The sequence below is a fragment of the Macaca fascicularis genome, chromosome 15 (assembly GCF_037993035.2).
Source record: "Macaca fascicularis isolate 582-1 chromosome 15, T2T-MFA8v1.1".
Taxonomy (NCBI): Eukaryota; Metazoa; Chordata; class Mammalia; order Primates; family Cercopithecidae; genus Macaca; species Macaca fascicularis.
The window spans coordinates 9,912,874-9,984,663 of record NC_088389.1 but is presented as its reverse complement, the minus strand read 5'-3'; the positions used below and the strand labels follow the sequence as shown (position 1 = coordinate 9,984,663).

The window sequence follows — 71,790 nt, the reverse complement described above, 5'->3', positions numbered from 1 at the left end:
CTTTTTCGAGACGGAGTCTTGCTCTGTTGCCCAGGCTGGAGTGCAGTGGTGTGATCTCGGCTCAGTGCAAGCTCCGCCTCCAGGTCATGCCATTCTCCTGCCTCAACCTCTCGAGTAGCTGGGACCACAGGTGTCCACCGTCACAACAGGCTAGTTTTTTGCATTTTTAGTTGAGACAGGGCTTCACCGTGTTAGCCAAGATGGTCTCCATCTCCTGACCTCGTGATCCACCCGCCTCGGCCTCCCAAAGTGCTGGGATTACAGGCGTGAGTCACCGCACCCGGCCAGGTATTTGCCAGTTTTTGAAAGCTACATTTAAAGAATGAAATGGATGGAACAGAATTACTTCCTTTTGAATATTTAATACTTAGTCTACCAGAACACTTAAATATAGTTAATGTATTCAAATAATAAGAAAGAACTTTCCCTCTGTTTCCAAAGCAAAAGTATAAACAACCTTTTACTTGGCAGGGATTTCACTGTGTTTCTGAAAAGCCAGGAAGCACTTTTCCTGAAATAGACCCGTCTCTTCCTCTGCATAGACCCTATGAACATTTTAGCTACATTTCTGCTGTATGTGGATGTGATAGATTATAGAAAATTCCTTGCTACTGGAACTTCACGATGCTTTCCTTTTAAACATCAAATAGAACGTATGGATAGTAAATCTCAGACTAGTTGCGATTATCAGTCTTGATAGAGCTCCCACCAAGAGCCTCTGTCAGTTACAACAGACTGTGTCTCCCCAGCAACCCGGCTTAGATTGCAGACCGAGCCAGGATCACCCAGGATTCAGTGCAACGTCTTCCAAAGCTGTAGCCACTGCTCTTGGAGGAGACTTGAGAAGACGTCCCTTTGATGCCTGTGCATGGCTGTTTTCAGATCACAGCAGCTGCAGCAGCATCTCGGAGGATGCCGGCAGGGGTGTCCTGGGTATTGACACCACGGCAGGGTCCTGCAGTGTCTGAATGAAATGGGCCGTGACACTGAGCAGCCTAGAGGAGTCCACAGCCACGTTTCAAAGGTGCAGTGGCCCGAGGTGAACCCCAGAGCACTGAGGAGCCTGGAGTAGACCTGTCACGATTCCATTGAGAGAGCTGGCTGAATTCTGTACCTGTGCGGGCAAAAGATGGCTATTTGAGCTTGGCCCCTTCGCAGGCCAGGGCTAGGGAGGTTGTCTGCATAGCTAGTGGGAGCTTAACTCTGTGCACACTCGGGTCCGAGTCCCGCTCCTTTCTGTGAGCCCAGGGAAGATAGACATGCCGAGCTGTCCTGGAAGAGGGCCCTGATGAGTCAAGCTGAGCTTCAAGCTGGTCGGCATTGTGGTGTGCCTGGCGGGATCGGCGTCGGTGCATGCTGAGTGGGGCCCCGGCTGCTGCTGTCGCTATTGGGCTCAGCAGACGCTGAGGGGGACGTGGCTCCTGTTGTACTTGGTGTTTTTCTCCTCACAGGAGTGGGTTTCCCTGCGGTGACGGTGTCGGTGCTGTGACAGGCAGCCTGGCAGGAGGAAGGCGCTCGTGGGGTTGTGCCCCGAGGTCCCCTTCCTCTTGAGGAGCAGGAAGGGGGTTTGGGATCCTGCTTCCGGCTGCGCTCCCTTGCTAGGTTCTTGGCCTCCGGGGCCGGGAGAAGCTGAGTGCAGGCCTGAAGCCTGGACCCCTTCCATAGCCTCCGTGGCGCTTGTGGTGCTATGCGGGACGTGGCCCTTGGAACTCCAAGCCCTACCCTGGCATGCCCGCCCATTGGGGCGTCTCGGGCACCTGCTGTGTGCTAGGCTCCGTGGTGGGGTGGGCGGTAGCAAGGGCTGTGGGGTAGAGGCGACACGGTACGCAGATGATGATGAGAAGCATCAGGGAGGCAGTGAGAGCAGAGCTGCGACCTCCAAGGAGGGGACTGGCTGTGGGTGTTGGGGCTCAGGGAGCAGCCTCTACCCAGAGCCACAGCGGCCATCGAGGGCAGAGCAGGGGACCGAGGCCCAGGGAAGCCGTGTGTATGGTTCGCATCAGGTGTGCAGGTCTGCTGGGCTGTGAGGCCCTTCTCAGTCCTGGCTGGGCCTGGGGTCCCAGAGGGAATGGAGGGTCCTCGCATCTCCCTCCTCTTGCTTCCCTGATGCTTCCTGGTCAAGGGATGTGCGTTCTCAGGCTGTACTCGGTGCTTAGGTGACAAGAACGTCTTAGAGCAACGGACTGTGTACTCCAAAGGACGCTGTGCATGAATTGAGACACAGTTTACTTGTGGGGTTTAAATTTCCTGGGTGTTGGAGGCAGTTACGGGGAGACAAGGTCTAAAAAAGCCCTTGGGGATGAGGAAGGCAATAATGAAAAAGATTACTTTATACACATTTAGCAGTTGATTTAATTTGTAGGTGAATTTCGCATTTTGGGAACTACTAAAGCTACTGTTTGTGGGGATTCCTTGATGAGCTTGTTTTCTGTCAAGTAGAAAGTAAAGTGGATTGGTTTTGCTTTTAATTCTGACTGACTAGAATCTACTTCCTTTTTCACCCCATTCACGTTAGGGTGGGGATTGGACTAGAAGAGCTGTAGGATCTCTTTATTTCTGATCTTAAATGAATTTTTTCTTTGCTCACTGTTTTTGTTGTTGTTGTTGTTGTTTTTGGTGAGCTACTGTTTTTTCCTTCAATACACTGTTCTACGGGTTGGGAAATGTGCTCAATTTGTACCGTGCTTTAAATGTACACAGTGGTTCTAAATTGCTACTTTTCTTTAAAGTTAGATATAACACCTTAATTAAAATGTCATCTATAAATCAGGCACAGTCTGAGGCCTGGAGACCCCTCTTGTCACTTCCTTCCCACCGTGTCTCCTTCCCTGGCCACGTTGCCCCTGGCCACATCTCCTCCCCACACCACGCCGTGTCATCCCCCCACCATGTCACCTCTGGTCACATCACCTCCCTCCCCCGCATCACCTGTGGCCTCACTGTCTGCTTCCCTCCCTCCTTGGTGGCCTCCATGGCTCCTGCTGTCTCCCCTCCTGAGAGTCTGTTCGAGGCTCCTTCCCCGTTTTCTGCTCCTAAGTGGGTCTTGGGGCCTGGATGTTTCACAGGATGCAAGTTTCTTCCCTTCCAGCCACGGGTCTCTGAGCGCCAAGTCCAGAGAGTGCACTAAACTCTCCTTACCCACCTGGGGGCCCCGAGCCCTGACCGCCGACCACCAGGGCTTTTCTGCAGGGTGTGGGGCAGACTCATGCGTGAATTGGACTCAAAAGGTGCTTCCAGGAATCCTTGTTTTAAGAGCACTGGGGCAGAGATGTGGAGAGGGGACCTCCGGGTTTGCTCAGAATTTGGCCCTGATCACAGCCAATGAGGCAACATAAGCTCCTCCTAAATGAAGCATTCCATAGACTGATTTTACACATGACAGTTGTGATGGCTGGGAAACCTTCCCACAATGAGTGAGTTTGAGCTGCATTGGAAGGAAGAACAGGTCTCTGCAGGTGGAAATGAAAGATAAGGGTGACCCAAGTCATCAGCTGTAGCGGGGGGTGGGGTGGTGCGGACTCCGAATGCATGGTGGGCATCGCTGTAATTCAGGAGAAGGCAGGGGTGCGAAGCAACAGCACAGAAGCATTAAAATTCCCCTGCAGAGAGGGGACTGAGATATTATCACATGCATACAACTGAGAGATGATTTGAGGATGATTTCTGGGAGCCTATGGGAAGATCACGTGCTCATCATCAGTTCTCGGGATCTCTTTATGAAGTGAAAACAGTCATGCCTCTGCCTATCTTGTGAGCTGTTAAGATCAAATCGGATAATCTTCAGCGAGCCTTGTAAATGCTAAAGGTTATGACAGACTGTTCTAGCTCCCTTGTCTCTACCCTCCTTTCCTCCTCGGTAACGTGAACCCTGCTGGGTACCTCACTATCTGCCTGGCTTCCTCCTCCATAACGTGAGCCCTGAGTACTTGCTGGGTACCTCGCTGCCTGCCGTACAGCTGGCTGTAGCCTTGTCAAACGCACTTGGCTGGCACATAAGCAGAAGTGTTCGCCGGGCCTTGGGAGGGCTTTCTGACATGTGGGTGCCTGCTTTTCCCTGTTAGCCTGGAGCTGCAGGAGCCCTCCTAGACCAGACAGAGGACCAAGGCTGTGGCCTCGGGGTGGGGGTTGGGGGAGCTCCCTGGGTTTATTGTGTGGGTGAGAGCAAACTTCAGTCCCGCTGCGGCATCGGGATTCAGGGTTCCTTCTGGAATGTTCTGAGTGAGAAACAGGAAGAGTGCACAGGTGCGTCTTTTGCGGATTTTACGGTTATCTTGAGAGAGCACTGGTGCCTCTGAGCTATGAACCTGCAGAACCACTTCTTCCACTAACGGCCGCCTTTATAGAATGAATGACTTACAAACGATGCCACTTCAGATGGAGGTATTTGCAGGTGTGGCCTGAAAAATGAACACAATGACTTTCATCTCAAGGAAAGTACCTTACATTATTCCCAAGGATAGACATTTGAGCTTTCCAATGAGTATTAAAATATAAAAATCTTGTGTCCACCACTTTCTCATGTGACCAATGGTGATATTGATGTGTTTTTGTTTGTTTGTTTTTTGATATAGAACGAAATGTGGAAGTTGCTCATAATTCTGAACCAGTGTTTTCTAACCAATGTGTGATTACAAAATCGTGTGCTGGTAAAAGTCATTCAAGTGCAGGACGGACCAGTTGACTCAGAAGGAATTGGGGCAGAAAGGCCCGTCGACCAGAGCGCAGACTCTGCGTTGCAGACAGCCTGTGCGGAAGTGCCACTTGTTACATTTGGCAGCAGAGAATACCTAAAATGATCTGAAAACACAATGAAAATACTGCTTCTTACTTGTATATCAGCATGGGGTCAGACTTCCTTCATAAACTTTAGCCACGGCTCTGCAGCCCACTGAATGCAGATGCAGGCATGAGAACCCTGCTCTCTGAGGTGCAGAGATGTTAGGTGTTTTCACAGCAGCACAAACTGTTGCCACGCTGCTACTTATTTGGGAAAATGGTTTCTTCTTGAAGACTGTGTTAAGATGTAATGACTTTATCGTTGTAAAATAAACTAAATTGTTACCTTTTTTTTTTTTTTGAGACAGATTCTTACTCTGCCACCCAGACTGGAGTGCAGTGGTGTGACCTCATCTCACTTCAACCTCTGCCTCCTGAGTTCAAGCGGTTCTCCTGCCTCAGCCTCCCTAGTAGCTGGTACTACAGGTGTTCAGCACCATGCCAGGCTAATTTTTGTATTTTAGTAGAGACGGGGTTTCACCATGTTGGCCAGGCCGGTCTCGAACTCCTGACCTCAAATGATCCGCCTGCCTCTGCCTCCCAAAGTGCTGGGATTACAGGCATGAGCAGCCTGGGATCAAGGTGCAGGCAGGGTTGGATCCTCTGGGGCCTTACTCCATGCTGTGTAGATGGCGTCCTCTCTGTGTCCTCACAGGTTTCTCTTATGTGCGTGCAGCACTGAGGACTGTGTCTAAATTCTCTCAAAAGAATACCAGTCATACTGGATCAGGGCCTACTCTTAAGATCTTAGGTGACCTAAATTTCCAAGTTAAAGGCCCTGTATCTAAATACAGTGACATTTTGAGTTTCCGGGGTTGTGACTTTAACATGGGAATCTTGAGAGGGGGGACAGTTCAGCCCATGACACCTTTAGGGAAGAATCGTGGTGAAACTGCTACGTTGGATCAGGCAATGTTTCCTTGGCTGAGACGTTTAAAGCTATAACAAGCAACTGAAGGGAAAAAGACGGTATCAAAATTAAAAATGTTCATTTCAGAGGATACTATTAAAGTAAAAAGACAACCCACAGAACAGGATAGATTATCACGATAAGTACCTGATATCATGAATATATTTAAAAGCTCTTAGTAAAAATCCAATTTAAAAATAGACAAAGGATTTGAATAGACATTCTTCAAAGAAAGACATATAAATGCGTTAAAAAGCACGTGAGATGTTTAGCAGAATTCATCATCTTAGAAATGGAAATCAAAACCACCGTGAAATACCACTTCCACAACCACCGGAATGGGTAAAACCCCAGTATTGGACAGTGACATGGTGGTGAATTTGGGAAAAGTGAAATCTTGATATATTGCTAGTGGGAGGGGAAGTAAAATGGTACAGTTGATTTGGAAAAGTCTGGCAGTTCCTCAGAAAAGTTGAGCATAAAATCACCGTACAACCCAGCAATTTCACTCCTAGGCATATGCCCAAAAAAATTGAAAATATTTTGCAAGAATCTTCATAGCAGCATTATTCGTAGTAGTAGAAACAGTCCAGGTATCTGTCAACAGGTCACTCACTGTGAGATTCCACTCACCTTGGACGTGAAAGATGTCAGCACCGAAGGTCACGCACTGTACGATTCTCCTCACAACAGGTGCCCAGAATGGGCAAATCCAGAGAAACGGAAGTCGGCTGGCGATTGCCAGGTGCTGGCGGAAGGAAGGAGCAGGTGCTGACTCTTAATGGGTTCAAGGTTTCTTTGGCCCGTGGTGAAAAAGTCCCAGAATTACATACTAGTGGTTGATGTACAGCTTTGAGAATATGCTAAAATGACTGAATTATATCCTTTAATATTGGGGCTTTTATGGTTTGTAAATTCCTTTCAATTTCAAAAGGAACTCAAGAACTTCTTTGGTGTTGATATTTGGATTGTGAAAGAGACAGTATCCAAAACAAGTTACTATGTAACTCACGTCCCCAGAGTTAAACTTCATTTTCTGAGGATCTTAAAGGAAGTGTTTGAGCCTAGGAGACACAACGATCCTATACTAGATGTTACACCCCATCTTACTGATTTCTATCTCACATAACCATATTCAGGGAAAACCGACATGTAAACGTGAGCTGAATGCTATGCAGAGGCACATTCCTCTTACCCGGATGATCTTTAGTGGTGAAGTAAGAGATGAGGTCATAGCAACGGTAGTTTAGCTAGTTTAATTTCCATGGCAACAGGAATTTGGCACATCTGATGAGTTAGATGTCCCTGCACAGCTCCTAACGAGGTTGCCCATTTCTGTGTGGTGTCTGTGTATATTCTTGCTGTGGAAAAAAGTGATAGCACCTGCACAAACACTTGTCCGGAAACGCGCACGAAGCTGGTGAAGGCAGAGGACAGGCGAGAGGGAAGCATGGCTCAGCCCTGGCAAAGAAGATCGTTATTCCGAACGCAGTCAGGTGGAGAGTCTTGCTGCTGGTGTCTGGGAAATGTGTTGTGTTTGCTTCTATCTGAACAGCTGGACCTGAGTGTGTCTGTGCTTCAACATTTAATCTGTACAGTATCCTCGGCAGGGTGTGTACCTCTATGGCAGAGGACACCCCGGCCACAGTGGATGTCAGCGGCAGTGGCTGGACTCAGGGTCCGTGAATGTTGCGTGATCGAACGTGTTTGGTTCATTCTCAGCTCCTGCCCAGGTGCCTCCCGAGCTTCGGGTGCTGTGGCTCCCCAAACCCTTCCCATCTGTGTGTAGCATGACCACCACCTTCCTACCATGTGTTTGTCCTACCACGGCTGCCGTGTCTAACGGACACTTTGCTTTCCAGCTACTTTCCTATAATCAAAACCCTTGAACGACTTTGCCTGCGTTTCAGAGATGACAGGGTATTAGTTTTTCATGATTACTCTGAGGATTTCCAAAAGCAAATGAAACTTACGGGATGTAAGATATCAGAAGTGACAGTAATTATAGATGGCTTTTCTCAGTTAGTCTTTTGATTGTGGTAAAATTACATAGCACTCTATTTTTAAGTGTATGGTTTGGTGGCATTAAATGTGTTCACACTGTCATGCCGCGGTCACCGCCATCCATCTCCAGAACTTCCTGGTCTCCCCACGCTTGAAACTCGATCTACCAAACACTAGCTCTCTTTCCGCCCCAGCTCTGGTAAGCACTACAGATTGCGTACAAAATAGGCTTTTCAGTAAGAGAAAGGGGCTAGGAAAAGAGCTCTAAAGACTGTCTTGAGATTTGAGGAAGTGTTTTATTTTTTGCTGTCTGGTTCCCAGTGTAAAGGAACTATTGAAAACATGGGAAGGCGAAGGTCTGTGACCTCAGGAAGTGCTGGACTGGGCAGCTTTCCTGCTGTGACGGGGGCACTTGTCCTCAAACCTGCCTGAGATAATCGCATGAGGATGGTGCTGCCTTGTGACAGCTCTGAACTTGGTCTCCTTGAACGTTGTCAAGTACATAAGCTTTGGAGGTTACCGTCTAGTGTCTGCGGGAGACCTAGAATTTGAACATTGTTGACTTTAGAACACACTCATTTGTATAACACTCTACCTGTTCTCATCAATGTGTTCTTTTTTTTGCCTTAATATTCTGTGTTGCGGTGGCAGTAGTTGCAGCGGATGCTACTTCTGGTTCATGGTCATTGCCAAACACAAGCTTCTGGAAACCATGTGAAAAATGAAGGGGAAAGTGCTTTTCTGCAAAGGCCTTTTTTGAATATCTTGTTTTTTCTAGAATATCTGTTGTGGTGTAAAACGTTTTCATATTTAGGATTTTGTAATGTGTTTTACACTAGTTAGCTTTGAAACCTCCTGTTTTTGCATGTCGTGGGGCTGCTTTGTCCTGTTATTCTATGATATAGCTGGTTTGCAAAACTATTGGTTATTTCACTTTAAAAACCAAAGCAGCTTGCAGATTGTGTGTGATTCCTGTAAGAACTTACCTGTAAAATTGATTTGTGTTCAATAAGCTTACCGAAATGACTAGATCAGTGGACAAAAATATAAGAACATGTCAAGTCTCTGGGCCATGAAGGACTTCCAAATAATACACATGATGCACAGTAATTTCTTAACAAAAGATTAGATTTAGTACATAGCTATTTAAAACCTCCACATTTTCTATTATAGCCATTCCACAGTGCCCATGGGGGTGGGCTGCAGGACTGCCTATGGAATCCGAGGTCTGTGGGTGTTGAGGTCCCTGCCCTAAAATGGCATGGTGTTTGCATATGACATACGCACATCCTCCTGCAGACAGTCATGTCAGGGTTGCTCGTAACAGCTATGCCATGGACATGCTATGGGAGTAGTTGTTTAATGAATAATAAATTCTGAATACTTGGTAGAAACACAATAAAAAATATTCTTGATCTATGATTGGTTGAATCCACAGGCCTGGAACCCCGGGAGAGAGTACAAACTCTAGAAGCAAAACGAACAAAGAACTTGAGGTCAGCAGTGACGGGTGTGGGATCACACTGAATCTCATGTGTTTTGCTGTCTGTGTCACTGTGTCCCGTGTAAACGGGAATCATTTGTAGCTTAAGGTAAAATAGGTAACAGGAAACATTACAGAATGGGCACGAAGGCGCGCCCCTCATTACCCCGTGTTACAGCCAAGTGTCTGCCTCCTGGGGAACGATCTGTTCTGTGGGGAGACTAGACGTTGATGATTTCCGGATGTGTGAAGGGAAATGCCCTCCGAGAAGCTGTGGCTTTGGCCGGAGCACGTCAGACGAGAGTTAGCGTGGCATGGAGTTTCCACAGTGCCCCTCAGGCCTGCTGCTTCTCTCCTCTCCCCACCCCTGGCCCTGACTCTTACCAAGGGAGGAAAGTTCAGCTCCAGTTGAGCCCCGGGCAGGGCTGTGGATCTCCAGGGCAGGTGCCACCTTCGCCTGAATAGGCTGTGTCATAGGAGGGTCTGGCCGTCCTTGAGCTGTGAGAGATGCTCTCAGAGATCCGCCATCCTGAAAACCCAGGTGCTGAAGGTTCCTCCTCCACCGTCCTGCGGGGAAGGGGGTCTTATCCTGCTTCCCCTCAACCCGAGCTGACTTTTGTCTGTTCTGTACACCTAGTTTTTAAAACCAATTATTGTTAATCATCTAGCAGACAAACAGCATAAGGTGAGAGCCTGGGAGGGTAGATGGGGCTGTGGAAGATAGTTTCCTGAATAACAGTGTTCAGATTCCTGTTTTGCCGTCATTTGACCCAAGGCCTCCAGATAATTGAAATATTGTCAGCAAAACACCCATTTTGTATCTGAGTTTTTTTTCATGTTTGTTTTTGTTTTTGTTTTGTTTTTAAGGAATGGGTGCAAACTTCTAACCAGGGACCTGACAAAAGAGAAGGATTTCTTTTCAAAGTGAAGGTCGGGGATGGTTGGCATTTGCCATCTGTGACTAGCAGGGACCCAGGCTGCTTCCCTCCTGCCGCCCGACTCCTGCCCTTCCAGCTCCTGCCCTTCCAGCTCCTGCTCTTCCAGCTCCTGCCCCTCCAGCTCCTGCCCCTCCAGCTCCTGCCCCTCCAGCTCCTGCCCCTCCAGCTCCTGCCCCTCCAGCTCCTGCCCCTGTTCCCACCAGCAAGAAGAGGAGCGGGAAGGTGCCTCTTCCCCTTTAAGGGGATGAGGTGAGAGTTGCACCTGCCATTTCGTTAGTCCCTGGGGTGATTCTCCAGCATGGGTGGGAGTTGGGTTTGGAGGCCTGAGCCCCGTGAAGCTGGGATTGCTTTTCCCTGAGCAGTGGGAACCTGGACTCTGGGAAATGGGGTCAGAGGGTAGCCTTTGCTGCATCTGCAGGAGGGGCCTCTCGTCCCAGTTGACATCTTCACTGCAAAAGGGGGTGTGGGCTTCATGGTCCATTGACAGAACGTTACTTGAGTTTGATTGTTTTTTAAGCACATTGAACCCTAATTCCTTTGGCCTTTACTAAAGTGGCACTTTGTAATTCCACATGATTTCATCGTTATACTCGCAGGAGAGAATGCTTCCTGTAAACCAGAAGGATCTCTGAGACGGTTCTCGGCCCGTAAAGAGTTCCTTTTTCCAAGGTTAAAGACACAGCCTCAGGAGGGGTTGAGGACACACTACGACAGCCTCAGGAGGTCCTGGACATGTGCCCAAGGTGTTTGGGGCACAACTTGGTCTTACACATTTTAGGGAGATGTGAGACAATATATGTGAGATGTACGTTGGTTCGGTCCAGGAAGGGAGGGACGGCTCGAAGCGGGGAGGGGTTTCCAGGTCACAGGTAGATCAGACAAATGCGTTTCTGGTGAACCTTTCCAGAGGAAGCAGTCAGATCCGCATTTATCTCCGTGTGCAGATGGTGACTTTGGGTTCTCTCCTCTGTCATGAGGAATTTCCTTGTGGATCGGTTGTGAGGGAGGTACATGGCTTGTTTTTTTCTCCCCCAGTATCTGTCTCTGTTCGGAAGAGCATGGGAGGTAGGTTTGCCCTAAGCTGTTCCTCACGTTGAGGTCCCTTTAGCTTAGTGATTTTGGGGTCCTGAGATGTATTTTCAACTGCATGTTTCTGAACACACTGGCACTGTAAACAGTGTTGTAGGAAGCATCTAACTTACTTAGAAGAAGAATCTATTTGGAAGGACTTGAGCACCTTCATCCTTGAGAGAACTAAGCCTTTGTTTAGTTTGCTTTGCCCCAAGGCTGTTACTCTGCCCTGGGCTGTGCGGCCTTAGAAAGCTGTGCCCCTCTGAGCTCCTGCCTGTGGAATCTGGTGACTTTGAAGTTAATCCAGCAGCTACATGTTTTGGAAAGCAGATTGCCTCTGAAAGTGTTGGTGATTATGATTCTAACACTAGAATTTCAGTGTGTATTTTCCACCCTTCTTACTTTGTCTCCTCATACACTGAGATGCTGTTGCATTTGCCCTTAGGCTTCACTGAGGGAGGGTCAGTTCTGACCCTATCTTAGATATTGACCTTTGAACGGACAGAATCGGGATTCAGCAATACCCTTGAGCTGTGAGAGTGTGCTGATATCTATGTGAGTGGGGTTCATGTGTCAAACTCAGGTTTAAGAAAAACCAATTCTAGGCTGGGCATAGTGGCTCACACCTGTCATCCCAGCACCTTGGGAGGCTGAGGTGGGCAGTTCACTTTTGAACCCAGGGATTCGAGACCAGCCTGGGCAACATAGCAAGACCCTGACTCTACAAAAAATTAAATAGGAGTGGTGATGTGCACCTGTGGTCCCAGGTGCTCGGGAAGCTGAGGCTGGAGGATCACCCAAGCCTAGCAGGTTGAGGCTGCAGTGAACCATGATAGCACCACTGTACTAATGGTGCACTGTGCCTGAGTGACAGAACAAGAACCACCACCCCCCCACCACACACAGAAAGTATCAATACATGCAGAGGCCAGTTCTGCTGGGACCACCTGTTAAGCCTACTCTGGGCCTCACGGTTTTAGAAGGGTCTGTCCAGGGGCGAAAGGGAGTGGCTTGAGGGCCTAGAAGCCAGTTCTTGTGGTTCAGCGTGACTGCGGATGTGGAGATGGGGGCAGGGCTCTCTAGGGCATGAGTGGGTAAACGGATGGGCTTCCAGGATGAGTCCCTGTGATTTTGCCTGGTTTACATCTGTCCAATAGAAATCCAGTTTCTTACTCTAGAAGCTTCTGCTGGGGCTGATGGACTGGCCTGGGGAGAGAGGGTACCCTCAGAGCCTCAGGGTGCCATCTGGTTTAGGCAGAGCACTTAGTCACCTAGATCTAGGATTTATGGCACTACAGGGGACTCATCACACTCGGAGCAGCAGCCATCTGCATTCTAGACTTGGTTCTAGGCGAAGTACTTTGGAGTCTGTTGGTACCCTGTGTTCTGTTTATCTGTAAAACAAGTTAGAGTTATAACTAGTTACAACCTATGATTAAAATTTGGACATACAGAATATGGCAGTTGTGGTGGAGCCTGGCCAGAGACCCCCACTCTCGTACGCTGCCGCGTGCTGGGGTTGCAGGCGTTGCCTGTATCAGCTGCCCCTCCTGGCGTGTCTGTGTTCTTGACACTGGTGCCCATCGAGGCTCGGCCTGTGGGACTCGTGCAGCCATTTGTCTCTGTGTTCCTCTGAGGTTTCGCAGACTTCACCGTCCCATGGCAGAGCGTACAGTATCTGCTTGCATCCTGATGTCCCCAAACCCCAGGACAGGCCAAGAGTTCCTTACACACAACTGCAGAGGGCCCCGTGGTGTGGATTTGTGGGTGACACAACCTTTCCCCAGTTCGGCCTTCATCTCCAGAGTTGGCTTTAGGGTGATAGAAGCTTCCTTCAGACTGGGGGGCCCTGAAGCTTTGGTGGTAGGAATTCGGTGACCAGCACGGATGATACCTCGTTTCTCTGCATTTGTAGCAATAGTTATTAACATGACCACGAGATGTACAGAGGAAGGAAAAAGGAGGTTTTCTTTTCAGAGTAACACTCTGTGCTTTGGGAAATGTGGTCTCGGGGGTGCTGTAAGCACGCGCCCCTCAGGAGGGGAGGAGGCCGCGGCGTTACACGTTCCTGGGTTTGTTGGCTGTGTGTGTTCATCGGGCTCATCGAATGTCGGAACGTTTACAGGGAAAGTGGGGTTTGTTCATCCGGTCCGTGCAATGTCTGAACACTTACAGGGAAAGTCTAGCACACATGCAGTGAGTTAACCTGTAACATCCATGTTCACCTTGGGGCAAGCGTAACATTTGAAATGAGGTTGACTGGGCGTGTCATGTACACAGGTGAGCTGTTGGGCGCAGACGTTTATGCACAGCCTCAGTCACAGCCAGGACTGGCTCAGGGTCTGCAGGTTGTGGCAGGAAAGGACATTCACGAGGCCATTCTGTCCAGTTGGGGCTGCCGGCAGGGTCCCAGGGTGGGGCTTCTGATTGTGGAGGAGACTTCATGCTGGTTAACAGACTGTATAGGAGTAGCGCCGTGGAGCTTTGGGGTCCACCTTCCCTATGATGCCGGTTACATTTCTCTCCGGACCTCATCGTAGCCACAGAGAGTGCACCTCGTCTGACAGCAGGGGTTGCCATGTTGCTATAGTAATTTATTGTATTAACCTTTTTATTACTATTTTAATAACTTTTTTTTCTTTTTAAAGAGATAGGATATTGCTGTGTCACTCAAGCCAGTCTTGAACTCATGGCCTCAAGCAATCCTCCCACCTCAGCCTCCCAAAATGCTGGGCTTACATACATGAGGCAGTGTACCCAGCCTACAGCCATGTTTTTAAAACTCAGCACTTTAAAAATCCTACTCCTTTCACCCCCTCAAGCACGCTGGTTAGCCTTGTGCAAACTGGGGTGTCAAGATCTTGGCCCCCCTTTTATTTTACCCTTTGACCTCAAGTTCTGATGAGAACAGCAGTTACAAAATGGGCATTAGGTGATTCTTCCGTTACTAAACCCAGAATTCTCACCAGTTAGAGATGTTTGTCCCCAGGATCCCAGAAAGCTGTTTTGAATCAAGCTCGTAGCAAATAAGTAAGGAACTAAACTCTTGGTCCTCTGCTTAGTACCTGGGGATTGGGTTAGTTGCTGATACCCTTTGATCTGTACTCACATGCTGCATCTTGTCACGGGAAGCAGAGTTACCCTGTGGAATAAAGCCTAGCTCACGGTGGCACGTCAAGACGCTCTGGGCTGTCAGTCCCTTATACCTTACTTCCTCCACCTCCTCGTCCTCCATGCAGAGCGGGGGGCAGCGGGGCTGCCCACAAGCTGGCGGAGGTCATGGCCCAGACCGACATAGGTGAGCACGCTTCACAATGTCTTTCTGTGCCTGTTGTCTAAATGCCTTTGTGGGTGCAGGTTTTCCTCTGTTTTATCATGGCTGTGGAATCCCTTGGTGGAAAGAGTGCAGAGCCCCTCTGGCCCCTGGGGTGCTTTGGTTGGATTGTTTCTGGAAGCTCCTTTACTGCTTCTCATGCCCAGGTCCCTCCCACAGCTGGAATTGCAGGGGCCTTGCTACTGGGGAATCCTGCAGCCATATCCGCTCCCATCTTTTCTTCTCACTTATGCTCCTTTGTGAAACCTTAACAGTCCCAGTCAACAGGACAGGGTTTTAAAGTGTGCTCCTCCTGACCACGGGAGTCATTTATGGAAACGAGGGCTTTAACCACGGCTGCTTTACGCTGCTGTCTGCCACAGGTGTTCAGATTTCTTGGGCGTGGCGCACTGTTTGGTGTAGGTTCTATGACAAGGGAGATCCTCTGTGTTAGAACGAAGTTAGGATCACTGCCCTACAACGTTTGAAGATGCCGTGGAAAAGGAGTGAAGTGAGAATTACTAGAGGTAGAGCCGGCGCGTGGAGGAGCGGTGATGAGCCTTCTGTCGCTCTGCCTTTGAATGGTTCAGGACTACATGTTTTCCATCAAGTATGGGACTTGGGTTGACTAGGATTTGGTGTGTGTCTCTATTAAAGCAGTAATCGGAGACGACTGTGTACCATGTTGCCGATAATGGAGCACAAGACACAGGCTCAGACTGTCCCGGCATCAGCTACCACAGGAAAGCCTGATCTCCGCAAATCCCTCAGTGGGAAGCAGGTGGACGTCATGTGTGGTCAGATAGCCCACAGACACCCTAGAACCCCAGAATGTTCACTTCTAGATCACTGACTCCTTGACACCCAGAGGCGTTTGGGATTGACTTGGGTCCCAGCCCCTTCGGTGCTCACTGATACTGAAAGTGTCAGCTGTTTTCTGTCTGGAACAGGAGTTTGCTGTCAGGAGAGCTGGGTCTGTCTCACTTTTCCCAATAACTGCTGCTGGGATCTGGAAGTTCCTTCTCCTGCTTTAGGCTTTCAGTGAGGGAAAAAAAATTGAAAAAAATAATTTTTCTCTCTCAACTGTTGTCAGTATAAAGGAGAAAGCAGAAATACTCTTTAAAAGTTTGCAAAGTAGTACTCAAATGCAAAGCAGTATTACACTTCAGTTTGACACAGTTTCAGGAACATGTACACTCATTTATGTGAATTAATAACCTATACTTGAAATCACAGTAGGTTAAACATTGAACAGAAATGTGTGACTGTTACATATTTTTCCATAATAAAATTCCATGTGTATATTGGATGCCAGGATAGTGGTTGAGGCTCTGCCAGACCTGAACGGGGAGGCCAGACAGCACCTCTGCCACTTGGTGGAAGCATTTGTATCCTCGGATTGTATTCAATTTTAAGGAAGTGCACAGAATCTTACCCGGAAAACACATATTTTGAACAAATGAAGCACTGCACTTGGGCCTCCCTTTGTGGGTTTACCCTTGCAATACTGGAGGAAGTTTTAGTACAAAGACTTAATTTATCCAAACTGTGAGGGGCTCCTAACTCATGTACATCAGGGCTCAGTGTGACCCAAATGTAACTCTCAGGTGATCACGTTCCAGTAATTTCTAATTGGGCACAAAGGTAATCCTCGTAGACTATCTGGACATTTTCTATAAGTTTGGTATTTTTTGGAAAAGCCGTGGCAAAATAATGAAACTTGAAGAGGAGAAATATTTTCTGTAGCAAAACAAGAGAAGTAAACAGTCAGATGTGCATGTGACCTTCTGAGATCATCAGAAGCCTGTGAACGAGAACTTAGCGTGTGTGATCGTGTGTGCGCATGCGTGTGAGAGTTCTAAGGAGTCCAGGCACAACATAGTCACACTGGCCAACCCCTCCAAGGGATGGAAGGGGAGGCCACAGAGGCTGCTTTCGTCGGAGGGGAGAAAAGCCCAGGGCTGCAGACTCCAGGTCACCCAGTCTCACAGAGCTGGCCGCGCTTCTACTTGTTGTTGAAGCGAAATCTCAAGTCCTTTGTGGATTTTTTTCCACCAATTTATGCCAGCAGTTAAGTAGGAACATCTCACATGTATCTTCGCAGTCAAGCCAGTTTGGCATAAGATAGGCAATCGCATTCTAGTTTTCTTTTTCTACTGCTTTACCCGCTGTCCATCTAGAAGCTGTCTGCAGTGCTTTCACACCTCGGAGCTGAGAGGAGGCCTCCGAGACGCTACCATCCAAGTCCGCTGAGGATTGAGGGTTGGTTCTGCAGGAAGTCGGGCGGCCTGCCTGCCGGTGGAAAGTCGTGGCACTGATGGACGGTGTGGCGGACCCTCCCCTTAGTGAGAGCCGATCATTCTTCTCTTCTCAGTCACGGGTTCCAAGTGAGTGGCGTTGCCAAATCGACTTGTGACGCCAGACTGACACCCTCAGGAGGGGCTGACGCGGTGCCCAGGCGGCTCAGCACCCCCACCCCGCCCGGTTCTCGGATCATAAAGGAGCATCGTTTCACGGCCTCTTTTGTGCCTCGATTTTCTTTGCTGTTTTTGTGTGTTCAGTTGATTTCGCCGTCTAAATGGCGTCCGGGCGGGTGCTGACACGGGCAGTGTGCGGTGAAGAAAGGCTTTTGAGGATGAGCACCACTTTCAGCAGCACAGAATATCACGCTTCTGTGTCTTCTGTTGCGTGGGACGGTGGTGGGTGATCCTGAAAAGCTTCTGTCAAAGGAGGATTCAGAATCCAGATCCGCACTGTGGCGCCCATCCTCAAGATTCTAGGTGTGACGGGCGTCGTCAGTGGGCTGCTTGGAGCATCTTCCTCAACGTTTTATTCATTAACTAGCAAAGCATGCTTTTTCCCATTTAGCCGCTTACGGCTTGACTTTCTCTCCACGGGGTGCTGTAAGAGAAAGAGCTCCATGCGCTCATTGGCCTTAGGCAGTCCTTAGTACACATTAGGGTGTAAAGGTGGTTTTTTGAATGACTAGTATTGTTTGTACTAAGACAAGTAATAGTAGTTCTTGATGTCTCCCCCTTTTGTAAGGAAAATCCTATGAACTGTATATGTGTTAACTCATGTAATCCACCCAACTACCCTAAATGGTCATAGTCATTACTGTTCCCATTTGATGAAGAAACTGAGGCACGGAGAGCTTAAGGGACATCCCCAAATCTCCAGAAGTTTCCAGAGCCGGGTTTCCATTTCCAGGCCCTGGGCTCCAAAGCGCCAGTAAAGCCCCGGGCTGTGTCGACGGTGGCCGACAGGAAACGGGACCCTTTCATGAACACACACACGGTTCCTGGTGCCCGGCCATTGCCAGTCTAACGTTATTCTAGTTAAAACGCCACTGACGTGGCTCTTCTTAGGAAATTGAGGTTTCACCGAACTCTACTCCATTTTCGGCAACATGAGTTATGCTGGGGTCCCCCTTTGTGCCGGATGTGTGTGGCAGACATGGCTGAGATCGGCTTTGACTTCTCACAACACCCCCAGGGTGAGCGCCTGCGCTTGTCTCTTCCTAAGTTATGGCTTGCTCAACCTGCAGAGCAAACGCCACAACCACCAGAAACACTCATGATGTGCTTCTTTACAGAAAATCATTCTGCACCTTCTGACGTAACCACGTACACCTCAGAGCACTCCATACAGATGGAGCGACCACAGGGTTCCACGGGGTCCCGGACAGCGCCCAAGTATGGCAACACCGAGCTCATGGAGACCGGCGATGGTACGTTCCAAAGCAGACATGCGTTTTTTTCTGGTAAGTGGTTTGTGCTGATGTCCCATTCTGTGCACGTGACTGGGTGTGTTTCTTCCTGGGGTGCAATCTGCTGCCATTTTATCTGCTGAATAACTAACACTGGTTCAGTAACTGAGAAATTCTTGTACAGGTGTTAAGAGCATGAACAGTCACTTAGAAGAGCAAGATGAAGTTAAATGTACAACAGAATTACTGTCAGATGGGCCGATATGTTGCTTTAGACTTAGGAGGAAAAAGGGTCTTTTTATCCATGTTGGACAGAGATGTCAGCGACTTGGTAAAAGGCTGTGGCAGAGGGCTTCTCCTTCCTTCCTTGTGGCCTGGTCTTGGTATGTTCTCATTACAGCGGCCGTTTGTATCACCTAGCCCCTATTCTATTTAAGTCTCAGTCCTTCCTGGGGTCATTAAAGTCAGTGTAGAGCCTAGCAGTGAATGAAATACAATGCCCCTGTGTGAAGCCTCATGGAGCAGTTTTGGCATAGCATCGTCTTGCAGTGCATGGGACTCATAGGTGGACAGGGAGGCCTATCCCAGCCCCAACAAGTAGACAGGGAGGACTACTGGAGCCCCGACACTCACAGTGGACAGGGAGGTGTACGCCCTGGGCTTAGATAATGGTGCGTCAGGGTAGCCTTCTACTCTTTAGCACAGAGCTTGGTGTTCCAAAGGCCACGAGGAGTTTCAGACCCTGGAGCCCGGACATGTTCCAAGACTCTTACGTTATATCAGATATGGAAGCACTGCCTCAGCTTCTCCCAACACTCAGCTTCTCGGAACACTCAGCTTCTCCCAACACTCAGCTTCTCTGCCAACGTAGAAGAAGCATCTTGATTGTGCTTTTCGTTAAAAAAGCAATGTATTGCTATACATACATGTTTTATACTTAACTGCGTATCTTAGAGTATAAACGTTGACATATAAAAATCTTCATAGTGGTTATCTGTGGGGCACAGGATTGGCTCAGAAACAGGCACTTTCCCTTTGAACTGTGATGTTTGCCTTGTTCATACTAAGAATGTGCTCGCGTTGGTTGTACTGTTTGCTTCTAAGTTTCTATAAAAAGAGAGCAGTAGACTGATGCACTCAGTGTCCTGGAAATAGAGGCTGTGCTCTGGGTCTGAGTGCTGCCAAACCCCAGCACTCACTTGGGCGGTGAAGTCAACATTTCCGTGCCCGAGTCTTCTCATCTCAAATTGGGGAATAATAACCATAGGCTTGTGGTGAGTTTTGAGTCCCTATGCATGACTCAGAACCATTTGGCACATGTAAGGTGCCACTAGGGCATTGGTTTGCCATCTGTAGGGGGAGGCATCAGCACCACCAGGTCAGAAGTTAAGGGGTGACCCTGGACACCACGTCTGTGGCGAGGTGGGGCTGTGAGGCTGCCTGTGTGTCAGGAGCACCGCGCTTCTGTGCCCAGCTGTGTGTGCCGGGAGCACCACGCTTCTGTGCCCAGCTGTGTGTGCCGGGAGCACCACGCTTCTGTGCCGGCCTGTGTGTGTGTTGGGAGCACCACGCTTCTGTGCCGGCCTGTGTGTGTGTTGGGAGCACCGCGCTTCTGTGCCCAGCTGTGTGTGCCGGGAGCACCGTGCTTCTGTGCCGGCCTGTGTGTGTGTTGGGAGCACCACGCTTCTGTGCCTGCCTGTGTGTGTGTGTGTGGGGGGGGGGACACCACGCTTCTGTGCCTGCCTGTGCCTGCGTTCTGTGCCTGTGTTGTGTGCCTGCCTGTGTTCTGTGCCTGCCTGAACACCACGCTTCTGTGTGCGCCCTTGCACTCCAGCCTGGGCGACAGAGTGAAACCGTGTCTCAGATAAAACGGGGGGGATTTTGTAATGGAGATAACAAAACATACGTGATCGGGCCCTAAGACGACTTTTCCTCCCAGCCTCTTGCCCGGCAGGCCAGTGTTCTGAATCTTGGCTAGCCCAGCGTTTTGCTTTCATGTGGCTTTTAAAAACAAAACTAAGTATACCTTAAATTTTCATCACTAAGATAGTGTATTCGGCCTCTTGTAACAAAGTACCACACAGTGGGTGATTTAAACAACAGACACTTGTCTCAGTTCTGGAGGGTGGAGTCAGAGACCCCGAGGTGTCATAGGGCTGGGCCTCTGGAGGTGCTGAGGGAACCTGCCCCAGGCCTCACCCCAGCCTCGGGTGCTCAGCGATCCTGGATGGGGTACCTGTCACTCCAGTCCCTGCCTCCATCATCATGTGAGCTTCTCCCTGTGTCTGGGCCTCTCTCGCCTCTTACAAGGACCGAGTTATTGGATTTAGGGTCCATTCTAACGCAGTATGACCTCATCTTAACCTGGTCATAAGATGGCCCTGGCTTAAGGTGGTTCAACTTGCGATTTTCACCTTTACAATGGGTTTATCAGGTTGTAACCCCATTGTAAGTCCAGGGGTATCTGTCTGCACAGGCCCGGCTTCCAAATAAGGTCACAGATACGAGGGGAGATCTTTTGCAGGGACACGATTCAACCCACAGCAGATACTGAAGCTCACAGTTCCTGACTCCCACATCGATCTTTGTAGAGGACTGTTAGGGTGAGGGAATGGTGGCAGGACCACTGACAACACTGTGTTTTCATTTTGAAGTTTTAGTTTTTTTGAGGTCTCTGGGAAGTAAAGGCCAGGAGAATAATGTGTAAAGCCCAGTGATTTGAGCTCACGCCATCTAGGTGGTTCCTTGTGGGTTTTCTTATTTGGGCAGACTTTGCTTTTCTATCTGATTAGCTCTATCCTTTTTGATTCTTCCATCTAGAATACTTCTGTTTCAGGAGTCTTTCATGCTTTTTTCACTACACCAGTTAATTCATTCCAATGACATCTCCTCTTGCAAATTTTAACTTTTATGTTGCCTCATTTATGTCTTCGGCTTCATTATAAACCATAATATTTTAAAGTTAAACAGCAAGCTTAGGTCCAGCTTTTAAGTGTAAAGTGCATTAAAGGTTTACATATGGAAAATTACAGAAACAAATGTGATGTGTACCTAAATTGTGGTGACTCCCTTAGATAACCATTGAGGAATTGTTAGTTTTCAGGAATATAATCCATGATCTTAGATTTTAACTTATTTGTTCACAAATTCAGTCAGCAGATATCTATTGCTAGACATTTTCCAGGGCTGGGATGCAGCAGTGAGCAAAACAAACTGGAGAGTTGGGTCTGAGGGAGGAGGTCGCACAGGTAGTCAGAGATGTGTGCTATGGGGTGGGCACGCTGGGTGGGGAGTGTTTTCTGAGGGGATGAGAAGTCTCAAATTTGAGCCAAACTCTGGAGACGCGGAGGGAGAGGGCCGTGCGGAGGTCTGCCGGAGGAACGTCCTGAGTAGCTGCGAGAACCAGCACAGAAGCCTCAAAGCGGGAGCAAGCTGGGGTGTCCGGCAGAGGAGGTGGGGCGGACCCCAGAGTGGTGCCACAGTTCATTCTACAGCTTGCCTGCCACCCAAATAATTTTCCTTAGAACTTGGCAGCCAGAATGGCACAGCATCAATCATATTTTAGATTCTTATATATAAAATTGGGCATACGCCCAGACAGCCTGTGTCTGAATTGAGGCTGAACAGTCAGGATTTCCATCATTTCTGTTCAGTGGTTTTGTCTGCATTCTTGGAGTGGATGCAACCCCTTCCAGACGTTTGGAAACTGGAAGAGCAGACCATGCAGTGACGGAGGAGCTGGGAGGACAGAGAGAGCCGGTCTGTGCAGGACCTGCATAGGGAGGTCAGGAGAAGAGCTGCCTTCGTAGTTTTCAGGTATTCTTGAGATTCCCTGAGAACGTAGAGGCGGAAGCAGTAGACTCGCCAGCAGCCGTTCATAAACAGAAGGAGCACCCCCTAATGCGGCCACGTGGGTGGCCGGCACTGTTCCCAGGGGTGCCCAGCCTGCCGCGTGTGTGCTGACTGCATAGCTGTGGTTGTGATGGCTTGTCTGCCCCTGCATATTCAAGTTAAAAACTGTCGTTACAGGCCCACGGATGACAGTAACCAGCCCCCGGGCCGAGGCGTCCTCTCCACGCATGGGCTGACCTATGGAGTCATTCGTTTGGACTCGGAAGAGAAGCTCTCCGTGCTCACCATGTAGGATGTCGGCCTCGTGATGCCTGGAGGTGAGTGTGCGTTGCAAGCCGCACAGATTAACCGGTTATTAAATGCTTTTCTAACACACATCACCAAAGCCCACATTCCCGTGTTCCCACGTTCCTGCGTTCCTGTGGACTACGCTCGCAGTCCTCTGGCTGCGAGCCTCACTCCCAGTCTTCTGAAGCTCTTGTCAGGCTTCAGACATTTGAGGCAGCGTTCCCTCTCCTGGGAAGTGATCGAAAAGATGGGGAAGAGCAGCTTTGCACAGTGGGGCCTCAGGCTCCTCTTCCCTGGAAGGCTTCTGAGCCAGTGCAGTGTCCACACTGGTGCTTGGGCAGCTTCCCTTCTCTGCCCCAGAGGACGTGCCCGTCCATCACCTTAAGGCACCAGTCAGAGTGGGAACAGCCAAGCTTGGCTGCCCGCGTGGCAGATACGTGTGAAAACCAAGGAATGTGAGTCTGTGTGACCGTGAAGCCTGTTTTGAGCAGTAGAGCCCTTTTTCCAAGTCTCAGAAGCCTTTTCCACAGATGCGTGAGGAAGCACCCAGCTGCAGGGCCCACCGTGCCTCCCACCAGCCCCACAAGGCGTGCCCAGGGACCTCCCAGGAGCCACTTTACCAATCTCAGGGTGTACACACCTGGCGCTCAACTCACGGGGTCACAGGCAGCATCAGCCCCTGGCTCTCTGGCCCCTGAAAGGGAACCTGGCTCTTTTCTCAGCTGGGGTCCCCAGAGCCTGTGTCTCCTGCTGAGCCCTCCAGGCATGGGGTGTGGCCTCAAGCCCAGCAGGGTAGCCATGCCTGTGCGAGCAGTGCTGCCACCATCAGCAGCGGGTGCAGAACGCCAGGTCAGGTGGGTCTCAGCAGGGTCCCCTTCCCCGTGGAGTCTCACACAGGCAGACCCATCATGCCCCTTCATGGTGAGCTGCACTGGGGCCAGGCGCTCCAGAAACTCTTGCCTTTCTGTTCGCCCGGTTTGGCATAAAAGAAATGAAGGCAGCCCTGGGCTTCCCTCAGCCTCACTAACCCGATTCCCTGTGGACGCCCTCCAGCCCCTGTGTCCAGCCCACTCCCTGCCCCCCAGCTGTGGCCAGGCCCCCTGGGCTCCCTTTCTTTAATATTTAGTTTTCAAATAAATGGAGCTTCATGGTAAAATCTTCAAAAAGTTCTGAAGGACACAATGGAAACGCTCCTTTGTGACTGTGAGAGCAACCGCGAGCTTCCCATGCTCCCTGTCAGAGGCACCTGGGGCTGTGGGACAGAAGCGCGCGCCCTCCACCCTGTGTGTATTCTCTGCCTGGGTTTGGGGGTTTTCTCACATCATGATAGATGTGAGAAACTGACAGAAACATGACAGATGTGATAGACTGCCTACACACGCATATTTCATATCTTGGTGTCCTTTGTCAGCACGTAACGAGCTCCGTGCTGTTCTCTAGGTGGCCCAGTGCTACGTTGTGGGAGCACTAGGGTTATTTGAGCCTGCCCTGTTTGGTGATTTTCCCTCTTTTGCTGCTGCGGTGAGTGACCCCTTCGTGGCAAATGGAAACAGTTCTCGAAGTGGGAGTTCTGTTTCAAAGAGAACTACCGATGTGGCTTTTATGATGATTGTCTTTTTGAAGCCTGTGAGGCTATACACCCCGCTGAGCGGTAAACAGCAGCACTTCTTTCTCCACTCCCTTATCTGCCCTATTACCTGACTTTTATTTTTACCAATATGATAGGTGAAGAATCTTTCAGTGTAATTTTAATGTGAATTTTTCTTCCTGTGGCTTTAACTTATGTTTCTGCTGTTGCACTATTTAGGCACCTGTACTCCAGCCCAGCGGGTGCCGGCTGTTTCAGGCTCTTTCTAAACAGTTTAACTGTCACTAATGCACAATCCACCCCTCTGAAGCGTGAGGCTCTTGGCTCGCTCATCAGATCTGTAGCTTGCAGTTGGAGGGGGTTATAGGACGTTGTTGTTCAAAGCATCAAAGTGTTGGTGGCACAGATCATTGAGAACTGATCAGCACTGAACCATGTGCGAAGTGCTCCAGGGGTGTTCTCGGAAGGACTCACCTTGCACGGGGCATGAAATTGAAGGTTCAGATTCCCCTAAGACATTAGCGGCTTGATTTGGAGAGTTCAAGTTGCACCACATTGCTGATGTACATGTGGCAGGTGGCCCGGAAGTTGGTTCTGAGGGTCCTCCCCAAATCTAAATGGCAGATGTTACACCCCTAAGTACAACTTGCACATTAACGTTAAAGCAGTTGAAATATTTATTGATATTTCAGCTATGAAATTGGACATAGTGCTGCACCAGGAAAAATCACGGTCAAGGTCTCAGTCCCATGAGACTGCCCCCGCTTCGCCAATAGCAAGTTTCAGGCCTCCCTTGCTTCTGCCTGACCACCTAAAAATCGGGGTTGCCATGTCCTTCTACTTAAGGTCAATAACTTGCCAGACTGGCTTATGGCACCCAGGGCAACACCTTTATCTACTGTCACCAGTTCATTATGAAGGACCTGTGAACAGCCAGATGAAGAGGTGCATTGCTCCAGGCCTGGTGGGCGGGGGCGGGTTGCAAGTGCTTCTATCCCTGGGGAGTGGGAATGCTGCCCTCCCAGAATGTCAAGGTTTTCCCCAAGCTGCAAGCTCTCCAAACCCCACGCTCTCCAACCCCACCATTTAGGGTTTTCTAGAGGTGTCACTGTAGACATGGTTGATGACATCTTTGGCTATTGGGGATTGACTCATCTCCAGCCGTCTCCCTCCAGGTCAGAGGTTGGGTTGGAGACTGACAGCTCCAGCCCTCTAGTCCTGCCTTGGTCTTCCTGAACCCCAGACCCACCCTGAAACTGCCTAGGGGCCCCCAGCTCCCAGGCCTGTCCCGACTACACAAAGGCACTCCGCCCACTCGAAAGATTCCAAGGGTCTTAGACTCCCTGTGCCCAGAACCAGCTGAAGACCCAATAGCTACGTCTCCTTGCATGGCAAAATCACAAGCTCTCATCAGCTGATGGTCCGGGGCAGGTGTGCTGAGAGAGCTTTGCTATGGCCCTGTTGCTGGCAATCTGTTTTCAATCCTTGCTGGGCCAACAGGCGCTCTCTGGTTATTCCCCAAGCTGATTGAATTTCCAGTCTTTTCCGTTTGATTCCACTGTTCTGGCCCAGTTCTTCTGAAGCCTCTTTCAACATCGTTGCCTCACCTGGGCGCTGAGATCCTGTGACCCTCACCCAGCAGGAGATACGGATGCCAGGATCCGGCTACCCTACCTACAGTTGGATTGTGAAGAAGCCGGCTATAAGCCTTCCCTTCCTGGGTCTCTTTAATGCCAGAAATGGGATGTTTTAGAGTTCATTATTATTTCATTTTAGGTCGATACGAGCGACATACAAATTGGAGTTGGGCAGTTCACTGGCCAGGCACCTGACTCTTCAGGATAAGAAGAGTCTGGGTAAGTCTGGATAAGAAACAGGCCCCACACTGCCAGGACACAGAAGGGCAGCCCCTGTCCCCACAAGGTCGTGACAGAAAACCCCAGCTCCCGCAAATGCAGGAATTCTACAGATTTTCACTTAGAAGAAAATGCCACCCAGGAGTACCCACCCCGATTTTCTCAAAAGTGGTTTTGCAGAGGCTCAGAAGAAAAGTCAGGATACAGGGCGCCAGCCAGCCCCATCTTCCCAAAATCACTTGCCCCGGGGCCACCCACCTGCAATCAAACTGTTAGACATGGCTTTTTAGTCTCAGCTATTACCAGAGCAAATATTCCTGGAGAAGCATGCATTCGAGTAGGGTACCTCTATACAGAGGTCCTGGGGAGGGAGACTTCAGCAAGTCACTGGCCAGGGACCCTGGGAACTTCATGGTTCGGGGGCTGGAGGATAGAGGGGGTAGAACCCTAATGGTGGGTGAGTTGAAAATGGAAGAGCGTTCTTCACCTCAGTCTCCTGGGGTCTTTCCCTTCAGGAACTGAAGAGGTGAGGAGGGCTGTGCAGTCTGAGACAGGTGCTACCTGGCTTCGAAAGACGACGCATCTGTCCCCAGAGCTGGGGAGCCACCAGCCCAACCCACCCTGTAATAACTGAAGTCCTTTGTCCCCACCTAGAGCCAGTCCGGGGATCGGGTGCACACTGTACTTGACCAACGCATGCCATACAGGAAGTGCTGATGTCACTTTCCTACTTCAACTGCCCCCTCCCCAGAGTACACCTTCGGGACATTGGAAAAAAGACACCCCTGAATGTACCCCCAAGCCCTCTGCTCTCCATGAACCTCTTGAGGGCGACTGCAGCATGGCGAGCAGGGAGCCACGGGCTTCTTGATAAAAGTGTAAAATGAAGCTCTGTCTGAAAGGACCCCCATCTGTTAGATTTGGAAAACCTCTAAAGGCCGTTTGCTTTTCACAATGAGTAGACTCTTAGGAATGGATTCTAAGGAAAGGCAGAAGATATGGAGAAACAAATTCAACAAGAATATTCTTTGGAGCAATAGCAAGGGAGGGAAGGATGGAGAGAGAAGAGAGGAAAAGGCGAACAGATTAACAGGGAGATGGGACAGACACAAGAGAAAGAGAAATAGAAACAGTGACAGAGGCAGAGAGAGCACCTAGCTCGTTTTCAACTTGACCTCCTGGAAAAATCTAGCAGGATCATAGAATCCTCAGCACATCCTTGTACTGGGGCAGCCAAGTTTCAAGCCAAAGTTTCCCAAACTACAAGGTAACAAATACTAAGACTGGAGAAGCTGTGCACGTTCTTTTCCAGCTCCTTTTTGCAGCATCAGCAGAATGGGGCAGGTTGCTGCGTTCATTCTAAAAATCAAAAATGCAAGAGGACTCAGCTGCGGAGATGGGGGTGGGAGGGCAGATGTTCTCTTGCTCACGGAGCTCACACCCCGGAGCCGGCCAGCGCCTAACGCTGCCTCCACAGGTTCCATGGAGGACACGGGAGAGGCTACGGCCATGTGAAGAGCAGATTCACATTTCTGTGGCTCCCTCCCGGGGGAGCTAAAAGCTGTATCCCACGAGTCCTGCTCGCTCCCGTTGATCCCGATGTCCTAGCCGTCGGCATCTCTGCCAGTCGTCATGAAAGAGCCCGTTGCACCGCAGTCCAGCAGGGCCACAATATTCAAAAGGAAAATTGTAATGATCACTTTTCTGACTGCAAAATCTGAAGTCAGAGAACTTCTCTCACTAAAGAAGCGGGGCGGGGGGAGCTGGACAGAGAAGCCGCCCTGGCTGTCGGGTGCTAAAAACTGTGACACCGCCTGGCACCAGCGGTGAGGGACTCACGCTCGACCCCAGAGAGAAGAACAAGAAGGGGCCACCGCGGGTCTCCCCCAAGCTTCCAGCTGTCGGGAAATATTGTCCAATCACCCACCTCGCCATGCCACCTGCTTACCTGCATCCTGTAGAAGTACTAACGCATCATTCACGTCCCAGCAGGCCAAGTGGGCAGGAAAATGGGGCCAAAAAGTAGAAAACCATGACTGTAGAAGGCAACGGCCCGTGACTGAGCTTTCTGGGTTGTGCGCCCCTGTGGTGATAAACACAGTCCCGAGCTGAACACAGAATGAAAAGGAACCTTCCTCCGTGCTGAAGTCGGAAGAGGTGTGCTTGGCTATCCGCAGTGCCTGCCTGTTTGGGCGGTGATTACTGCAGGTCACACGTGCTGTACAGGAGGAGGGCAGGGAACTCTCGAGCCACGCTGGCCGGGTGTAAGTCCCAGCTCCGTGGCCAGCTCTGTGATCTGGGACAATTCGCCTATATCCTCTGCCTCTCGATTTCCTCCTCTGTAAAATGGGGGTAATAGTCGCATCTATCTGAAAGGGCTATGTGAGAATTAAACGACCTTGTCAATGTAAGGGGCTGAGAACAGTATCTGTTCTTGGTGAGCAGAAGGATGACCAGGAGGTGACCAGCAGAATACCCCTTTCGAAGCCTCAATACTATTCCGTAGTGAGCAAAGACACAGCTCCTCTACGGACGAAGCCATTAATAGTCGATCCTGGCAGGCAGAGTGCAGATTCCTTCGAATCAGAAATTTGAACTCTGGCCAACGACTGCTGTACTGATTGAGTAAATGTTAGGATTTGTTGTTAATGGTAAAGTAGTCTACAAAAACAGTCTGAAGGAGTTTGAGAGGGTGTGGGCTCAGCTGCAACCTCTCCTCCCAAAGCCGTTGGTCAACATCTCCAGCCCTGTGGAAAGACAGAAGCAGTGAAGAAAATGTCAAACATTTGGTGTGTTTGTACACTTCTCCCAGAAATCCTAAATGCTTTGCATGTTTCAGCTAATAAGTCATAAAAATGGATTATGCTGACCATTTTATAACCTACTTCACTGCTCTAAATCCATCCCTTTGTGACAAATTTTTACACTTGGCTCATTTTTTCAATTGTGTTTGCTGTCTTACTCCCATGTAAAGGATAAACGTACATGTTAATGTTGATTTGACTGAGACAGCTAATTCTAAATCTGTCTCTGTTCCTTGAATGTTGACTTGTGATGGTGTATTTAAGTCTCTTTTTCCCCTTGAGTCAGCAAAATATTCCATGTTACTTTGAGCAAAACTTGCTCGCTAGTGTTATGGAGGATATAAAAGCAAATGGAATAAGTTTCCTGCCTTCAGGAGGATTGAAATCTCAAAGTCGTTATGACAGCATGGATGGGAGTCAGCTCAGTTTGCAGCTTTTAAAACATGTTGGAATCTTTCCTCTGCAACTTTTGATGGTGAGACCCTGAGCAAATCATTTCCACAAGCATCAGGCTCTCCCTCTATGACATGGAAGTAAAAAGAGTAATCTTGACAAAATTGTGATGACTATAGACGTGTACCTATCCTCTTATTTACCTCCTCCCGATAGAAGATATTGTAACTCATCCCATTTGAGAGCTGGTGGTGATCACCCCCATCTTGTGCGATTCAAGTATAGTTATCTGGAATCCTCGATCTTCGGATGATGAAGACCCAGCAGCCCTCACAGTGTTTTCTAGAAACTGGATTTTGTTTGAAGGGTGAACTGACTCCAAGTTTCTTCTATTTTCACCTATTGTCCTTCCTACGTGTCTCCTGGGGTTTTTCCCTTCCTCCCAATCTACATTAACCTGATGATAACAGCCAGCTATGTTTTCTACAATTCCCCTAAATTGACTCATGCCAAATACTGAATACAGTAGATTGGGAGGGTTCATTAAATCACGATAGAGCAACCTACAGAAGGAAAGTAGACACCTTTTTTCTTAAAGGGCCTTCAGCCATCCCACCCTGGAGAAGGTTGCTGATTGCCTCTTCTCCTCACGCAGTCTTTTTACTATGCATTTTTTTTTTTTTTTTTTTGAGATGAAGTCTCACTGTCACTCAGACTGGAGTGCAGTGTCATGATCTTGGCTCACTGCAAGCTCCATCTCCCAGGTTCAAGTGATTCTCCTGCCTCAGCCTCCCGAGTAGCTGGACTACAGGTCCGTGCCACCACACCCAGCTAATTTTTGTATTTTTGGTAGAGACAGAGTTTCACAATATTGGTCAGACTGGTCTTGAACTCTTGACCTCGTGATCCATCCACGTTGGCTTCCGAAAGTGCTGGGATTACAGGCGTGAATCACCGCATCCGGCCTGTATCACTTTTTATGCCTCGTCTTCATCCTTATAGCTTCTCCTTCCTAGTGGCCTCAACTCCCAACCCCGGAGTAAGGGTCACAACTGTCCATCTTCATGCAACACAGCTTAGTTCCCCTTCTTCTCCTCCCCACCATGCCCTATGGGTTGCTTTTCTACAACCAGAATGGAGACCCAGAGAGATCTGCTAAACTAAGACAGTTCTCACCCCTGGGAGAAAAATGTACTTCCCAGTTCTCAGTCCCGCTAAACTATTGTTAAGATAAAGGACCATGATAAATCCTATTGGCTAAGAGAAGAACGTTCTCCAGGTTGCCGTAGGATAAGAGAGGAGGTGACAGAATCTGCAGCCATTTGGTAGAATATGTGATATGTGAATCATTCTGAGGAATATGTTAAAATTCTGTAGTCACATCTTGGAAAATGATATTTCCAGTAAAGGGAATAATGTAACAAAAAACCCAGGCAGAAAACAAATGAGTGTGTGTGGAGAACAATAATAATGTGAATGAAGGATTCGGTGTCATGAGTGAGAAATGGCTGACCGAAAGTAGGGAGATGCAGATAGGAAAATACCACGGGAAGACTGAACATCACATTAAGTGATTTAGGTGATTCTGCCTGCAGTGCAAATATTTTGGGCTCTGAGGTGAAGTCATCAAAAGGTTTATGTCTGTAATGGAGGATTGGTCTAGATAGCCTTTCAGATCCCACTCGGCTTTGAGATCCTTGATTCCGGGTCACACCTGCGGGTCTGGAGGGCAGTTCTGCAGGGTCATGAAGGAAGGATTCCAGGAGGCTGGAACTCGAAGGACATTCAGGTGACCGCATCAAGAGATCAAGTGGGGTAACAAGAACCTGAACTAAAAGGAATGCAGTGTAAATATGAAGGAGAAAGAGGAAATGGGAAACTGATTAGAAACGATAAGTAGAGAAAAAGGGGAATATGTGATTCCAAGGTTTAGAACAGTATTTTTAAGTTACAGTCCCATAACTTCTTGCATAAACAGTATCTAAGTCATTTTAAAAAGAAGAGCAAACTTCCAAGTTCCACTGAAAGACATCAGCATCTCTGTGGAGTGAATTGGGGAAAGAGAATGAAGAGGTCTGTTCAACTTTTAGACACGCAAAATGTGAATTGAATTGCATGAGTGACACCAACAATGTGAAGATATTTAGCAGGAGCTCTTTTTTTCTCTTTTTTGCCTATGGTATTTAATCCTTCTATCATCATTATCGTCCTTTCTCTAATTTAATGTCTTTGAACCTTTATTCAAAAATCCACTACGTATATGTAACATGTTTGTGAGATTATTACTAGACCCTCTAGGAGGTTTCATTAACCCAGTTTTCTCTTATTATACCAATACCACACTATCTTGATAGTTCAGGTAAGTCCTCCACCGTTTTTTTCCAAGTTGTCTTAGCTCTTTGGGGTTCTTTAAATTTCCGGACACATTTTGGAATCCGCTAGTTCATTTCTACTGGAAAAATAAAAATAAAAATAAAATCATGCTGGGATTTTGATTGGAATTGCATTAAACCTCTGATCCACAGGGACAGAACTGACATCTTAACAATATTGAGCCTGCTGATCCATGAACACAATATATCACTTCATTTAGTTCTTTAATTTATCTCAGCATCACTGCCTGCTTTTCAGTGTATAGATCTTACACATCTTTTGTCAGATTTAGTCTGAAGTATTTCATGTTTTGATGTGCTATAAATAATATTGCTTTGTAAATTTCCATTTCCAATTATTTCTTTGCCAGTATATAAAGAAATAAATATTGCTTATGTGTTTAGCTTGTATCTTGCAAACTTTCCAAACTCACTTATTAGGAAGTAATTTATTATTAGTTTTAGTGGCTTTTTGCGATTTCAGGAGATTTTCCACACAGGTGATCACGTCACCTGAAGGTACAGATAGTTTTAAATCTTGTTTTCTAATAAGGGTGCATTTTATATATTTCAACTTGCCTTATTGCACTGACTAGACTCCAAAAAAATGCTGAAAAGCAGTGAGAAAAAAGTCCTCAGGTGGGATGGTAAATACAGCCCTTGTTCTTCCATTTTGACCTGAAGCACCCAGTGTGATCATTTTCTCATTTGATTTTTGTGAGGACTTTTTGTTTCCTTTTTTTCCTTTGTTTTTTAAAAATACACTTTATCTTTTAGGCAGTTTCACGTTCACAGAAAAATTGAGGGAAAGGTGCAGAGAGTCCTTCTATATGCCTTCCCTTCCCCGACGTGCACAGCCTCCCCCACTAACAACACTCCTGCCCAGAAGGAGCATTTGTAGTAATTGAAGAACCTACGTTGACATATTGTCACCCAGAGTCCACAGTTTACATGAGGGCTCCGTCTTGGTGCTGGTTCTATGGGTTTGAACAAATATGTCATGACATGTATCCACCATGATAGCATCGTACAGAGCAGTTGCACTAAAATCCTAAAAATCTCCGTGTTTCACCTCATCTCTCCCTCTTCCCAACACCTGGGAACCACGGATATTTTCACTCCATAGTCTGGCCTTTTTCGCAATGTCCTTTAGTTGGAAGCTGACAGTATTTAGTCTTTTCCGATGGGCCTCTTTTGTGTAGCCGTGCATGTTTAAAGTTCCTACGTGTCTTTTCATGGCTTGACAGCTCACTTTCTTTCAGTGCTAAAGAATAATCCATTGTTTGGATATATCACAGGTTATTTATCCACTCACCTAGTGAAGAACATTTTGGTTTCTTCGTTGCCTCCAAGTTTGAGCAATTATGAATAAAGCTTCTATAAATGTCCATGTGCAGGTTTTTCTGTGAACACAAGTTTTCAACTCTTTTGGATAAATACCGAAGAGTGCAATTGCTGGATCACATTTTAAGAGGATATCTCATGCCCATGAATGATACAGTGGATACACAAAATGTGGCACGTATATACCACGGAATACTATGCAACCATAAAAACGAATGGGTTCCTGTCCTTTGCAGGGACATGGATGAAGCTGGAAGCCATCATTCTCAGCAAACTAAAAGAGGAACAGAAAACCAAACACCGCATGTTCTCACTGATAAGTGGGAGTTGAACAATGAGATCACATGGACACAGGGAAGGGAACGACACACACGGAGGCCTGTTGGGGGGTGGGGACAAGAGGAGGGAGAGCATTAGGACAAATACTTCAGGCAAGCAGGGCTTAAACCCTAAATGATGGGTTGACAGGTGCAGCAAACCACCATGGCACATGTATCCAAGAACTTAAAATTTAAAAATAAAAAATAAAGAGTAAAGTTGGGTAAGACAATGTGATAATTTTACAAACACTAAACATGTCATACCCACTTCCCCACCTCCCTCAAGTGCTTTCAACAGCATGCCATTGCTGTTATTAAGGGAATAAAGCATCTACCATCATCTCCCAGCCCCTGCCTGCCTGCCTTCATTCTTGTCTTGTGCCACTTTCTCCCGTGCTTACTTCCTTGCACGTGCCTGTTTCCTGCTGCAAGAGGCATTCTGCACGCACCCCCATCTCTGTTTAGACCGTGGTGTCCCTACACTCCACCCCCCTCAACAATCAACCTCTACTTCTCTCCAGACTGCAAGGGGATCATGCCTTCCAGAATGCATCAGTTTTCTACCTCTTATCCCAAGATACACCAGGTTCTTTTACAGCATAAATTTAGAGAATCCCACTTCCCTTTCTTTGGTGCGCTTTCCTCAATTCTTCATCAGAAACCCATTGAGTGATTGTCATATTAGTGTCCATTCTCCCCATCAGGCCGCAGGTTTGTGAGAACAGGGGCCACGGTCATGTTGGTGAACCATGGTATTCTCAGTGACTATCCATGTGCTTAGAAAGTATTTGCTGAATGAGTCAATGGGTCTGCAGTTCCAACCAAAGCTAGAAGCTTGACTTTGGAAGAATGAAAGTAGATAACATCTCCAAAGCAGACCCTATAGCATGAGAAAAGAAGGGAAGAACGGAGGCAGAGCTGAAGGATGAATATCGGCACAGGAATAGGTGAGAGTTCCAGAAATGCTGGGTTTTCACGTGTTTTTATTTACTTCATATCTGTGTTTCCGTCCCTGTGTAGTGTGACTCTCATATCCCTCTCAATTACTACATTTCTTTACTGACAAGGACAGAGGTGGTGCATTGGACACACTACTAACCAGCATACTCTCTCGGACTTGCAAGAAAATGTAGGAAAACAATCTAGAAATGGTATCTCAGAAAAAAAAAAATATGAGAGTAAATATGGGAAAAAAATCAATGTTTAAAGACAACTTCCCAACATATTTAGGAATCTGGGACCTAAAATTTCATCAGGACTCCCCACACTTCTTTCTTTTTACATTGCTGTGTCTGCGTGCGTGTGTGTGTGTGTGTGTGTGTGTGTGTATTCAACAAAAATCTACAAAAAGAAAATGCTATTGCTAGAATAATGCTACTACAGGGGAGAAAAATGTAATCTTTTCTTCCACCCATCTTAGCTTCATTGGCTGGGGTTCCTATAACAAAACCAGATGAACCCCAAAAAAAGCAAACGGAGGCTTATTAGTATGTATATTTCATATATACATGGGAGATACACTGGGAATGAGGGAATCTCAAAGAGACAGCTCAGAGCTTTCTTTTATATAACATCTTCAACAAGGATAATAAATGTTTATAGAAGTGCCAAGACAAAGTAAAAGGACTTTGGGTCATTGGGGGCAGCAAATTGTGGGAAGGCCAATAAATGATAGATTTTTGTGTAAATTCCTCTGGTGCTGTTTCCCGAATGATAAGGGTCTGAAGTTGTCTGCAGAGATTGACCTGCGTCCTTTCTGGCAGAGAGGGGAGAAAGGGCACTTTTGTCTTTGTATAATATGATTATGTTGTGTGCTTTTCAGAAACTAGAGGGAAGGCCAGAGTGCTTCTTAATTGCCTTCAGCTCAAAATATTTTAGCATGGAGTGTTTTTTTCTCTGCACTATTCCTGCTGCAGATATCTTTAAAGGCGTCAGTCGCATCCTAAACACTACTTGTGGGGAAATATTGAGCAGAACGAGATCAAATGTATAATTCAGCCCCACAAAGTCTCTGAGCCACAGGACAGAGAACGGCCTGGGAGTCAAAGCAGACACTGAGCAGCTGACATTCTAAGAGGCTCCTTCCAGTAGATCGGCGCATAAACTCAAGTTCTTTTCACAGATTTGTCTGTGTTTCTTTTGTGCAAAAAAAAAAAAAAAAAAAAATATATATATATATATATATATCTCCCTGTAGCTAAAATGCCTACTTCATAGTGCAAGAAAAACAACATCTGGAGCCTTAGCCAGAAGCAGCAAAGACCCAGGCAGCCTGGTGGTGTCCGGCGGGGACAGCCCACGAGATCCATCAGCATGTGGCCCTGCGAGCCGCCACCAGTAACATATGTTTACATGCTCATGAATGTCAGGCTCATTTAGAACAAATTAGCATCCATCAAAGTCAAAGTCAAACAGCGAGCAGAGCAGCACATTTTCCTGTGTGTCAGTGGCCCCTGAGATACCAGGGAGAACTTGAATTGCCTGACTCCTTCAACTTCCAAGCATCCCAGAGGGAAAAGGCAGACCCCAGGAAAGGACTGTGCTGGAAACTATTTGTTCTTACAGATGTCCGGAGTAGTCTTGTGACTGACCCAAAGACTCCCCTCTGAGGGTGGGGGATACCTAGGGTAGGGGAAGGTGAATGTGCTGCCTTCTAAGACCTTCCTTCTAAGGGAGGGTGGGGTAAACCCAGAGTAGGTGGAGGTAAGCCATGCTGGCAGGAGCTTCCCTCTAAGGGAGGGTGGGGGAGACCTAGGGTAGGTGGAGGTGAGCCGTGCGGGCAGGGTCTTTCTTCTAAGGGAGGACGAAGTGTGCTTTGCTAGACTCTACGCTTGAGTCTCAGCTTGGCCGACCCAGATGGGAGCAAGTCACTTCTATCCTATGATTCTGGGTGTCCTCATCTGTCATGGAAGCTTTGGTTCGATGAGCTTAAAGTCACTCCAGTTGCAAAGCTGTGTGACTTGTAGATACATGCCAGTGTGAATGAGTCACTTCACTTTAACAAGTTGCACAGATAGCCAGGCTTCTCCTTAGATCAGTCAGGAGGCCCCAGAAGACTTTGTCATAGGCAAAGGGGTGATTAAAAGGAGTCACTGACGGGATTCTTTGGAGTTCGGTGGGCAGGGCCCAAGGGAAGTGAGAATAGCACTCCCCAGATCATGGGCAAGGGATGCCTGGGGAGGGGCTGCTAACGTGGACAGGCATGACTAAGAGAGGAGGGAGGACAGCTCCTCTCCCTCCTCCACCTTCTACCTGCTGCCAGCAATGAATCCAACCAGCAGCCCTAGGCCAGGCCTCCAGAGTCAGAGCCAAGAAGAAGCCAGGCACATGGTGAAGCCACTAGTCCCCATCAACACCAAGGGTGCAGTAAGAATTTTGATGGAAATATTTAAAAACTCATTCAACAACTTCCTATCTCCCCAACCAGCCTCTGCATATGATTCCACCTTTTCCAACTACTGAGCGGTCATCAGGGGTTTCACAGGGGTGGGGCTGCCTGCTCTGCCCAGGGGCCCGAGACCCTCCAAACTTCGAAGGCCTGGGGTCCCCTCTCCCCTCCCTGGCGGCAACTGTCTTCTCTGCTGTCAAATTATCACTTCCATCCTCCCACAACACATGAGAATTTAAGACGGGATTTTGGTGGGGACACAGCTAAACCATATCAAAGGGGGGACATGGGGCTCCCTCATGGGGCTCTGGCATGATCTTGGGTGACACAGGTTCATAAGACCCCATCTGCTTCAAGTTTAGTTGCATACCCCAAGATTCCCAGGTTGTAGTCCTAACCCAGGACCTCAGAATGCGTCTGTATGTGGAGATAGACCTTTTAAAGAGGTGATTAAGGTAACAAAGTCATTAGGATTGATGACCTTGTAAGAAGAGATCAGGACACAGACATCTATAGAGTGACAACCGCACGAGGACACAAGAGAAGATGCCATCTGAAAGTCAAGGAGAGAGGCCTTAGGAGGAGCCAGCCCTGAACTCACCTTGACCTTAGACCTCCAGACTCCAGAACTGTGGGAAATACATCTCTGTTTTTTCACAAAACTGCCTGTGGCAGCCCAACCAGAACCGTGCGCCATCTTTGGTTCTCAGAAATTCCACTTGTTTTTATGCTGCTGGATTTTAGGAGGCCCCTGGATGACCAGTATGTGACTACAGTTAGAGAAGGAATTACTGGTGTAAGAGAGCCCCACACATCTCTGAGCGGACACCGTACAGCCCATGAGATATTGGGTGTAGTATCACCCTCTCTTCCCTAGGATATTAAGAACAATATCACAGGAGGGGTGTACAGCCGCAGCCCCTGCGTTACTGGGAGCAATAGCATCTTCTCCCCCTCTCGATATAAGAAACAATATCCCAGGGTGGGTGTACATCCCCTGTGATATTGGGCGTAATGTCATCGTCTCCCAATGCGGATATTGAGCATAGTGTCACAGGGGGTTGTATACCTTCTTTGCTATCGGGAATAATATCCTCTCCCCTCAGGATTGTAGGCAAAATATCGAAGGGATTTTACAACTCGTGCGATATGGGCAGTAATATCATCCTCTCCCCACCTAGATGTTAGGAACTCTATCACAGGCAGCCGTACACTTCTTGTGATATTGGGAGTCATATCATCCTCTCCCATCATGGATATTAAGAACAATATTACAAAGGAGGTGTACACCCCCTGCCATATTGACAGTAATATGCTCTCCCCCTTCGGGATATTAGGAACAATGTCACAGGAGGTGTGTACAACCCCTGCGATATTGGGAGTAATATCATCCTCTCCCCCTGCATATAGGAAACAATATCACAGGAGGATGTACACCCCCTGCTATATTGGGAGTTGTATCATCCTCTCCCACCCAGGATATAAGGAACAAGACGACCGAACGGATGTACACCCACTGCCATAGTTTCAATAATGACATCCTCTACCCCCTGGCTGTTAGGAATAACATCATACAGGGGTGTACACTTTCTTCGATATTGGGAGTAATATCCTCTCCCCGCCGGATTTCAGGAACAAGTCTATTATTAATATTAATATGAGAAAAATTAAGAGTAATCATCGATATTAATAATTAGTAAAATACTAAAAATGTTAACATTAGCATTAATAATCAATAGTAATATCACTATTAATAAAATAATATCAGCAATTAATGTTACTTAAATCAATACTAAGTGATGCTGGTAATAAAATAACAATATTAACAATTAATTTTAAGCATGCATAATCATATATTTAAAATAATTATCCATAATAACAGTATCCTATTAAAAATATCATTGATAATTGTTAATATCGATCATGGATGTTTAATAATTGATCATATTATTACTCCTAATACCGCAGGGGGTGTACACCTACCTGTGATGATGTTCCTAATATCCAGGGATAGGGAGCATGGGATTTTGTTCCTAATTATCAAAGGGGGGAGAGCGTAATATTACTCCCATAATGGCAGGGTGTGTACATTCCCCCCAAGGGATTGTTCTTGCTATTCAAAAAGAGAGAGGATGACATGACTCCAGATATCGAAGGAAGTGCAAACCCACGTGTGATATTCTTTCTAATATCCAGAAAGGAAGAAGAGCATAGTAATCCTCATATGGCAGGAGGGGTACACTCACTCTGATATTTTTCCAAACATGCAAGGGGGAATGAGGATAATTGCATTCCCAATATCGCACCAAGGGTTGCACACCCCATGTGAGATGGTCCTTCATCATGTTTCAAGGCGGGAGGGATGATATTACATATATGGCAGAAAGTGTACACCCCCCAGGGATATTGTTCCCATGATCCTGGAGGGAAGGGGATGATATTACTTTAAATATTACAGAAGGTGTACACGCCCCCAGTGATATTGTTTCTAATTTCCATGTCGGAGAGGAGGATATGACACCCAATAATTCAGGGAGTAGAAGCAATCCTGGGATATTCTTAACATTCAGGGAGGAAGAGGATGATATTACTCCCAATACAGACGGGTGTACACCCTCTGATAGTGTACACACTGAGGGTATACAGCCATCTGTGAAAGAGTTCATAATTTCCAGAGAGGGAGATGATATTACTCACAATATCGTAAACTGGCTATGAGTCCACCATGGCCCCTAATAGCCAGCGGGAGGAGAAGGGGTGGCTATTAGTCCCCACCTTGTGGGGGGTGCCTCACTAGGCTCCTCAAATCTGCCAAGCCTCCACCCGTCGAGTCTGGCCTGGATTCTCACACGCCTGCACAGCCTTCATCTGGTTCATAACTCAGCTCACAAAGGCCCTAGTACCGCGGCAAGGATGGCGGTGGTCACACCTGTGGCCATTTATCCTCTCTGCATCTAGCTCCTCTCCCTGAGGCAACAGCACCTCTGAAGTCACAGTCTGGCCTCCCAACTCTCCCCTCCCGAGCTTCTTGGCGTGTTGCTCTGCTACACACACCTCAGCAAATACTGCTGATTAGCCAGAATCACCCAGAAATCTCTTAACCTTGATTCTGACTGCTTTTGTAATTTGTAATATTTGTACTTCTGGTGTGATTTGAGGAACAACACATTTTAAAATTAGAGAAGATGTGGTTTTTATTCTCTCCTTTCTACTTGCAACCTTGAAAATTCAAGTAGCAGCAAGGGTTTGTTGAAAGTAACTTCCACCAAATAGAACCTATTACAAAGGTACTACAGAGTGTCAAATAACCACATAGATGTAAAATAGAGATGCAGACACAGATATAGAATCCAATGGTTAAACCAAATTGAGAAATGCTTGCCAGTTTGATAGGACTTCTAAAACTTGACAAAAATGTTGGCTAAGGGATACAAGACGTTATGAGATGAGTGAGATGCTTGGCCTAGAACCACAGGCTCTCTCCTCTTTACAGCAGAAAATCCATAAGGAAGTCAAATCTGAAAGAATCAGGTACCATTGAACGGCATACTCAGCCATGCTTCCCCATCCCTGGGCCAGCTGCGGTGAGTGCAACCAGTCATTCACCAACATCCATCATCCATCCTCCAGGCCATGGCTACACTTCACTCCCAGACTCCCTGTCATTATGCAGATTAGGTAAATCATGGCCACTCTCACCTTAAGCCTCCCCCACAGCCACCGTGGCAATCACCCAGTCCCAACCACAGGAAGGACGGCAGTGTCCTTGGGAACGCAGAGCAGGGGTCTGAAACGAACCTGGATCCCTGAATACCTCATGGAGCAGTCACCAGCCTGGAACATCCTCCCTCATGAGTTTACAAGAGAGAAAAACTCCTTGGTTCCTCAAACTACAATACTGCAGAGTCTCAGGTCACAGCATCCTTACCTATCCTTGTCAGGAACCGTTCATGCTCATCAAGACATGAGAACAAAACTGCAGTGGCACAGTCACACACACCCAGAACGCAGACCACCTGTTGCTCACATTCATCGTATTAACACCAAAAAGCCACCGTGGTGGATATCCTGGATGTGGACACTCGGCGGCTTTTTGCTGGAGATGCACTTTGTGCATTTATCGCACGACCATCTTGGCGTCAGGAGGGGCTGTGCAGATGGCAGTTGTGCACGTCACAGGGAGTCTCACTCACTGGACTCTCAGCCAGCTCCCACTATCAGTGCCCGCAGAGTCCTCTCCTCCGGGAGCACATGCTCGGATGCCACAGTGGCCTGTGGATCCACACAACAGCACTGTGTGCCCCAGGAGCTTAGAAAGTACCACTGCATCAATGCCTCCACAGGTGAGGCTGGGCGCAGAAGCCACCCTCAAACAGTTATGGTCCTCGGTGGGGCTGGTGTCCAGGCAGGAAGGCGGCTCAGCGGCTCTCCTCTCACTGTGGAACTTCCTAGGTCCCCACATGGACAGAACCAAAATAACACGCAACAAACAACAGGAACGAGAACACGACCAGCAGCTTCTGAGATGAACAAGCTGGGCTGATCATGAGACACCTCATAGGGACGGTGCCAAAGCCCCTCCCAGTGACCTGTGAGGACAGCGCTACCAGCATCTCCCTAAAACCAGCCCAAGTCGAGTTAGACTCCAGGCTTCCCACGAGTGGGCAGATCTATTCAATCCCACAGTCTGAACCTTCTAGGCCGTGTGTCATGGCCCCCATCTCACATATGGGAACGCGGACACTGCACCATAGACCGGCCCCAAGCCCTGGTTTCTTCTTCGACGCCACACACCAGTACAGTGAGCACTTAGGATCTGGGCATTCACAGAAAATACTGCTTAACTAAAACTTCTGATTTAGAACATGTTGAATTCCTACTCACAAAGCTCAAAGTGTTCTGTCCTAGGAGGCGGCAGTTGTAACTAAGCATGAGAGAAGAAGAGGTCAGAGTGGTGCCAAGTATTAAATATTCCTCTAAATCTATTCACCAGGTCGCCATGCTATTGTCACCTGCTTCATTTTCTGTCCTTAAAAGACATAATAGTTACTTTTCAAAATAGACAACCTGTTTTACTGATGCTTAGCTATAAAGTAGCGAGCTACATATCCAAAAGGGAGATATGGGAAAACAGAAAAAGTCCACAAGCGATCAGGTGGGAGGGCAGCTGCAGCAGCATCTTGCTCTGTTGCGTTGTGAGCCAGCCACATGGGCTGGACAGCTCACTTAGCCACTGAAATTATATCATCTAAGATTTTGTTGCAGTTACTTTGATAAATTCTCCTTCCTGCTATGAAGAGTAAGGTTTGGGGGTTTTTTTTTTGGTGTTTTTTTTTTTTTTTTTTTTTTTTTTGCGTCAGAGTCTCCTGTGTCACCCAGGCCAGAGTGCAGTATTACAATCACAGCTCATTGCGGCCTTGACCTTCTGGCTCAAGCAATCCTCCCACCTCAGCCTTCCAAGCAGCTGGGACCCACAGGCGAGTTTGATTTCTTTGCTAACGAATTCCTAATTCACCTCACAGCGGGCCTGTCAGGGCCATATGCTTGGAGGTCCACCTTGCCGACAGTCCGTGTGGTCTCTAAGGTGGATGCACTCCGGTTGCCCGGGCTCTGCACGTGATGTTGAGTCTCCACGCCTGCCGTTGTATAAGGGACTGACAGCCCAGAGTGTCTCGACGTGCCATCGTGAGCTGGGCTTTATTCCACAGGGCAACTCTGCTTCCCATGACGAGATGTAGCATGTGAGCACAGATCAAAGGGTATCAGCAACTAACCCAATCCCCAGGTACTAAGCAGAGGACCGAGAGTTTAATTCCTTACTTATTTGCTACGGGCTTGATTCAAAAGAGCTTTCTGGGATCCTAGGGACAAACATCTCTAACTGGTAAGAATTCTGGCTTTAGTAATGGAAGAATCACCTAAGGCCCATTTTGTAACTGCTGTTCTCATCAGAACTTGAGGCCAAAGGGAAAAATAAAAGGGGTGCCAAGATCGTGACACCCCAGTTTGCACAAGGCCAATCAGCCTGCTTGAGGGGGTGAAAGGAGTAGGATTTTTAAACTGCTGAGTTTTAAAAACATGGCTGTAGGCTCAGCACACTGGCTCATGTCTATAAGACGAGCACTTTGGGAAGCCGAGGTGGGAGGATTGCTTGAGGCCAGGAGTTCAAGACTGGCTTGAATAACACAGCAATACCCTATCTCTTTAAAAAGAGAAAAAAAAAGGTTATTAAAATAGTAACAAAAAGGTTAATACAATAAATTACTATATCAACATGGCCCCCCCCTGCTGTCAGATGAGGTACAATCTCTGTGTCTACGATGAGGTCTGGAGAGAAATGTAACCAGCATCATAGAGAAGGTCGACCCCAAAGCCCCACAACACTACTCCTGTACAGTTTGTTAACCAGCATGAAGTCTCCTCCACAATCAGAAGCCTGGTTTAGAGGAAAGCTGCCCACGGGACCTGGGTGGACTCCAGACGCCGGCCGACCAGACAGCCCCACCCTGGGACCCTGCCGGCAGCCCCGACTGGACAGAATGGCCTCGTGAGTGTCCTTTCCCGCCACAAGCTGCAGACCCTGAGCCAGTCCTGGCTGTGACTGAGGCTGCGCATAAACGTCTGCGCCCAACAGCTCACCTTTGTACATGACACGCCCAGTCCACTTCATTTCAAATGTTACACTCGCCCCAAGGCGAACATGGATGTTACAGGTTAACTCACTGCATGTGTGCTAGACTTTCCCTGTAAGTGTTCAGACATTGCACGAACCGGATGAGCAAACCCCACTTTCCTTGTAAACTTTCAGACATTCCATGAGCCCGATGAACACACACAGCCAACAAACCCTGGAATGTGTAGCGCCGCGGCCTCCTCCCCTCCTGAGGGGCGTGTGTTTACAGCTCCCCCGAGACCACATTTCCCAAAGCACAGAGGGTTACTCTGAAAATAAAACCTCCTTTTTCCTTCCTCTGTACATCTCGTGGTCGTGTTAACAACTATTGCTACAAATGCAGAGAAACGGGGTATCATCCGTACTGGTCACCGAATTCCTACCACCAAAGCTTCAGGGCCCCCCAGTCTGAAGGAAGCTTCTATCGACCTAAAGCCAACTCTGGAGACGAAGGCCGAGCTGGGGAAAGGCTGTGTCACCGCAAATCCACACCACGGGGCCCTCTGCAGTTGTGTGTAAGGAACTCTTGGCCTGTCCTGGGGTTTGGGGAGATCAGGATGCAAGCAGATACCTTACGCTCTGCCACAGGACTGAGAAGTCTGCGGAACCTCAGAGGAACACAGAGACAAATGGCTGCATGAATCCCACAGGCCGAGCCTTGATGGGCGCCCCTGTCAAGAACACAGACACGCCGGGAGGGGCAGCCGATACAGGCAACGCCTGCAACCCCAGCACGCGGCAGCGTCCAAGTGTGGGGGTCTCTGGCCAGGCTCCACCGCAACTGCCATATTCTGTGACAAAATTTTAAAAATAGGTTTTAACTAGTTATAACTCTAACTTGCTTTACATATAAACAGAACACAGGGTACCAACAGACTCCAAAATACTTCACCTAGAACCAAGTCTAGAATGCAGATGGCTGCTGCTCCGAGTGTGACGAGTCCCCCTGAAATGCCATAAGTCCTAGATCTAGGTGACTAAGTGCTCTTCCTAAACCAGATGGCACCTTGAGGCTCTGAGGGCACCCTCTGTCCCCAGGCCAGTCCATCAGCCCCGGCAGAAGCTTCTAGAATAACAGCCTCTGGATTTGTATTGGACGGATGTAAACCAGGCAAAGTCACAGGGGCTCATCCTAGAAGCCCATCCGTTTACCCACTCATGCCCTGGAGAGCCCTGCCCCCAGCTCCACACTTGCAGTCACACTGAACCACAGGAACTGGCTTCTAGGCCCTCAAGCCACTCCCTCTCGCCCCTGGACAGAACCTTCTCAAACCGTGAGACCCAGAGTAGCTTTAACAGGTGGTCCCAGCAGAACTGGCCACTGCGTGATTTGATATTTTGTGTGTGTGTGTGTGGGGGGGTGGTTCTTGTTCTGTCACTCAGGCACAGTGCACCATAAACACAGTGGTGCTATCATGGTTCACTGCAGCCTCAACCTGCCAGGCTTGGGTGATCCTCCAGCCTCAGCTTCCCGAGTAGCTGGGCCCATAGGTGCACATCACCACTCCTATTTAATTTTTTGTAGAGTCAGGATCTTGCTATGTTGCCCAGGCTGGTCTCGAATTCCTGGGCTCAAAAGTGAACTGCCCACCTCAGCTTCCCAAGGTGCTGGGATGACAGGTGTGAGCCACTATGCCCAGCCTAGAATTGGTTTTTCTTAAACCTGAGTTTGACACATGAACCCCACTTACATAGATATCAGCACACTCACAGCTCAAGAGTTTTTCTGAATCTCGATTCTGTCTGTTCAAGGTCAATATCTAAGAAAGGGTCAGAACTGACCCTCCCCCCTCAATGAAGCCTAAGGGCAAATGCAGCAGCATCTCAGGATATGAGGAGACAAAGTAAGAAGGGTGGAAAATACACACTGAAATTCTAGTGCTAGAATCGTAATCACCAACACTTTCAGAGGCAATCTGCTTTCCAAAACATGCAGTAGCTGGATTAACTTCAAAGTCACCAGATTCCACAGGCAGGAGCTCAGAGGGGCACAGCTTTCTAAGGCCGCACAGCCCGGGGCAGTGTAACAGCCTCGGGGCAAAGTAAACTAAACAAAGGCTTGCTTCTCTCAAGGATGAAGGTGCTCAAGTCCTTCCAAATAGATTCTTCTTCTAAGTAAGTTAGATGCCTCCTACAACACTGTTTAGAGTGCCAGTGTGTTCAGAAACATGCAGTGGAAAATACATCTCAGGACCCCAAAATCACTAAGCTAAAGGGACCTCAACGTGAGGAACAGCTTAGGGCAAACCTACCTCCCATGCTCTTCCGAACAGAAACAGCTACTGGGGTTGGGGGGGGGGGAAGCCATGTACCTCCCTCACAACCGATCCACAAGGAAATTCCTCATGACAGAGGAGAGAACTCAAAGTCACCATCTGCACACGGAGATAAATGCGGATCTGACTGCTTCCTCTGGAAAGGTTCACTAGAATTGCATTTGTCAGATCTACCTGTGACCTGGAAACCCCTCCCCACTTCGAGCCGTCCCTCCCTTCCTAGACCAAACCAATGTACATCTCACATATATTGTTGTCTCACATCTCTCTAAAATGTGTAAGACCAAGTTGTGCCCCAAACACCTTGGGCACATGTCCAGGACCTCCTGAGGCTGTCGCAGTGTGTCCTCAACCCCTCCTGAGGCTGTGTCTTTAACCTTGGGAAAAGGAACTCTCTATGGGCCGAGAACCGTCTGAGAGACCCTTCTGGTTTACAGGAAGCATTCTCTCCTGCGAGTATAACGATGAAATCATGTGGAATTACAAAGTGCCACTTTAGTAAAGGCCAAAGGAATTAGGGTTCGAAGTGCTTAAAAAACAAACAAAATCAAGTAACGTTCTGTCAATGGACCATGAAGCCCACACCCCCTTTTGCAGTGAAGATGTCAACTGGGACGAGAGGCCCCTCCTGCGGATGCAGCAAAGGCTACCCTCTGACCCCACTTCCCAGAGTCCAGGTTCCCATTGCTCAGGGAAAAGCAATCCCAGCTTCACGGGGCTCAGGCCTCCAAACCCAACTCCCACCCATGCTGGAGAATCACCCCAGGGACTAGCGAAATGGCAGGTGCAACTCTCACCTCATCCCCTTAAAGGGGAAAAGGCACCTTCCCGCTCCTCTTCCTGCTGGTGGGAACAGGGGCAGGAGCTGGAGGCGCAGGAGCTGGAGGGGCAGGAGCTGGAGGGGCAGGAGCTGGAGGGGCAGGAGGGAAGCAGCCTGGGTCCCTGCTAGTCACAGATGACAAATGCCAACCATCCCCGACCTTCACTTTGAAAAGAAATCCTTCTCTTTTGTCAGGTCCCTGGTTAGAAGTTTGCACCCATTCCTTAAAAACAAAACAAAAACAAATACAAAAACAAAAACAAACAAGAAAAAAAACTCAGATACAAAATGGGTGTTTTGCTGACAATATTTCAATTACCTAGAGGCCTTGGGTCAAATGACGGCAAAACAGGAATCTGAACACTGTTATTCAGGAAACTATCTTCCACAGCCCCATCTACCCTCCCAGGCTCTCACCTTATGCTGTTTGTCTGCTAGATGATTAACAATAATTGGTTTTAAAAACTAGGTGTACAGAACAGACAAAAGTCAGCTCGGGTGGAGGGGAAGCAGGATAAGACCCCCTTCCCCGCAGGATGGTGGAGGAGGAACCTTCAGCACCTGGGTTTTCAGGATGCTGGATCTCTGAGAGCATCTCTCACAGCTCAAGTACAGCCAGACCCTCCTCTGACACAGCCTATTCAGGCGACGGTGGCACCTGCCCTAGAGACCCACAGCCCTGCGCGGGGCTCAATTGGAGCTGAACTTTCCTCCCTTGGTAAGAGTCAGAGCCAGGGGTGGGGAGAGGAGAGAAGTAGCAGGCCTGAGGGGCACTGTGGAAACTCCATGCCACGCTAACTCTCGTCTGACGTGCTCCGGCCAAAGCCACAGCTTCTCGGAGGGCATTTCCCTTCACACATCCGGAAATCATCAACGTCTAGTCTCCCCACAGAACAGATCGTTCCCCAGGAGGCAGACACTTGGCTGTAACACGGGGTGATGAGGGTCGTGCCTTCGTGCCCATTCTGTAATGTTTCCTGTTACCTATTTTACCTTAAGCTACAAATGATTCCCGTTTACACGGGACACAGTGACACAGACAGCAAAACACATGAGATTCAGTGTGATCCCACACCCGTCACTGCTGACCTCAAGTTCTTTGTTCGTTTTGCTTCTAGAGTTTGTACTCTCTCCCGGGGTTCCAGGCCTGTGGATTCAACCAATCATAGATCAAGAATATTTTTTAATGTGTTTGTATTAAGAATTAGAATTTAATATTCATTAAACAACTACTCGCATGGCATGTCCATGGCATAGCTATTACGAGCAACCCTGACATGACTGTCTGCAGGAGGATGTGCGTATGTCATATGCAAACACCATGCCATTTTAGGGCAGGGACCTCAACACCCACAGACCTCGGATGCCATAGGCAGTCCTGCAGCCCACCCCCAAGGGCACTGTGGAATGCCTATAATAGAAAATGTGGAGGTTTTAAATAGTTATGTACTAAATCTAATCTTTTGTTAAGAAATTACTGTGTATCATGTGTATTATTTGGAAGTCCTTCATGGCCCAGAGACTTGACATGTTCTTATATTTTTGTCCACTGATCTAGTCATTTCAGTAAGCTTATTGAACACAAATCAATTTTACAATTAAATTCTTACAGGTATCACACTCAATCTGTAAGCTGCTTTGGTTTTTAAAGGGAAATAACCAATAGTTTTGCAAACCAGCTATATCATAGAATAACAGGACAAAGCAGCCCCATGACATGCAAAAACATGAGGTTTCAAAGCTAACCACTGTAAAACATGTTACAAACCCCGAAATATGAAAACGTTTTACACCACAACAGATATTCTAGAAAAAACAAGATATTCAAAAAAGGCATTTGCAGAAAAGCACTTTCCCCTTCATTTTTCACACGGTTTCCAGAAGCTTGTGTTTGGCAATGACTATGAACCAGAAGTAGCATCCGCTGCAACTACTGCCATCGCAACACAGAATATTAAGGCAAAAAAAAAGAACACATTGATGAGAACAGGTAGAGTGTTATACAAATGAGTGTGTTCTAAAGTCAACAATGTTCAAATTCTAGGTCTCCCGCAGACACTAGACGGTAACCGCCAAAGCTTATGTACTTGACAACGTTCAAGGAGACCAAGTTCAGAGCTGTCACAAGGCAGGACCATCCTCATGCGATTATCTCAGTCAGGTTTGAGGACAAGTGCCCCCGTCACAGCAGGAAAGCTGCCCAGTCCAGCACTTCCTGAGGTCACAGACTTTCGCCTTCCCATGTCTTCAATAGTTCCTTTACACTGGGAACCAGACAGCAAAAAATAAAACACTTCCTCAAATCTCAAGACAGTCTCTAGAGCTCTTTTCCTTGCCCCTTCTCTTACTGAAAAAGCCTATTTTGTACGCAATCTGTAGTGCTTCCCAGAGCTGCGGCGGAAAGAGAGCTAGTGTTTGGTAGATCGAGTTTCAAGCGTGGGGAGACCAGGAAGTTCTGGAGACGGATGGCGGTGATCGCGGGACAGCAGTGTGAACACACTTAATGCCACCAAACCATACACTTAAAAATAGAGTGCTATGTAATTTTACCACAATCAAAAGACTGAGAAAAGCCATCTATAATTAGTCACTTCTAATATCTTACATCCTGTAAGTTTCATTTGCTTTTGGAAATCCTCAGAGCAATCATGAAAAACGAATACCCTGTCGTCTCTGAAACGCAGGCAAAGTCGTTCAAGGGTTTTGATTATAGGAAAGTAGCTGGAAAGCAAAGTGTCCGTTAGACACGGCAGCCGTGGTAGGACAAACACATGGTAGGAAGGTGGTGGTCATGCTACACACAGATGGGAAGGGTTTGGGGAGCCACAGCACCCGAAGCTCGGGAGGCACCTGGGCAGGAGCTGAGAATGAACCAAACACGTTCGATCACGCAACATTCACGGACCCTGAGTCCAGCCACCGCCGCTGACATCCACTGTGGCCAGGGTGTCCTCTGCCACAGAGATACACATCCTGCCGAGGATACTGTACAGATTAAATGTTGAAACACAGACACGCTCAGGTCCAGCTGTTCAGATAGAAGCAAACACAACACATTTCCCAGACCCCAGCAGCAAGACTCTCCACCTGACTGCGTTCAGAATAACGGTCGTCTTTGCCAGGGCTGAGCCATGCTTCCCTCTCGCCTGTCCTCTGCCTTCACCAGCTTCGTGCGCGTTTCCAGGGCAAGTGTTTGTGCAGGTGCTATCACTTTTTTCCACAGCAAGAATATACACAGACACCACACAGAAATGGGCAACCTCGTTAGGAGCTGTGCAGGGACATCTAACTCTTCAGATGTGCCAAATTCCTGTTGCCATGGCAATTAAACTAGCTAAACTAACGTTGCTATGACCTCATCTCTTACTGCACCACTAAAGATCTTCCGGGTAAGAGGAATGTGCCTCTGCATAGCATTCAGCTCACGTTTACATGTCGGTTTTCCCTGAATATGGTTATGTGAGATAGAAATCAGTAAGATGGGGTGTAACATCTAATATAGGATCGTTGTGTCTCCTAGGCTCAAACACTTCCTTTAAGATCCTCAGAAAATGAAGTTTAACTCTGGGGACGTGAGTTACATAGTAACTTGTTTTGGATACTGTCTCTTTCACAATCCAAATATCAACACCAAAGTAGTTCTTGAGTTCCTTTTGAAATTGAAAGGAATTTACAAACCATAAAAGCCCCCAATATTAAAGGATACAATTCAGTCTTTTTAGCATATTCTGAAAGCTGTACATCAACCACTAGTATGTAATTCCGGGACTTTTTCACCACGGGCCAAAGAAACCTTGAACCCATTAAGAGTCAGCACCTGCTCCTTCCTTCCGCCAGCCCCTGGCAATCGCCAGCCGACTTCCGTTTCTCTGGATTTGCCCATTCTGGACACCTGTTGTGAGGAGAATCGTACAGTGCGTGACCTTCGGTGCTGACATCTTTCACGTCCAAGGTGAGTGGAATCTCACAGTGAGTGACCTGTTGACAGATACCTGGACTGTTTCTACTACTACGAATAATGCTGCTATGAAGACTCTTGCATAAGATTTTTTTGGCAAAAATATTTTCAATTTACCTGGGCGTATGCCTAGGAGTGAAATTGCTGGGTTGTACGGTGATTTCATGCTTAACTTTTCTGAGAAACTGCCAGACTTTTCCAAATCAACTGTACCATTTTACTTCCCCATATATCAAGATATCAGTTTTCCCAAATTCACCACCATGTTACTGTCCAATACTGGAGTTTTACCCATCCCGGTGGTTATGAAGTGGTATCTCACGGTAGTTTTGATTTCCATTTCTAAGATGATGAATTCTGCTAAACATCTCATGTGCTTTTTAAGGCATTTATATGTCTTTCTTTGGAGAATGTCTATTCAAATCCTTTGTCCATTTTTAAATTGGATTTTTACTAAGAGCTTTTAAATATATTCATGATATCAGGTCCTTATCATGATAATGTATCCTGTTCTGTGGGTTGTCTTTTTACTTTAAGAGTGTCCTGGGAAATGAACATTTTTAATTTTGATACCGTCTTTTTCCCTTCAGTTGCTTGTTACAGCTTTAGACGTCTCAGCCAAGGAAACATTGCCTAATCCAACGTAACAGTTTCACCAGGATTCTTCCGTAAAGGTGTCATGGGCTGAATGTCCCCCCTCTCAAGATTCCCATGTTAAAATCACAACCCCGGAAACTCAAAATGTCACTGTACTTAGATACAGGGCCTTTAACTTGGAAATTTAGGTCACATAAGATCTTAAGAGTAGGCCCTGATCCAGTATGACTGGTATTCTTCTGAGAGAATTTAGACACAGTCCTCAGTGCTGCACGCACATAAGAGAAACCTGTGAGGACACAGAGAGGGCGCCGTCTACACAGCACGGGGTGAGGCCCCAGAGAATCCAACACTGCCCGTACCTTGATCCCAGGCTTCCAGTCTCCAGAAAAAAGGAAATAAGATGCTGTTGTTTAAGCCGCACGGTCTGTGGTGTCCGTTATGGTACCCAGCAGACGGACAGAATGGGTCTCACAGTCGACTCCTTACGCTGGATCCATGTTGAGCTTTGCGTGTAGGGTGAGGAAGAGTCCAGTCCATCCTTTTCCATGTGGATACCCCAGTTGTTCCAGCACCATTGAGTTGTGAAAGGAAAAAAGTAAAGCAACCCTTACCGTCCTTTCTTCATCAACAGATTAGAAGATACACTGAAGAATCGTGGACAATTTTCTCAGTTTAAGCCAGTTGTTTTTAAATTTTTGGGTCTCAGGAACGCTTTGCACTTTATTCAAGATCACAGAAAAGCTTTCTCATCAGGCCGGGAGTGGTGGCTGCTCATGCCTGTAATCCCAGCACTTTGGGAGGCAGAGGCAGGTGGATCACTTGAGGTCAGGAGTTCGAGACTGGGCTGGCCAACATGGCGAAACCCCATCTCTACTAAAATACAAAAATTAGCCTGGCATGGTGGTGAACACCTGTAGTACCAGCTACTAGGGAGGCTGAGGCAGGAGAATCACTTGAACTCAGGAGGCAGAGGTTGAAGTGAGCTAAGGTCACACCACTACACTCCTGCCTGGGTAGCAGAGTAAGAATCCGTCTCAAAAAAAAAAAAAAAAAAAAAAAAAGATAACAATTTAGTTTATTTTACAACGATAAAGTCGTTACATCTTAATACAGTCTTCAAGAAGAAACCATTTTCCAAAATAAGAAGCAGCGTGGCAACAGTTTGTACTGCTGTGAAAAAACCTAACATCTCTGCACCTCAGACAGCAGGGTTCTCATGCCTGCATCTGCATTCAGTGGGCTACAGAGCCGTGGCTGAAGTTTATGAAAGTCCGACCCCACGCTGATATACAAGTAGGAAGCAGTATTTTCATTGTGTTTTCAGATCATTTTAGGTATTCTCTGCTGCCAAATGTAACAAGTGGCACTTCCGTACAGGCTGTCTGCAACGCAGAGTCTGCGCTCTGGTCGACGGGCCTTTCTGCCCCAATTCCTTCTGAGTCAACTGGTCCGTCCTGCACTTGAATGGCTTTTACCAGCACACGATTTTGTAATCATACATTGGTTAGAAAACACTGGTTCAGAACTATGAGCAAGTTCCACATTTCATTCTATATCAAAAAACAAACAAACAAAAACACATCAATATCACCATTGGTCACATGAGAAAGTGGTGGACACAAGATTTTTATATTTTAATACTCATTGGAAAGCTCAAATGTCTATCCTTGGGAATAATGTAAGGTACTTTCCTTGAGATGAAAGTCATTTTGTTCATTTTTCAGGCCACACCTGCAAATACCTCCATCTGAAGTGGCATCGTTTGTAAGTCATTCTTTCTATAAAGGCGGTCGTTAGTGGAAGAAGTGGTTCTGCAGGTTCATAGCTCAGAGGCACCCGTGCTCTCTCAAGATAACCATAAAATCCGCAGAAGACGCACCTGTGCACACTTCCTGCTTCTCACTCACAACGTTCCAGAAGGAACCCTGAATCCCAGTGCTGCAGCGGGACTGAAGTTTGCTCTCACCCACACAATAAACCCAGGGAGCTCCCCCAGCCCCCACCCCGAGGCCACAGCCTTGGTCCTCTGTCTGGTCTAGGAGGGCTCCTGCAGCTCCAGCCTAACAGGGAAAAGCAGGCACCCACATGTCAGAAAGCCCTCCCAAAGCCCGGCGAGCACTTCTACTCATGTGCCAGCCAAGTGCGTTTGAGAAGGATACAGCCAGCTGTACGGCAGGCAGCGAGGTACCCAGCAAATACTCAGGGTTCATGTTACTGAGGAAGGAAGGTGAACAGGGAGATAGCCAGCAAGTACTCAGGGCTCACGTTATGGATGAGGAAGCCAGGCAGATAATGAGGTACCCAGCAGGGTTCACGTTTCCGTGGAGGAAAGGAGGGTGAAGACAAGGGGGATGGAACAGCCTGTCATAAGCTTTAGCTTTTAAAAGGCTCACTGAAGATTATCCGATTTGATCTTAACAGCTCACAAGATAGGCAGAGGCACGACTCTTTCACTTCATAAAGAGATCCCGAGAACTGATGATGACCACGTACTCTTCCCACAGGCTCCCAGAAATCATTCTCAAATCATCTCTCAGTTGTATACATGTGATAATATCTCAGTCATGTCCCCTCTCTGCCGCGAAATTTTAATGCCGCCCTGCTGTTCCTTCGCACCCCTGCCCTCTCCTGCATTTCAGGCATGCCCACCATTCATGGGGTATCCACACCACCCCACCCCCCGCTGCTGATGGCTTGGATCACCCTTATCTTTCATTTCCACCTACAGGGACCTGTTCTTCCTTCAAATGAAACTCAAACTCACTCATTGTGTGAAGCCTTTTCCAGCCATCACAACTGTCATGTGTAAAATCAGTCTGTGGAATGCTTCATTCAGGAGGTGCTTATGTTGACTCATCGGCTGTGATCAGGACCAAATACTGAGCAAACCAGGTGGTCCCCGCTCCCCATCTCTGCTCCAATTCACTTAAAACAAGGATTCCTGGAAGCACCTTTTTAGCCCAATTCACGCATGAGTCTGCCCCACACCCTACAGAAAAGCCCTGGTGGTCGGCGGTCAGGGCTCGGGGCCCCCAGGTGGGTAAGGATAGCTTAGTGCCCTCTCTGGACTTGTCGCTCAGAGACCTGTGGCTGGAAGGGAAGAAACTTGCATCCTATGAAACATCCAGGCCCCGACACCCACTCAGGAGCAGAAAATGGGGAAAGAGCCTCGAACACACCCACGGGAGGGCAGACAGCAGAAGCCACGGAGGCCACCAGGAGGGAGGGAGGCAGGCAGTGAGGCCAGAGGTGATGTGGCCAGGAGGGAGTTGATGTGGCCAGAGGTGACGTGCTGTGGGGATAACACGGTGTAGTGTGGGGAGGAGATGTGGCCAGAGGCAATGTGGCCAGGGAAGGAGACACGGCTGGAAGTGACAAGAGGGGTCTCCAGGCCTCAGATTGTGCCTGATTTTTAGATGACATTTTAATTAAGATGTTATATCTAACTTTAATGAAAAGTAGCAATTTAGAACCATTGTGTACATTTAAAGCACGATACAAATAGACCACATTTCCCAAACCAAAGAACAGTGCATTAAAGGGAAAAAATAGCAGCTCACCAAAAAAAAAAAAAAAAAAAAAAAAAAAAGGTGAGTAAAGAAAAAATTCATTTAAGATCAGAAATAAAGAGATCCTACAGCTCTTCTAGTCCAATCCCCACCCTAACGTGAATGGGGGGAAAAAGAAAGTAGATCCTAGTCAGTCCGAATTAAAGACAAAACCGATCCAATTTACCTTCCACTTGACAGAAAACAAGAAGCTCATCAAGGAATCCCTACAAACAGTAGCTTTACTAGTTCCCAAAATACAAAATTCACCTACAAATTAAATCAACTGCTAAGTGTGTATAGAGTAATTTTTTTCATGATTGCCTTCCTCATCCCCAGGGGCTTTTTAAGACCTTTTTTCCCCAATTGCCTCCAACACCCAGGAAATTTAAACCCCACAAGTAAACCGTGTCTCGATTCATCCACAGCGTCCTTTAGAGCAGACAGTCCGTTGCTCTAAGACGTTCTTGTCACCTGAACACCGATTACAGCCTGAGAACGCACAACACGTACTCACACGAACTCTGACAGACAATAGGTGAGATACGGCACATGAGGAGGAAGACAAGATAAATGAGCTCCACCGACACCCCAGATCCGAGAAGTGAAACAGGCAGCCTGCTCGGGTGCAGGTGATTCCTGGAAAACAGCCAAGGGCAGCATTCGGAGAAGCAGCACCGCAGGCCAGGAGGGTCTGGGGGCTTTAGAAGGGAGGGGCACCCCGACCAGCTACTGGGGGATTCAGAAGGGAGGGGCGCCCCGACCAGGTTCTGGGGCCTCAGAGGGGAGTGATGCCCCGATCACTTGCTGGGGGCTTCAGAGGGGAGGGCTACCCTGACCTCGTGCTGGGACTTCAGACAAGAAGGCGCCCCGACCGGGTCCTGGGGGCGGCAAGACAAGCCCAGGGTTCCATCGTCACTTTTCACTCCCTACTCCCGAATCTCGCCCTGAAGTTGCAGCCAATCCAGGTATTCATTTACCCATAAAATTAAGTATCTGTGAGTAACACAAGTCACTAATCCACACAGATCTGAGTCCACAGACAACTCCCAGAGATGCCACCATCCCTTCTGGTAAAAGAGCAGCCCAGGGGCTCACGCTGCTAGGAAGGGAGACTGTCTCCAGCCTGACGCTGCAGAGTCCTCAACACAAAGTCTACCTTCGGGAACCATGCCGTCTCCTACAGAAGCAACTAGGGCCATGTAGGGTTTTTTAAAATCTTTTTTTTTCTTAAGACAGAGTCTCCCTTTGTCACCCAGGCTGGAGTGCAGTGGCTCGATCTCGGCTTGCTGCAACCTCTGCCTCTCGAGTCCAAGTGATTCTTTCTGCCTCGGCCTCCGGAGTAGCTGGGATTACATGTGCCTGTCACCACGCCCAACTAATTTTTTATATTTTTAAGTACAGATGGGATTTCACCTTGTTGGTCAGGCTAGTCTTGAACACCTCACCTGACCAGCAGTGAGAGTGGAAGGGGTGCCATGTGAGTGCCCCTAAAAACACACACAAGCCTGGCTGCTTAAAAGGAATGAATATAGCTCAACACTCCTATGTGAACATTGATGTGTCTACTGCCTTACAGAATCCTCCTAGCTGAGCTGCAGGAATCTTCCTTGGAGCCTTTTCTCACCTACACTGCCTACAGGTGCCCAATGGGCTCCCTGGGCAGTATCATGTCCTTGTTTAGAATATCACAGTATTTGGAGGCCTGTTTAATCCCAAGTCAGAGCCTTATCATAACTCAGACACCATCCCTTAGGGCTTGTGGGCCAACTTCGGCTAATGCAGGCTGCTCCACAGTGCCCTGCACATGGGCTTGGTGCATCCACACGATTTTAAGATTTCGGGCTGCCGTTTTCTGCAGTCACAGATGCGGACTTACATATTCATCTTGACTGAAGGCAGCACGTGTCTTTATGTTCCTTCTGTAATGGTAATAATCATGGCAACATTTCCTTGATCCTTAAAAAAGCCTCCTAACAGCAGTTGCATTCCACCCCCTTCCTTAAAATTAATAGAATTTACCAAACTAGGTGAAATCAGTCTTCATGAGAAAGTGACAAATCAGTGTTCACACAATGGCATAGTAGCTGGGCATAGAGGGTACGTCAACATCCCAAACTAAGCACCCATCACAATTATTCCCAACTCGCAGGAAAGCTAGAAAAATTAGAAGGCTTAAAACATACTTATAAATGAAAATAACAAGAAACCAACGTTTCTGAGGAGCATTTGTTAGCCCAGCAAGGAAAGCCATTAACCAGTGCTGATTATATTGCATTTGATTACAGCAGCCAAAGACGTGTCCAGAGGAAGAGAGTTTTAAAGATTAGTCTTTCGGTAAGAATGGTTGCTTAACAAGTTCACGCTACTGGGCTACACCAATCGTCAATTAAAAAGCAAGGCAAACGAGTGTGAGTCATTTTCCTTAATCCTTAATGCGTCAAAAATTACCACATTGGCCAAGCTGGTGTCCAACTCCTGATCTCAGGTGATCCGCCCGCCCCGGTCTCCCAAAGCGCTGGGATTACAGGCATGAGCCATCACGCCTGGCTGAGAAGTGTTTGACAAAGGCTGAGGGGAGGCTCCTGTCCCTTCCTGGGACATCCACATCCCACCCAGTTTTCCATATCGACTATGACACTCGAAGCATCACAGGAAGGGCAGCTGCATCCCCGCAGTTCTCTGCACTAATGCCACAGCTGCGTGAGCAGCCACAGCCCTGGAGCTGCCACTCAGCCTTATCGTGCTGGCACAAGCACAGCAGAAACTACCAAGCCCCCAAGGGGGAGGAGTGGGGACCCAGGGGAGTGAACCAGGAAGGAGGAATGCGGCCCAGGAGAGTAGGGAGGTGTGGGGGCCCAGGGCAGTGAACCAGGAGGGAGGCGTGGGGGCCCAGGGCAGTGAACCAGGAGGGAGGCGTGGGGGCCCAGGGCAGTGAACCAGGAGGGAGGAGTGTGGTCCAGGGAGTGAACCAGGAGGGAGGAGTGTGGTCCAGGGAGTGAACCAGGAGGGAGGTGTGTGGTCCAGGGGAGTGAGCCAGGAAGGAGGAATGAGGTCCGGGGAATAAACCACGAGGGAGGAGTGCAGTCTATGGCAGTAGGGAGGAGTATGATCCAGGGGAGTGAGCAAGGAGCCTTTAGGGGTAGCAAGTTCACACACCACAAATACCTCCCAATCCATCCGCGTGCAAGGAGGGGACGTAAACCACGCAGGACCTGCAGCGCTTTCTCCTCGCAGAAGAGGAGTGAGGATACTGACTCATGCATGAAATCAGAGCTAAAGTTCTACCACGGTGGGGAGACGCTTCACAGCCCAAATGGGTGCAAAAAGAAACCAATCATACAAGAGCAGTGGATGGAAAGGGATCAGAAATGTAAGCCTGTAACAATCTTTCAGAAAAAACTTCACTTGATATACAAGATGACTGCAGCTCTGCTTGATCATTTCTGCAAATGTCTAACTCGCGATGAGCCATCTCAGAGCCGTTCAACAGGAGTAACAAAATCAAAACGCCAAGGCATCCTCTGTATTTTAGACAGCCTGCAACAGTATGGAAATGAGCAGCGGTGCCAGAGCTTTCAAGTTTGTTTGAAGTAAATTCCAGCATGAGGGCAGCATCTTCCTGGCTGAAGCAATGAGGTGGGCTCCTGCTCACCGCATGGGAGACCAGCTTTCAGCTCAGCTGCTGTCAAGGGTCTGCAAACCATGATCCCCGACTGAGCCTTGGCCAGGGAACCAGAAGTGGTTTTTACACTTTGAAGTTTTCACAAAAGAAATATATGCAGAGACTTCTGTGACCCACAAAACATAACACGTTGCCTACCCTGCCCTTTACAGGAGCTTCTAGTTTTGGTGTCAGTTACAAAGTGTTTCTATAAAATAATGTCAATGATTTTCAAGCATGCCAGGAAAAGTCACACTTCTGAACAACCCTCAATGGACATGCACCATCCTGTGTGTTTCACACAGATTTTTGTTTTTTAAAAGCCAAACTAAGGGAGGTAATTCAGCTAAGTATTATAGTAACACAATTTGAGATACTTAATGATGTGTGACAACAGAATAACTGGCATTCCTGTGACGTAATAAACTAGCTCAAATACAAAATAACAAATCAAAGCATGTTTTGGCATCTCAAAGTGATCAGTGAAATTGGGAATAACATTCAGTGAAATAATACTTTAAAAAAAAAAAGCAAAACCAAAACAAATACCACTAAACCATCACTCTTTACATTTATTTAACTACTGCTGCAAAATAAAGTGGAGAGACTTCTTAGTGCAGGGTAATAATCGGCCATCGTCACCATGAAATAGACCACTGTGCAGGCTCAGGCCCTCCAGCCCACAAAGGCAGGGGGAGGGAGCAGAAACGATGGCCAGAAAGAAAGGGACAGGGCAACCATGACCTACTCAGCAATTGCACCCTCCCACCTTTCTTCTGGACTTAAAATTTTGGAGCCATCTGGGTTTACCTTCCTATGTACATAAATCAGCAAGTTCTCGAAGCCAGAAATCTACAATGCTTCTGGCAGCCAAGTCCTCTCGGCCTTCCCCCATGTTTTAGGGCCCCATCAGCTCACCCATGAATGGTATCAATGGCCACGGAGATCCAGTCAACCTTGCACTCCACAGACTGAAGTATGCCAAGAGCCACTCGAGGCTGCCACTGCCATGATCAAGGGCTTTCAGAGACAGCCACAAGCACTGCACAAATCCATGTGGCTTCACCAGGTGCAAAGAGGCTCCAGCATTCCATCCAGTCTGTCGCTGCTACCATAGCTGTGAGTCTTTGATGTGTCAGGAAGGGAAGGAAGACACCATGTAGATCATCTCATTTAAGCTTCGTGTCACAAGGTGGATTTTGTTGTGCCCGTGTTATGGATCGGGAAAGATTTAAGGAGGGCAAGCACAAGGCCCTGCTGACACAGTAGCAAGCTCCGCAGAGGCCTGGGCATGACCCCCGCCCCACGCTCCCTGGGTCCTGATGTCCACTCTTCCCCCGTGGGAGCCTGATCCTGGATCTGCCTGAATTGCTACCATCCCTAAGACACGACTCATGTCTGCCCACCTTCTCCTTTATCTGTTTCCCGCAGCCCAGAAGCGTGTGCTCTTCCATCCAGACAGACATCACACTTCAGCACCTGCACCTGACACCACTTCAGCCAAAAGCTTCTCTCAAACCTCCCCCAACACCTGCCGGTCACACAGGTCTGCACCCATAGCCTTTCTCACACGAATTCTCACGTATTCCTGTGTAGCACCATCCAACTGGTTATAGTCTGAGAGGAGGAAAGCTTTGTAGAGAAGTCCACATTCTACTTTGCTCCCAGCATTCCGTCTTGCATGAGGCAACCGATTAACAGCAAATTCATTTCAGCACAACATTTCCATTTGAAGAAAAGCAGGGCATAGAGCTCTGGTCATAATTAAAAGCTTGTTTCATTCGTCATTTGAAATTCCATGTACTGCTGCAACAGCAGCACCCCCTCCTCGCCAGGCTCTGCCCTAAGGACATCTTTCTTCCAGCGCAGGACTCCCATCAGAACCCCGGCAGCGAGAGCCCCGCAGGTTTCCCAGCGCCTCGGGCTGTGGCTTCCATGCTAGGCCAGCACTGACACGAAGGGAGTGGTGCCCCCAACAACTACAGGATCGGATGCTGAGGGGCTGTGGCTTCCACGCTAGGCCAGCACTGACACGAAGGGAGTGGTGCCCCCAACAACTACAGGATCGGAAGCTGGCCGACTGCTCTATAGAATTCAGACACGTTAGTAATCACTGACAGTTCCACTGACAGGCTGCTCAGCTATACTGGGAAAACTCCACAAAATAGAAAGAACCCATGGGGAGCACTTCTCTCTCCAACCTGGCAGCAAACGGTGGCTGTGCAGACGACCTCTTCGGGATAACCATCGACTGCATCTCAGGTCAGCAACAGCCCCGCTGAGGGCCAAAAAATCAGCTCCCCCCAGCCCTCACTTCCTAAGGGTCAGCCCTCCCAGGCCACCTCTCCTGGAAGATCAGCTCTGACGCACCCACGACGGTCAGGAACCGACTCTGGGACTCATTTCCCAGGCTCCTGCCCACCGCCCTCTCTCTTCCTCCTCCATCTTCCTCTTCACTCCCATCCTCCCTCCCACTTTCACTTCCCTTCCCTCCTTTCCTCTCCCTCCTTCATTTCCTTTCAGTCCTCACCTTCCTCACTGCACTTCCCCCATCCAACTCAGCTGACACATTCTCAGGTCAGTAGAGAGTTTTCTTTCACTGTATGTTTTTATTGCAACGATCATTCTTAATGAACAGAAACCTGTTTCGGACCATGTGGATGCCACCTCCTCCTGACCAACTGCTGCCCCGCGGCTCCGTGTCCACTCAGTGTCCTCACGGCACAGGTGCCCAGTAGTATGGCTTTGACCAGGGGTAGCAACATGGGACATGAGAGAGGTATCCCAGCCAAGAGGCCCTGCACAGCCTCCCCAGCAAACTGGAGCAAGGCCCAGGGCGGTAGGGAGAGCGCCGTGCTCATGATGTAGGCAGTTCAGCTTCTGGAAACTGTCCATCGACTGCAAATTACTTTGTTTCCATGGTTACAGAAGGACCATAAGCATTCTGAAATATGTTCTTGGTTTCATGTTTGTGAAATCTAAGTAACATTATATGAAAAATCGCTGAATTCTGCCCGAGGCTCTAGGGGTGATTTCCTCTCTGAAAGGAGCCCCTTTCGGGACTTGGGATTGAGTGACAGCCTTCAATCACGGTTCTCCTGGTGGTTACAGGGAACTCCTCAGCCTGCCAGGAGCTGGGGCCCTCGACAGCCTCACGGCTCCACACGCCAGCGTTCTAAGGATCACACGTGTGCAGATAGCAATGCTTGCTGCACACACGCCAGGTGCTAACAAGCCCCAAACGTCTCACTCATACTTGCTAACCACATCGCTTCTCTCAGCCTCCACGGCGTTTCACACTCTGCCTTTATATAGAGATGAACCATGCGTCCTGAGCGCCACAAAGATTCACCTCCTTCCGGGCAGAGGGGTGCATCTTTCCATCACGGGGTCTTCAGGCGAGCCGGCCCAGGCTCCACACATGCCACCCCTTCACCCAATACTATACATGCAAAAGGATGTATGCACTCCATACACACCCTCAAATACACTCACCAAATATGATGCGTGTACACACTCCACACACACCCTCAAATACATACGACACACATGAACATGTTCACTCCAGCGACACCTGCTAAATACACTCACCACACACGCACAAACATGACACACGTGCACACTCATTCCAGGCATCACACCCCTCACCAAGTATACAAGTACACACAATCCCAAGTCCAGAACCTGCAGACTCCACAAGCTTTGGTTTCCCCCACTGTTTCTCTCATCACATGAGATCCACACACAGGTGTCATTTACTGACATCTAACACCGGGGAGGCCCTTAGACAGAACTGCAGTCACAAGTCGGCTTCATTCAGGCATTCATCACCAGCCTCCTGAAGCCACCTCCTGTCCCCACGGGGAGCGGGGGCCGAGACCAGAGACGTCACTGGGCTTACAGATCCCCAGGCTGGCAACCCAGCGAAATCAAGAGGGCTCGGCCATGGCCCTGAAGGGAGATGGGTACTGGGCTCAGGTATGCGGAACATGAGTCCTCATTTCCATACAGTGTCACCTACGACGGCGTCAGGTGAAAGCCAGTGGTTTGGCATTCCTGGGATAGACAGTCCTGGAATTACAAGGGAAGCTTTTTACTCCTCCCCTCTGAACACATGAGGTCCATGGTCCCCTCACATCTAACACTGGGAATCTGAATCAGTGACTCGTTGTCCACCTGAGGACCACCCAAGAGGATCCACACACCTGCTACAACAGCAGCACCGCACCTGGTCTGCAGGGGAGCAAAGGAAATTCAACCTTTATGACTAAAACTGGATTACCCCGACACTGGCAGCCTGCAGTGTGTATATCGTCAAGCCCCCACATCTGCGCCGCCTGCCAGAGGAACACAAGCCCTTAGTCCCGGGTACTCAGGACGGCCTGTGAGGTGGATGCTGGCACCCTTCTCATCTTCCAGTGGAGAGGAGAGAAGGCCAGGGTCAGGGCTGGTGTATCAGGAGGGTCGGGGTTCAAACCCCATCTGCCTCACAAAGCACCCCTTCCCGTTCAAGTGACTTCTATCATCAGCCATCAGTGACTTCTCTCATAACCACAGTTACCAGCAATTATGAGTGCTGTTCCTTGGGACGTCATAAGCAAATATTTTGTTAGAAAGATTTTGCCAAATCTGCTTTCAAAATCCTGTGTTATGAAATGACTAATGAAAATTTGAGCTATGAAATAAAGCACATAGTTAAATGAATCCCAAAATGACTATCGTGAAGGAAGTTTTAACTTCAAGTGAAAAATATCCTCTAAATGACATCAGCCAGAATTATCTTCAATCATTACTGATCCCATATGCTTCATGAATTATACAGCATTATCTCAGATATGAACTTAAAACCATTAGCTGAATGCACATTTCAGCACAACCAAAGTTCTGCTATAATAAGCAGCACAGGCGTCTCTGGAGAGGATTTTAATTGGTACTACAAACAATGCACACGATCGTGGTAAGAGGTTTCATGCTGGCTGTTCTCCAAGGTGCGACACAGAGAAACACCACTAACCTCAAAGAAACCTGCTGCTCTGTAATGAGATGAGAGGTGACAGATGATGTGGACGGACTACTGTAAATATCTGAAAAGGAGAAACAATCATAGCAGTTTCCCTTACATTCTTAGAAAAAAACGATTTTTCTTTTGGGATGATTTAAAAAGAAAATGACATTTCTGGATTTTTTTTTTTTTTTTTTTTTTTTACTTTTCTTTCTGAGCCTGGGTCTTGGCTCTGTCACCAAGATTGGAGTACAGTGGAGCAATCGCAGCTCACTGTAGCCTTAAGTGATCTTCCCATCTCAGCCTCCAGAGTAGCAGGGACCACAGGCACGCACCACCACACTCAGCTAATTTTTCTATTATACAGATGGGGTCTTGCTATATTGTCCAGGCTGGTCTTCAAACCCTTGGCCTCAAGTGATCCTCCTGCCTTGACCTCCCGAAGATTTAGCCTAAGCGACCATGTCTTATCGGAAAATAGACATTAGAACAAATGCATTTCTGTAAGATTTTTTTACCTCTTTTCACTGGGGAAAAAGGTAACTTGCCTCCAAGGGTCGGAGACAAAGCCGTTACTGCAGACAAGAGTACTGTGCATCCCGGGTAGCACTACACCACAAGGCATGGCCGTGCACCCTGGACTCAGGAGTAACACACGAGGCTAGCACAGGCCGACGCCGGCCCTCTCCAGAAGCAGGCCTATCCTTTCCCTCCTCTCCTCAGCCCTCTCTCCCTTCAGGCCTCAGTGGCTGCTGACAGGGGAGAGGCCACAACTAGCGGAGGCTCTCAACTCCACCAGGGACAGGAGCCCCGGACACTGGGGACTCAACTGCTGCTCTCCGTGCCCACCTCCTTCTGGTCCAGACTTCTCAGGAGTCAGACGTGGCCACTTTGACCCTCTTTCCCTTCTGTGACTCCTACAAAAACCAGTCCGGTGAGCCCAGGCTGCCTCACACTCCAGGGACACCCGGCACAGGCCCCCTCCATGTCCTTATCCAAGCTCCTGGGGCCAGAAGGGTCTTGCAATATTTCAATTTCCAGTTGAGCATCCCCCGCCTGAAATCCAAAGTGCTCCGAAAATCATTTCCTTCCAGCGTCATGGGGAAGCTCGGAATGTTTCAGGTTTCAGAGCATTTTGGAGTAGGGACTCTCAGCCTTAATTTGAACCTCTTCAAGGAAGCCACACACTGAAGCCCCCGATGTCCACTCTACACAATCCCAGCACACCCTCTGAAGTCCTCAGCAACAGATTTTCTTTCTTCAAAAATAACCACAAGTCACAAACTCACACGCAATCACAGAAGGGGGTTGTGGACACCCACACAGACAATGAAATTTAACTGTCACATTTTTACCTGGGTAATTTAAAGTCATTCCTCAAAACACACCTGTTTTACTGAGTTGCTTTTTAAGGTGAACACACACAAATCATTCCAGGGAAACAAACGTCACTTTGGGCTGCGTGTGGTTTCTTGACTCCCGTGAATAACTCAGCGTTCACACTCACTTCTGGATAAGGGAGACGATGCAAAGAAATCTGTTAAAACAAAGACATGAAAACAAGTTTAAGAAGGGTTTGAAAGGTTCCTTCTGTCCCCCTGGAGGGGAGATGAGGACGCCTGGAAGGCTCACGGGGGACAGGAGCACAGCCTCCTCGGTGTGCCATGGACGCCGCCTCGCCAAGGGGAGAGGATGATGCCTGGAAGGCTCACAGGGGTGGGAGCACAGCCTCCTCAGTGCTTTCTACACTCAGCAGCTTCAGAAATTCCCGTAGAAGCAGAACACATGAGAACTGAGACTGGAACACCCCAAAGAAAGGGGACGAGGGGTCAAAAAAAGCATTCGATCATTACCAAGGAGCGCGGGCATGAAGCCGCTTCAAAGACCATGTGAGAAGTCACTCATAGGCGTTTAAGAAAATAAGGGTAGCGCGAGATTGCTCCATCAGCTCAAACAGGCTGCCGTCCCTCAGGCCATGAAATCTCTGAGTTGAGCCTCTCAGTCAGCAGAAGTCACTCGCATCTCTGCCAGAGAAAGTACTACAAGCCGACACATAACCTCATGAAACCTGGGCTTCAGCCCGTCGACAACAGTGAGTCTGACATGGTACATCCCTCCAGATGGTTAAAAACCCCAGGGGTTCATCATACAACCTCGAAGGGCTGTGTCTGTCCAGCCCCGTTTCCAAGTTCTGGATGATTTTTCCTAATGTACTATAAGCAGCATGTTCCAGTAGAGACGTCATTAACTGACTCTGGGTCCTCTTAACTTTGAAATTAGAAACACACTTGGCCAGGCACGGTGGCTCATGCCTGTGATCTCAGTACATTGGGAAGCTGAGGCAGCTGGACCGCATAAGGCCAGGAGCTCGAGTCCAGCCTGTGCAACATTGCAAAACTCCATCTCTACAAAAAATACAAAAACAAGTCAGGCATGGGGACACGTGGAACATGTGCCTGTGGGTCCTGGCTACTCAGGAGACTGAGGCAGGAGGATCGCTTGAGCCTGGGAGGTTGAGGCTGTAGTAAGCAGTGCTCACACCACTGCCTGGGCAACGAAAAGGTTTTTTTTTTGTTTTGTTTTTTGCCTGTCTCTAAAATAACCAAAGAGAAAAAGAATTATATACCTGACTAACCCAAAATAAAAGAGGTCTTGTGGGACGACCTGAAACACAGCTGCAAATTCTGGCAGGGCCTCCCCTGGCTTGATTTGTGGTGAGTGTAGGACCACTCTGAAGGATAGGACCCCAGGCACCTTCCGAGACTAGACCTTACAGTACAACTTCCCTTCGCTGGACTCAACACTTGCCTTGGAGCCTTGGACACCCTGGGGTAGTGCCACCATCCCGAGGCCGCCATGGCACAAGGAGGCCCTACCATCATGAAGCCTGGGACGTCCGTCAGAGCAGTGCCACCCACCTGAGGCCGCCATGCCAGGGGAGCCTGGACATCATGAAGCCTGGGACATCCTGGGGCAGTGCCAGCAACCCGAGGCCGCTGTGACACAAGGGGGCCCTGGTGTCACTGAGAGGCTACACAGCAGGTCCAAGCCCAGGCCAGGAGGGAAGAGGCTCCACGTCCTTTCTATCCCTCCAGCTGAGTCCACACACGTCTTGGAGCAGAAATGCACCACCCTCAATGTCCACGGGTAAGTTTTTGGCCACAGAATCTGGAAGCATAAAAGATGGTTCTGGGCTGGTTGGTTGCCGGCTCGGATCTCTCCTCTTTACACACAAAACCTGGCTCACACCAAGCAGCGTCTAAGTCCTGGAAGACCTGCTGAACACAAGTGCAGTTACAAAGCAGAGAAACTGGAGGGGGCCGGGCTGTGCTCCAGTGGCCACCAGCGTTTCTCAGGAAGACCCCGGGCATTACAGGGTCCAGGGCAAGGACTTCCTGGCAACCAGGACATGGAACAAGAACACATTCCCCGGTCCTGTTGAATATGAATCGGGTAAGAGCCGATTCCCTCCCTCGGAGGACTGAGCACCGCCCCACAACACCTTGGTATGGGTATGTTATTACATACGTTGGTATGGGTATGTTACTACATACGTTGGTATGGGTCTGTTATTACATACGTTGGTATGGGTAAGTTATTACCCATACCAAGGTAATAAGCCCGTTACCAGCAGGAGGCTGATGATGAAGACATGAGGACCAGATGAGCACGAGGGATCCTGACAGATCATCCCTGGCACTGAACAAGGGGCGGACAGTAACCCCTGTTCCTGACACATCAGCCGTGGCACTGAGCGAGGGGTGGCAGCACGGCCTGTGCCCCTGAAGAAGGAGAGGGATGTGAGGGGGGCACAGGCTGGGCTTGGAGGCTAACTCAACTACCTGCGCTTGCACTTTCGTTCCTCATGGCAGGGAGGTGAGGCACAGGCAGCATTAGGGCTCACCTTGCCCCCGGGCTGCACTTTTTTCTGCTTATGAGTTGTGCTCGCTTTACATGGACAGGCATAGCTATAATAACGATTCCCCGATTATTTTGCTGCCTACATAAAGGGCTTTCAGAATTCACTTCCATCCTTAGGAAAGAGGGCCAACACCAGGCTGTCTCCCTTAAGATGCCATGTCTCATATGGGGGAAAAAAATCAAGAGAAATCAAATAAAGGCCATAAAATACATCAATTTCAACACTAAAATTTAATAGTATCCTTAAAATTGAAGATGAGTTAAGTCACATTTCCAAACCTCTGAAAGCACGGTTACTGGGAGGAAGTGGTTTGCAACACACAAAGGCAGCTCTGTAGAAGCGCCCAGGCTGGATGAAGGCTCAAACATCAGTGCGAGGAGAAACTGTGAACAAACTCTCTCCTGCCCTGCTGCTGTCCTCTTCCAAAAGACACTGGTTATCTGTCAGTTTAGAACAAGGCCTAGGGAGGTGGGAGGCAGGCCTGGGAGGGTCACCTAGCAACCAATCTCCTCACCCACACAACCGCACCAGGCTGAGCTGAGCAGCACACACAAACACGACTGATTCTCCCCAGAAAGAAGACAGAAGGCAGCACACTGCCACGCCAGGCACCCTGCAGGTGAGAAGACTGCGGGGAGCCAGAGGTACCTTTAATCTTGCTTGCATGGTGGAGGGAGAAGAATAATGCCACTCACTTGAGTGTTGCACAATTCTTTCTAGCACTGAGTGGCACAAAACAAAAATTATAGATGCTTCCTCAGATAAAAGTTTCTGAAGAACTGAACATAAGTTATGTTCAGGAAATAGCATTACGAATGCCTCAAGTGCTTCTGTTTTCAATAATCTCAGAGTAATTCTATAAACCCAGGAATGCCTCACCCAACTCCAGGATCACAGCCCAGGTGACGTGGGCACGCACATCCTGAAGCTCCAATGCTCAACTAAAGTGGGGCAAGTGAAAATAATCCTGGGTATAATTTACACGGACACAGGAAGGTGGCTGAGCCCCAAACCCCTAAACCAGGAAGACCAGCGTCCTTCAGGGGCCTCACCTCTGTCCTTTCCCAGCCTCTGGGAACCACCACTCTGCTCTCTACTGACACAAACGACCCTCCAAGGTACAACCAGGAAGATCATCATTCAAAACTGAGGGACGTGGCAGAACAAAGCTGTCAGGAGATTTTAACCACCAACACCACTAATTACATGACCCAAAGATGATTAAAATCCCAGGCCCTTCAAGACTGAATGTTATCTATACTTAAATGCATTTCATCACCATATTGGGGGGTTATTCCTTTGTTTTGCTGCAAATATATCCAACTGCTGTAAAAGGAAAAGGCAACTTGTTAACGAAGCTTCTTGGAGTGTCTCAACAGCCATCGGGGTAGGATAAAAGGCAGGACCTCCTGGCAGAAACGCTCAGCTCTGAGGTCAGGTGGAGTTCTTGAGCACCAACAAAAGCAAAATAAGGTCGAAGACCACACCCCACTTTCCTCAATCACATCTTCATTCCATGTTTCCTTCTGTTTCTCGCTACTTCACTGGGAGAGAGAAATTGTGCTGAAAGAAAGTGGAAACACACACATACATAGGAGACCCTACAGATACTGAGAATGAGTGCAGCCGTCACAGTCCAAATGTCCTTTCAGGTCCATCTGACCTGGCTGGGATCCAGGTATCCAAGTGCAGGATTGTACGTCAGACCCGTGAAGCCAGGATTACAGCCACTGATCAGCAGTTTTCCATCCCACGGAAACCGGCCTTGCTAGGGGCTTCCTCGGGGACCACCGACTTCACGCCAGCACCCCTCAACTACTTCAACTAACCTACATCATGGCAGAGGCCTCTCCAGGCAGACCAGCCCTACCCGAGTCCTGCTTCATGGCAAACCCTCCAGGCAAACGTCCTTGGCCTCCTCTGGGAGGCTGTGCTCGGAAGGTGCCCTCATTTACTTCTGTGGCTCTGAGACATTTAACTAGAGCCCAACACACTTCTTCCTGTTCACATAGTGTTCAGTTAACAGATTTTTATGAGTCAATTTTCACTGGGAAAAACACCATTTCAGGAGCCCCAGTGACCACAATGAAAATGTTTTCACCTCCCCTTACGTGACATCGGCAACGCCAGGTCCAGGAAACGTTCTGGATCTCAGATAACGGCATATCCACTCATAGTAAGTCTTGCTCTTGTTTCACAAGCTATCAAATGCTGCCCAGAGACAGGAAAAACCCCATAACGTGGCAGGGAGGGGCAACCAGCATGAGTTCTAAGGTCAGACCACCCGGGTCTGCTGACAGCGTGGCGAGGGGCAAACAGTGCAGGATCTAAGGCCAGACCGCCCAGGTCCCACTGACAGTGTGGCTTCAGGAGTTTCCTAAACCCTCTGCTCTCCACGTTTCATGTCAGAAAAATGCAGTGACAACCGTGTCCACCTTGTTTAAATATATATATATACACACACACATATATGTGTGTATATATATATATATACACACACACACACATACATACACACATATCCCAAGCCTACAGCCCTATAAAGGTCATTAATCCTAGTTACCCTCAAGGCATTGAGCGATCAATAATGAGTCATCCCCCTGCTGCTGACCTGGCTCAGCCCCACCCTCCGGAAACCCCGCATCCACACCAGCCACACAGGATGAGGCCCAGGAAGGAGCAGGACTGTGTCTTGGGAACTTAAACTCTGGAAGCTGAGTTAAATCAGTGCCACTCATATCTTGTCACCAACTATCTTGTAAAATTGGGAGATTCCATCTCTGGGGATCTTGAGGGAACCTGAGGCTCTACATTGAGTGAGGTGAGCACTCGTGCTGGACAGAGACGGCAGGGAAAGCAACCGAATCTGGGGTCGCAGCTGCCTGAGGCTTGGGTCCTACCGAGAAAATGGCACCAGTGCCCTCAGGACAGTGGCGGAGGTCCCAGGAGACAAGTGCCGGCGCAGAGACTCATGGACCCAAAGCTTGCTTCAGGGCCAGGAGGAGCTGCTGCGCTGACAGCCACGAGGCAGGCAGCCTTCGAGCTCCTCCAGCTGCCGTCCGGCAGGCAGGGAGGACAGTGCCCAGACCACCCCGGGGCTCCCCCAGCCTGCCAGGATGGTACTCTTACTCCAGCCACTGACAAGAGTCCCCATGTTCCAAGCTAGGTGGAAACAGTGCCTCAGGCCTCAGGGCACATGCAACCCCCTGCAGGGCCACTCCTACCCAACACCTGTGGATGGCTATTCCCACACATCCCCAACTCACAGCAAAACTCAAAAATGAAAGTCGGAAGATACAGCCAGGAAACCAATGCTCAAGAAGCAACTCCAGGGTGACTCTTCCTAGAGCTACTGCTACTGAACATCTTTAAAAACATTTCCAGGGTGACTTCCTAGAGCTATTGCTGTTGAAATCTTTAAAATTCTTCATTTCAAAATTAGCTTTTATTACACTGTCTTCCCTATTCTACCAAGACTCTAGGAAACAAAACCGTTACAATTTCCAATTCTATCTTATAGCAAGTTAGAAATACACATGATTCCTCAAAGGATTCTACTTGTTTCCTTGCTGATATCCTTTCCATGCCCCATGCTACTGCCCGCAACAGGGAAGGCTTTTCCAACTGAACCGAACCGAACCGAACCGAACCGAACCGAACCGAACCCAACCCAACCCAACCCAACCCAACCCAACCCAACCCAACCCAACCCAAGGGCCCTGAAACAGGCCCCTAACGAATCGTCTACCAACTATTGAGACAGGCTTGCCCTAACAAATCATCTGCAAACTCCATCTTCCATTAAAATAAGTACTGAAAATGAGCATATTACCACTTTTTAAAAATTACAGTGAAGTGGACAGTGTTCAGTTCTGTGAATTTCGGCACAAGTATTCCCATAATCATCATCACACAAGCAGAACAGTCCAACAGCCCCAAACCCACTCACGAGGCCTCATAAGCATACCCTCCCATTCCCAGCAACCACCCTTGTGTTCTCCCATCCCCCGGGTCTGTCTTTTGCGAGTGTTGTGGCAAAACACTCGCAAAATCATGATTTCCTGGGCATCGTGCGTGGAGGTGCAGCCAGGGTGTCCTGTGATCAACAGCCAGGCCTAGGGGCTGCTGGGTGTTTATTATTCCACGTATGGCTGTGGCACATTGTAACCTGTTTTGGGCAACTATAGACAGCGTTATTAACATCTGGGCACAGTTTTTCTTAAATATCAGCTTCTGTTTCTCTAGGGTAAATACCCAGGAGTGCGGTCACCGGAACCCACGTTTGTGTGAGTTCAGTTTTGTAAGAAACCACCAAGCTGTCTGCACCATGCTGAACCCCAGCCTCGCACAGGAGTCCCAACTTCCTGTCCTCACCAGCACCTGGGGCTGTGGGAAGACCTTAGTCAGGCGCTCCAGCAGGGGTGTGAACAAATTCACTGCGGCTTCGGTGCACATCTCGGTGCAACCAGTCACGCGGAAGGTCATTTCAGATGCTTTCGGGCCATCCTCCCGACCTTCTCAGTGAAGCATCTGTTCAGGTCTCTTCCGCTTTTAAGTCAGGTGGTTTGTTCTCTGTCATGAGCCGTGGGAGTCCTGTGCATTCTGGATATGAGTCCTTTGCCGGCTGCACGGTTCATAGACATCTTCTCCCCATCTATCAAAAATGTGTCTCTTCAATTCCCTAGAGGTGTCTTTTATATTAGAAGTTTAATTTTGATGAGTCTTACCTACTTGTTTTCTTCCTTGATTATGGATCATGGTATGGCTAAGAGCTCTCACCCTAGGTCTCGACAATTTCCGTTTCTTCTACAGGTTTTGTAGTTTGGCATTTTACATTCAGGGCTATGGTCCACCTTAATTTTCATACAGGAATTTCTCCCTGTTTTCACTCTTTTCATACGGCTGCCCCATAATTCCA

General features: G+C 48.3%; 2 long non-coding RNA genes across 9 annotated transcripts; one reads left to right on the top strand and one right to left on the bottom strand.

The window, feature by feature from the left end:
* The first annotated feature begins 18,042 nt into the window (after positions 1-18,042).
* Positions 18,043-33,243, top strand: LOC135967348 (uncharacterized). Of its 5 annotated transcripts, XR_012424195.1 has the most exons (4): positions 18,088-18,258; positions 22,234-22,373; positions 25,709-25,788; positions 26,304-31,761. It is a non-coding gene; the product is annotated as an uncharacterized lncRNA (long non-coding RNA). The 5 variants fall into 5 exon arrangements; XR_010581375.2 differs by having other exon boundaries at positions 18,043-18,258; positions 25,709-31,761; XR_012424196.1 differs by lacking the exons at positions 25,709-25,788; positions 26,304-31,761 and adding an exon at positions 32,755-33,243 and having other exon boundaries at positions 18,088-18,225.
* Positions 24,592-66,952, bottom strand: LOC135967347 (uncharacterized). Of its 4 annotated transcripts, XR_012424188.1 has the most exons (4): positions 65,869-66,952; positions 64,339-64,487; positions 32,673-32,731; positions 24,592-28,535 (listed from the first exon to the last, which is right to left on the bottom strand). It is a non-coding gene; the product is annotated as an uncharacterized lncRNA (long non-coding RNA). The 4 variants fall into 4 exon arrangements; XR_012424187.1 differs by lacking the exons at positions 64,339-64,487; positions 65,869-66,952 and adding an exon at positions 56,736-56,997 and having other exon boundaries at positions 32,673-32,760; XR_012424189.1 differs by lacking the exons at positions 24,592-28,535; positions 32,673-32,731 and adding an exon at positions 44,090-52,286 and having other exon boundaries at positions 65,869-66,902.
* Between the last annotated feature and the right edge of the window lie 4,838 nt (positions 66,953-71,790).